The 57787-nt window shown below is 39.6% G+C and overlaps 1 protein-coding gene and 1 long non-coding RNA gene across 6 annotated transcripts; one reads left to right on the forward strand and one right to left on the reverse strand.

Moving 5' to 3' along the window:
* Window positions 1–12238: 12238 nt before the first annotated feature.
* On the reverse strand, window positions 12239–50523 carry LOC105839276. Of its 5 annotated transcripts, none has more exons than XM_036293617.1 (8): window positions 50071–50523; window positions 45909–46443; window positions 39554–39697; window positions 37325–37647; window positions 36651–36925; window positions 35551–36248; window positions 17917–18054; window positions 12239–17807 (listed from the first exon to the last, which is right to left on the reverse strand). In XM_036293617.1, the coding sequence occupies exons 2-7, from the start codon at window positions 46219–46221 to the stop codon at window positions 18002–18004; spliced, it is 1806 nt and encodes a 601-aa protein (XP_036149510.1). In that variant the 5' UTR covers window positions 46222–46443; window positions 50071–50523; the 3' UTR covers window positions 12239–17807; window positions 17917–18001. The 5 variants fall into 5 exon arrangements, with proteins under 5 accessions (XP_036149510.1, XP_012540917.1, XP_036149512.1 ...); XM_036293618.1 differs by adding an exon at window positions 25747–25941 and having other exon boundaries at window positions 14358–18054; window positions 26926–36248; XM_012685463.3 differs by having other exon boundaries at window positions 12239–18054.
* LOC118647856 lies at window positions 44150–50064 on the forward strand. The gene is made up of 3 exons (XR_004964992.1): window positions 44150–44230; window positions 45088–45219; window positions 48844–50064. It is a non-coding gene; the product is annotated as an uncharacterized LOC118647856 (long non-coding RNA).
* Window positions 50524–57787: the final 7264 nt, after the last annotated feature.

Below are 57787 nucleotides of genomic sequence, written 5' to 3' on the forward strand. Positions count from 1 at the left end.
TACACACGATCGAAGGCAACGGTACTCGCCGCTTTTCCCATCGTTTCTCCCCCCCATCGTACGTACACGCCAAACGAACTTCTGACTACTGCTAGGAATGATGCATAACGTGTCACGGTATAATGAAACCTCCGTGCATCTCTATCCGCGCAGCGCAAAACGATCCATTATTGTCGATCGCGACGATCAACGCACTCGAAAGCGCAAACAAAACGAACTGGAGGGGACTTGATTCCGATTTCACTTGGGTCTCTCTAAGAGTTAAAAAGTTGGAGAAGAGGAAGAAAATGAAAGATGAGAACGAAAACGGATAAGAAGTCTTTGGTAATATTTGTAACAATGTAATAAAGTGTAATGCAGTTCAGAAGTTCTATACATGTTAAAGGCCATGTCAGGTAGATTAATAAAATAGGAAAAGATTGTATGGACAGTTTGTGATAATTGGTAAGTATTAATTAACCATTGAAATTAAGATATGGATGGATGTTTGTAGCTAAGTTGTGTACTGTAATAAAGTCCCTTCTTGAAAAGCAGAAAAGCTTAAGTAAAAATAATTTCTATTCTATATTCTACTCAAGCCTCTGTATATTTACTTTGATAGGTGACAGTAATAGTTTCTTCAAATGCATGAAATCAGCCGTATAGCTCGAGCGTTAATTATATACAATTCAATCATGATTGATATGCGTTTTGAAAGTTAATGCGGAATGCATTTTGGTAAAATTGAAATTAATAGAGATACTTGGGCACACGCTGGGCGTAACAATTTGGTTAAATCACCGCCGGCAGAACTATTAATGCCACAAATCCGCGTGCGGATTGTCGGTGAATTGAAATACGGTACGTGAGCTGTAACGGGCGTACGCCCGTCGAATTCGCAAAGTCGCTTGATTCCACGACCGTCTACAAATTACGTTCCCGCAATTTAACACTGATTTGCACGCGAATGGGAGAAAAGGAAAAGACGGAGCATGGGAATCTGTCGAGGGTCCCCCCCGTGAGGCGATGCACTCGCGCATGATGTACGATCCCGCGCGCGGAGTCATCAAGTTACAGTTACTTGCTGCTGCCTGCCGAAGCAGGCGTTGCCAATTGATACCGCTCGATTATGTTGGCGATCGCACCGACAACCTGGAGACTCGAGCGGCAGTTTACCGATACACACAATGCGCGTTTCTTGCGCCGGAATCCAACATAAACCCGGTGAGCAGCGAGCGAACGAGTGTTCGGCTTGTATTGTAAGGAGAAAGGAGAGAAGAAAGGGAGGAGGATGAAGAAAACGTTTATTGCACATGCGCCACGTTGAACTTTCTAAAGAAACAAATTACGACTGTCGTATAATTGAAAATCGCAAGTAATCCCGAGAGCAAATTACTTCCGCGATGTTCATGCCAGACTTCGTGCCTAGAGACATCTTTAAGATCGTCCTTACGTTCCGATTTTGGCGATCCACATCGCGCGACGATGTCGAGAGAGGCTAAGCAAGCAGTTGATTCTAACGTTGTGGTTGTGTTAATTGTATCATCTCGGTGTTACCGCGACATTACATTTGTGCTCGTCGCATAACAACTTTGTTTTTTCGCACAAGCGGTACCGTTCGCATCATCGCGTACGCTCGAGGGTACGTAACGCGTAAAAGTCGCTCGGGCAGTCCGCGTTCCGGCGTGAGAAAGGCTAGTTTCTCTATCGTGGATTTGCCGATTTGCCATTTGTGTGATTACGGTCTACGATTTGTGTCGTTATCGCGCGTCGATCGCGAGGCGATGGTTATTTGAGAAGTAGAGCGGACGCGCGTAGAAACGCGCCATCGTAGACGCTGATTACGGTTATCCATGGAATAACAACGACGTGCCGTGTTTACGATAGCATTACTCCTATTGCTCTAAATATACAGTTGTAATAGCTCGATCGTACACCGTGTCGCGCGCGACTTCCTCGATCGGTGGCTCTTTTCTTTTCTCTCGGCGAACCGTTTACTGAGAGCGACGTCGCGGAAATGTATAAGAACACTTTTATTAGCAATTTCAATTCATTAACAATTTCCTCCGTACGTGTACAGCAATATTAATTGAATCTCAACATCCGTCTAAAGATATTCCAGCTTTTTGCATTTTATTTTAGCGAATGTGGGACACAAGATGAAATAGATTATCTACCTACGTGATGCAAAATTCGACTCGCTCGCGTTCTCACGAACGAGCCGCGTCATTAGTCGAGACAGTTCGCTGTCCGATCTCCTGGCGCAAGTTTGGTTTGGCCGAAACGCCTCGTCTCAGATCGATCGATCTTACTATACTGGGCGACGGCGACGACGACAACGACAACGTCGACGGCACAGCAGCCGTGGATGGGCGCCCCGGTACTTTGTTCTCAGTTCTGCCCGATCCTACATGCTGCTTCGCCTCCTCTCTGTCTCTCGCTCGTCGCCTCTCCCTCTCGCGTCCGCACCGGCGGCTGCTGCATCCGGAGCGACCGGGGAACCGAACGAACAGCGAGTTCGACGACCCGTACGAACGGCGGGGTCCGACGCGACGAGCGCGCCGCACGATACGACGCGTTATTCGAATGCGGAGCTCGCCAGGCTCTTCTCCTCCTCCTCCTCCTCCTCCTCCGGGTGAGGATCGTCGCTAAACGCGGTGGCGGCGGGCCGGCCGACACCGCCGTTATTCGTCTTGCCGCGGGATTCCGCGATTCGTTAACATTCCTCCGAATCGAACCGACCCTCTCGCTGACTCGCGAGACTCGCGAGATGCGGGCCGGTCGCATGCACGTGGCCGCATCTCTGCTTGCTGCACGAACTGCTGCGACGAACTGCAGGACGTTACCCCGCCGATTGCAGGTGGCCGTTCGTTTGTTTGTCTCGGACGGACGTGGAGTTGGATATTATCTAGATGTGTGCAGAAATAGTAGAAAACGAATTCCCCTTTCTGCGATTCTTCCTTCGTTTGGTTTTTATTAAATACGTTAACATTTTAAGAATAAAAGAGGACTTTGCGGGACACGATGCAAGAATTAAACAATATAATGAATTACTTGTGACTATTGATGAGATATTTAACCCATCAATCTTATATTTAAAAGATTATTGTATTTATACAATTAGACTAATTAGAGAGTTAAGACCAAATGACAGAATTGATGACTTCATTAGGGAGATGTTTACTCTTCCATACAATGAGATATAAATTCTTCCTTAAAATAAAACATTTAATATTTAAATTTAATTTTAATTTTACTCTTATTGTTCTGAGTTTATAAATTAATGAGTTTTTATCATTACATTGTGTTTAATCCTATTTATCATAATTATATATTACTGTTTTATTATTTTTATTCATGAAGATATAAAATAATTTTAATTTTGTATGTTGTTACATCCCAATAAATGCAAGCTTGAAATGTAATCAACAAGCTGTAGAAAAATGACAATTTGATAATATACTGAAATTTCACTTCTATATGAAACAATAAGTAATAAATAAGTACACCGTGCATTCTATAAAGCTACGCGACTATAAGTGATAACTACGATCAATCTTGTGGTACCTCAAATTTTTACCACAACTGTAGCCTTAAAAGATAATCCTTCTAATGAAAGATATTTTAAAGACGTGAAGTTTAGTAACTTCGTAGGAAAGACAAGTGAATGTAAAAATTGAACGTATGCTATTAGAAATAAAAAATAAAGAACAATTTCAATTAGAAGAGGAAAAAGCTTTAGATTTTTATAAGTATGAGATTCCAGAAGCGGAAAAAGTTGATTCATTAAAGAAGCGAAAATCTGTTTTCCAGAAGAAGTTATTCAGTTGAAGAAACAATATCAACAGACTATAAAAAACAAGCTGTGAAATACTGGAAAAACGGTAAGACAAAACCAAGATCGCTTCAAGAAGTTAGGCAAAAATTTAAAAAAGTTACATCGATACGATAATTACGACGATGGGAAAACCAAATCATTAAAGATGGTAGTAATGTGGAAAAATTACAAATTTTCCTTTCTGACTGTCTGTAGCCTTTACGAGATAATCCTTGTAATGTGTGCGCGAGAGGTACGAATGATCGTGGTGGAAAAACGAGATATTAGGTAGCAAGAAAGAATGGTAATAGTAGGTGCCAATTTAATAACAAATAATTCAGTTTATTACTTGACACAACACTGTACAAACAATTTTACTATAATTAAGATAGATAATTAACTTGTGCCGTAAAGAGAAGAGTTTTCGAGGCTATACGGTCGCGTGGAATTGGTAAAGGCACCGAGTAATAAGGTCGCGCGAGAATGTGAAGAATTGACGAAACGTGGTGATCGCACGAAGGACTCGGGAACGAATGCGCGGTTAGCAACGAAGAGCGCACAGAGCAACCCTTCGTTGCCAAGTTGCAACGGTCGCGTCTTCACCGAAAGGCCTCCTTTGTTTAAAAGAGAAAATTAAAAATTCCTTGGAAAACCTTTCTGGAGACGCAACGTCACCGCGTGTATTTTATTGCTTCCAGTCCGGTATATCTAGTCACGTACAATTATTTGAATATTCTAGCTTACTAAGATTCGGAAGGGTTATCTCGAACATAATGAAACATATTTTAAAAACGTGAAGTGCATGAAGCAACATTTTATCAAAATTATATAAGATAATAAGTTGTTTCGATACGATAATTACGACGATGGGAAAACCAAATCATTCAAGGTGGTAGTAGTGTAGAAAAATTAAAAAATTTCCGAATACACACATTAAACCCACTTGAAAGAAAAACCAAGAAAAATAGAACGCTAAATGCTGAATGAAATAAAAAATGAGACATATATATTTAATTTTGAAAAACTTTTAATAAAGTCCAATAAACTTACCGAATGCTTAGGACAAGAGATTGCAAATATATACTCGAACATTCTAAGTGTCTAGAAATAAAATTGGAACATCTTTCAGATCCTTAAGTACAAAGAAGTTTAGTAACTTCGTAGGAAAGAGTGAATGTAAAAATTAAACATATGCTGTTAGAAATAAAAAAATGAATAACAATTTCAATTAGAAGAGGAAAAAGCTTTAGATTTTTAGGTGATACACAATCAGATGGCATAAATTGTAGAATTTATGCTGCAGCTTTCGCCACACCTGTAGCCTTAGTAAATAATCTTTCTAATAAAAGATATTCTAAAGACGTAAAATTGATAACGCAAGATTTTATTTTCCGTGTAAAAAAAATGTAAGATATAAGAATTTAAAATAATATTTTGTGTACTAAAACTTTGGAATAAGTCTTTGAAATAAAAAACGTTTTAAGAAGAATTAGAAACATCTTTTCGGAAAATATAATAATAAAAATCAGAAATGACTTGACGGTGCTAAGAAAATAGATTACAGAAGCGTCTATTCTGACGATACTGATTGTACACATATAATGTAAAAATAACATTATTTAGAAACTATATCGGAGAGACGAAAAAAAAGATACGTAATTGATTACGTTCTCACGAGAATGAACAATGAAAGGGTCCATTCTATATTCTCAATATTAAAAATTTTATACGTACATACATAGATTACAACTTTCTTTTAATGAGAGAAAACTAGAAGGTTAGGAACGCGCAAACAAGTTTAGGATACAAATGATTGTTATGCGCATACGTACTGGTAAAATTAATGCTTGATGCAATTTTAAAATAATATTAGAACTGACAAAATAGCAGTATTAATACTTTGAATATACGTGTCTTAAACACCCGCCCCTCCCGACCAAATTTCAGTTAAAAATAAAATGTTTGCGTTCAATAATCATTTGAAGTAAATAGTTTAATAGTTACATTTATAAGAACGCGAAATCATAGCAAAGTAAATATTTCCCGCTAATCACACATGTGTGGTACACGTATTATACTGGAGTTACTCTATACATAAAGAATAGATCTCTCGTAACAATAAAATAATATAAAATTTGTGTATTATGTTTCAGACAAAATTAAAAGATATATTCACTAAGTCTTTTGAAGTATTCAAATTTGAAAAAATTCCAATAAAATCTGACAGACTTACTGAGCACACAGAATTAGAAATTGCAAAATGGGCATGCCTATTAGAAAATCAACAATGCCTAGAAATGGCAAGAGAAATTGAAACTGGAATAGCATCTTTCAGATCCTGAATCATTCAAGTAATTTCTGTATAAATAATATATAGACTTATATATGTAAGAGTAGTGTTAAGAGTAGATATAAGCGATTTCATTGTACAGAGATTGTAAACCCTAAGGGGAAACAATAAAGATTTATATATATATATATATATATATAGACTTATATATCGAGACTTATTTTCCAGATGTATAATAATTATGAAAAATAAATTAGAAAATCCAAACATGGCAGATATCAATAGAACAATGCTCCCGAGAAGCACAACACTCAAGACATACATCAAACACAAAATTATTTTATTTTAATGAATTAATAATTTTGAATTTACTGCATATCTTTGTTAAGAAAAGAGAAAAAAATGATTCCATTATAAAATGTATTATTTTTTAAATACAAAATTTTAAAATATGTATATTTAATTTTAATATTTTTTATGATGCAGTTTCATCCATACAATGTAATATTGTAACATACTTTCTGTAACTTTCACTGCTTTCAATTTTCCATCAAGTTTGATAACACTTCGTAGAAAACTCAGAAGTTGACACTTCGGTACTTGTGCTCTATGACGGCGGTTCACGTTGCATATCATGCGATCGTTTCGACGTAGTTTCGTGCTAACAATTTATTCGTGGAATCATCGAATACTTATTCAGAGACCACTCAACGGAAGGACTCATCTAGTGATAAAGAAAGATTCATAATCATCGCTCAGGTACATCACCGTCTAAAGACTCACGCTCACCACGCTACGCGCACGACGGCGCCGCGTGATATCGGCTCACGGGCATCATCATCACCACCGGTACCAGATTAATATAATTTCCACCGAGTGAATGACCAAGACTTAATTGCTCTTATCAGACTCATTGTTGTGCTCAGTGAAGAATAAACGTGTGCATGATGTAATTTTCCATCTGTGATCTTAAATATACGACGTCTCAGATTCGCTCTGAGATTGACGTGTGTGATTCCACACTAAATTAACGGTTTATTATTTATTCGCGCATTGTTCCACGGCGTCCTCTCACCCTGCTTCCATTCGTAGGGCTATCCAGTGAACTCTTCGCAGAGTCACGAACATTTTTGGTTCTAAAGTCATAACTTCGTAGGAAAGACAAGTGAATGTAAAAATTGAACGTATGCTGTTAGAAATAAAAAATGAAGAACAATTTCAATTAGAAGAGGGAAAAGCTTTAGATTTTTATAATGAGTATAAGGTTCCAGAAGCGGAAAAAGTTGATTCATTAGAGAAGCGCAAGAAGAGAAAATCTATTTTCCAGAAAAAGTTATTTGCGATTCAGTTGAAGAAACAATGAATCAACTGACTATAAAAAACTATAAAAAACAAGCTATGAAATACTGGAAAAATGATAAGATAAAACCAAGATTGCTTCAAGAAGTTAGACAAAAATTTAAAAAAGTTACATTGATACGATAATTACGACGATGGGAAAACCAAATCATTCAAAGTGGTAGTAGTGTAGAAAAATTAAAAAATTTCCGAATACACACATTAGACCCACTTGAAAGAAAAACCAAGAAAAACAGAACGCTGAATGCTGAATGAAATAAAAGATATATTAATAATGAAGTAATATAATTGCGACTAATTTCTCCATCACATTTTTTATTTTTTTAATCAACCTGTTTATAAATATAAAATAATGAATCCAAATTCGAAAGAAGTTCCAGATAATCATGTGGCAATAACACCAAGAAGACATACGTTCAAGCCAACATCAAATAAGGAGCAGAATGTCCATGAGTAAACGTATATTAAAAAAATTATTTAAAAGTTAAAGTTAATTGAATGTTATATAATTTAAAAAGTTATTTAAATTTCAAAATGTAGCAATTACAAATGTTTATCAAAGTATTATGTAATCATTATATTTATCACCAAATATATTTCTTAACACAATTTTATTTTTGTTATTAGAAAAAATTGCCTCTACTGAGCTAGTCTCCTTAAATATTATTTCTCAAAACTAAACAAAATTGCACCATATAAATATTGATAAAACCGTTATGCGAAATGGACTAAGCATCAACGCTAAAAAGACTGGAGTGTTGTCCATGGTTAGATAACGGTTGCACTTTGAAATTCGCTAAACGATTTTACGCAAATGCGATCGAGTGATAATCGAAAATTGAAATGGTGAAACGATAAAGATTTGGAAATTATTTTCCATTTTTACGTTTTGAAAATCTTTGCCTACAACATGCATTTGGGCGAAGAGAAAGTGCCATTTACAATTAATTTATATTTTGGCTCTTTTTTCACCTAATTTGCCTGGACTATTTCGAGGACTTCAAAAAGACAGGTAAAAACAAAAACATTAAAAACTTTTGATTCACGCTCGACAAAATTAATTATGAACGAAAGGATTAACGATGTTTATTGAAAAAAATTCTGCGAAGATGCATTGCGACACCGCATTGCAACGAGCATATTGCTCGAAAGCAGGGGAAAAAATTGTTACAGAGATTGAAAGCGATCTGTGCTTTGAGAGAAAGCTGAAAGCGAAAAGAAGACTCCACAGAAACTCGGCATGACGTTTCACGGAGCACAAATGTCGTACAGCAGAATAATGTAATTGAAAAGTCGTCTATGGCGATCGAAAGTGGTCGCCCGCCAATCAAACGCGCCGTTTATCATCGACTCGCGATATGTCAGATTTTGCGAGATTAAATTTCTGTGCGAACAAACGGAAAGAGAGAAAACCGGGACAACCGTCGATCGAGAAATCGCAAACTCGAGAATCTTTCCTCGTCGATCAGCCAGTTATTCGCTCGATTCGCGATAACGATCGCGTGCGAACGGACACGCTTGCTAATGTGATTGTCAACGATCTGACATCGTGACATGCAAATCAGAGAAAGACGGCGTGGTAAGTAGGGAAAACTCAAAAACTCGAGGCAGACCAAGGATCATTATATTATTTCCGCTGTCCGTTTCATCGACAGCTAACCCCCCCCCCCCCCCCAAAAAAAAAGTGAAAGCAAAGAAGCTACAAATAGCGTTACATATTTACTCGGGTAGGGCAATAGTATCAGGTCCCAACAATTAAATCAGGCCAACATTATAGGGTCCTTAACGGGACCTTATTTTAATTTCTAGTCGGTTAGTGCTTAACTTAAAAAAAAACGGTCAAAAATTTTCCTAGTGTTTGTAGAATAAATTAAGTCAGTGTTCGAGTCCTGCAAATTTTTATTCCAATCATCTTGACGGCACCATATGGGGCACAGTGTAAGGACATGTGTTCACATAATAAGCTATATACATGCGCGTTATACTCGGAGGAAAAAAAAGCAGAGTGGGAGAGGGCCGTTCGCACGTCGCGCAAAAAAGAAATCATCGCCGGACGGTAATTTGCCCGTTGATCGTTATTTATTGTGATCCTCGCGCTACGCGGGCGGACGGCCGGACATTTGCATGCGAAATTGGCGATGGCATAAGGGCATGAATCTCCTCACGCACGCGGCCGGACGCGCGAGCGGGACGCGAGCAGAAAATGGGGCCTGCCTTACGCAATTGTACGTTGAACGGTGGTCAGGGATCGGCCGTCTCTCTGTGTTGGCACGTTGACACGTATCATTTATACCTCATCATGTCCGCGGAAGATCGGCCGCGCAAGCAAGCATGCAAGCGAGCGAGCGAGCGAACAGCTTGCGGAAAAAAAAAGGAAACTGGGCCCCGCCTCGCTCTCTCCTCCGTTCTCTCACTCTGCCATCCGCTGTTTTGCACGTCACTCGCGGCCAGGAACGCGGCAAATTGAACGTGTCAGTCGCGATGGAATATAGATCGGGGGCCCGTCCGCGTGCCCGCCGTCGAGAGCGAAATTCCATGCCGGTCAATTTTGCGAGAATCTCATATATGCGATGGAAAATCAATTCAAGCTTAGTTGGACAGTACAATGATATTTATTCGTTTAATAGTATTCAATCTAATTTAACGTATATATTGAAATTGAAAAAGGGCAAATATATTACTTATATATATTATGTTTGATGTACATTTATGTACAAAAAACCTGTTCATTTTTTCTAATGGGTTAAAAAGTAAGAATTTACTATATAACTCGTTAAGAAAATAGCATAATTTTTCTTAATATAAAGAAAATTTTGATAATAAATTTTTCTATTGCGTTAATAAAGATCCCTTTATTTGCAAGCTGCTAGATGAAATCCACTTGCGATGCTTGGCAGCCGGATTATGATCTCGCGGAATTTCCGTTGCAAAGAACGAATAACGGTCACGGTGACCGTGGTCTATCATTACTTAATCAGCGATCTGCTCTAGTTTACCAACATTGCGACTGACTTAACGTCGGCAAGTCGAACACGGCGTAGCGTGAACAAGAAATTCCCAATCCGCAGACGGATAATTTCATGCACCGAGTGGCGCGGTAGCCAAGTAACTCGAGAGTCCCGGCGGGTCTAAACGAATTGTTTGTCGAGCGTTGTAAATCAAGGAGCACACGCCAAGTTATTATCCGCTCGTTGAAAAGATAGAAACCAACGGCCGTGACATAACGCCGGGAAACGATCGAGACGAGCGAAATGTTAATTGCACGACAATATCCCGCGTCGAGTCTATCGGGCTCGTCTGTCACGACGATCGTGTTGTAATACCTTTGTAAGGAACCTCTCTCGCGTTCGAGAATTAATGATCTCTCGCAGGACCGGATGCTGACTTTCCAGAATTGACATTTCTTACGGAATCCTTATTTTTAGTAGAAGAGCATCTGAACAAGATTATATTAATAAAAGGAACATCAGTTCTTCTCTGAACCATGTAATACGCAACTTGAGAAAAAAATGCATATAAACATGAAAAATAACTTTTCCATGGGCATTTGTGTGTATTTTAAGGTAAAATTTTATTTTTATATTTTATGTAAATTCGTTTCTAATTGTTAATTATACGTACACGGAAAAAAGCGATTTTACTGATTTTATCTCCAAATTGGCTGAATACAAGTCTGAAATTAATTTTATCGGATCATCAAAGTAATTATGAAGAACGTTAAGCATGATAAATGTTCGTGAAACCATCTCACATTAATCAGATCATTAATCAAGAATTCTACGAGAGAATATTCAAAGTTCGACGATTATAGTAAAATCTGTTCCCTTCCTGTTTCTCATCAACAAAAATGATTGAAAAGATGTTTTGTTTAACGACGAAACGAAAGGAAAATCGCACAACGAAACACACGTTTAATGAACTTTTTTAATGAGCGGGGGAGCTCTGGAGACGAGACTCATTTTCGTTAACTGCGACACTTCCTTCTTATACTTGTACAAGTGAGCATCTCTACCAAGTGCGAAACGAATTCAAACACGTGCGAATTATTAACGTAACAATCGAAGCCTTCGCGATATCAACCGCGTAGTGTAATCGTGAACGTAATAATAAGCATTTTAACGAGCCGAGCCTCCTTATCATAAACGTGCGTACGGGGCCCCGCGGCGTTTTTATAATTTCCCTGAAACAATGGGAGCCACATACGTTATTTCCCTGATACAATGAGAGTGACATGTGTATATTTCCTTGAAACAATGGAAGCGTTCAATAACTATTGCTGTAAACTAAACATCATAAGGGGTCTTTATGCCTTACACAGCTTTTCCCCTAGAACTAATAAAGGTTAATTGGGGCATAATCCGCACCGCGGAAGCCACCGGTGCCATTCCGGACGGGGAACAGCCGTCGGCGCCGGGTTAGCAGCCCTGCCGGCGGTCTTCAATTGCTATGAAGAAGCGAAGCAAAGCCTCGGACGACGGGGGTAACGATTCCCTACCCCCGGCGAATGACAAGGGAATTAACGCTGACGACCAGGCCATGTACAAGGACAATGAAAAAGAGTACGGAATAACTGTGCCATTCACAAGGAGAAGCTGCCAAACCTGCAGGCAGCTCAACAAAGGCAATTTCATGGCGCTCAGCCTAAACGATGAAACCAGGCACGCGGCTGAGCGCCATGCAGATATGAAAGTAATATTTACATGCTCAAAATGCGGCAAGAGATACGAGAAGAGGCATGCCGCATTGTGCCGCGTCCCTTTCGCTCAAAATTGCATTATTTTTCTTTATTTTTCCTCACCCACCAAACCTGAACCACGGAAGCTTCTCCATGTGGGAGCAGTTTCCGACCATACAGCACCTCTTTCGAAAGACACAAGAATTCGCCGCGCTCACGGAAGTCCCAAGCAACTTCCGTGAGCTTACATCACGCTCGGAAGCAGTTCCGTATCGCCCTAAAAATAAGGCCCTACGTTGCACAATCAAACCGTAAGGCTACCGCATTCCAATATCGAAACGATTAGCCTCGCAGAAGCCACCGACGCCTGGCCCCAAAATTGCGCCAGAAACAATTGTATACAAGCGCGATCACGCCGTGATCGAGCGGAGAGTAATTCAACAACGTCCGAGCTACGTCGCTTTACTACGAGTCGCTTACCGCGATACCTGATACCGTACGCGCAACAGCTGAGTGTAAGCCTGACCACAAGACAAGAATAAAAGTTCATCAGACAAACAAGTGAGAGTGTTTTCTCTTATTAATAACCACCCGAACCTTCACCCTTCGAATCCTAACCCCTAAGACAGGACGAATCCCAAACTACTTTCGAGAAGAACTCCCGTTCCGAGCAAACAACACATGATCATTAAAATTCCAATAATTCAAGAAATAAAAAGGGAGCATAAAAACTACGAAATTTGCCAGGTACGCGAAATTATATTGTACAGCATTATCTTATCATTTGCGGTGTCTGTAAATAAAAGAAGCGTAATAAATTTAAACATACTCAACTGTAAAACGAATGTAATTATTATTAATACAGAGCTTCTCATTCGTAACAAGTCCACGTACAATAAAACAAAGACATTCCAGCAACCAGATTAAGTGTCGTATATAATTATTTTTATAGTCTAACAAAATTATTTTCAGATTAAAATAAATTTTTAGATACTTTAACAAAAAGCGTTTTTTTTCCGCGTGAGAGTTGGAGATAAGTGTGTGTACGCATTACGGGACCAGAGAGGACGGAGATTGCGTAATGTGAAAGTTGCCAATGGAATTCACTCTTACTTCGCCCTGACCTCCGTTGTAATGAGAGCGATCTGAGTAATCTGGTGCGGCACGTATTTGGCAGTGAACGCGTAACCGTTTCAACAGATCATCGAACGCGTTGTTCCGCTTCTTTCCTCACACAAAAGATTAGCATATGAATACGAATACGATTATCGCGCCCACTTGACATATTTAGATTAGATGATTCGGGTGTGACATTCTGTTGAAAAGATTGATTGACTGATAATATCGCTGGATATGATTACACGTCGTTTCCTTTTTTTTTTATTGGCCAAATCTCCAATCGGGCAAAATAAATAAGCCATGAATATTTAAGCCGCAAACACATTTATCGTATATCTCGCATTATTATTTATATTGCCAAATATTATCGAGCATCGATATCGATGTCTCACTTGTAGACGCAGTTGCTCCATAAGGATTTTCGTTGATTATCGATGTTACGTGTACGATCGATTTTTTCCTATACGATATCCTTGAGTTCTCCCCTCAATTAATTAAATTATAATTCGCGACACGCTCTGCCGCGTTACCTCATACTTTCCTTCACTATTTATAGGCCGACGCTCACCCCGCTCGTTCGTACTTCTTCCAGCCAGCGAGAGCTATGAACCAGCGACGAGAGAGCACGCTAACACGCTCGCGAGCGCGATTATGGCCGTGAGAAATCGTTGTTGCTGGTGTGGTAGATGCAGCGTGTGTGTGTGTGTGTGTAGGTACATCGCACCCGAGAAAATTGAAACGTTCCTATGTAGATTATGCGCGAGGCCGCGCGTCTATTTCTGCGCGTTGAGTAATACCTGCCCGCCGTTTGTGCTACATCATGTCGCATCATCGTCGCATTTAATATTTTCTAAGGGGAAAAGGGATCATTATTTTGTAACATTTGTTTCTGAATTTTATGTCAATGTCTTTATAAATCGTTGATCAAATTCGCGTGTAGTTTATATCGTTCTCTCAAGATAAACTTCGTTTCATTGTTCAACCGCCACCCACAACCATCTGTTGCTTTCTTTTTGCGAGCTTAGGTTAAATCACTGTGTCTACTATACTCAGTTATACACACAGACATACGGTTAGGCGTGAATAAATAAATGGACAAACGCACACCGTGTATCGCCTTCTTGATCAACGAGAAAATGTCGATGTCACATAAATATTCGAATCGGGGAAAAAAAAAAAAAAAAAACGATTGCTCGATTCAGCTTATCTTTCGATCGGTAAGTAGAAATAAATTGGCACGCGTTAAACGAATGTCAGACAATATTTTTAGAAGAAAAGAAAGAAAAAAAGCCTCATAATCTCAATTGTTTGCGAAGAAAAAATGTTTCTAACCAATCCATTAATTATAATATAACGTACTGCGTGTGCACACGCTCTTACGCAACACACCGCAATCGTTTTAATCCCAGATTGAGTTTCCGATACAATTCCGTGAATACAATCGATCACCGTGATCGATACGTCGAGTCAAAGGCCGGAATGCGACGGGCAGTTAATTCCCTACAGCGTCTTCGTGTGCAATTTGCTATTAAGCGCATTTTTTTGTCCCATATTACATTTTAACCTTTTAATCATTTATTTTAAAAATAGACAAGAATAGTATGGATTTTATTTCTAAAATGTATCTTTAAATTAATTCCTAACTGACTGAGAAATTGGATATCGCGCCAACAATGTGTGATGTTATGGGAAGAATTTTTTAATACCCATCCACCGCCGATATTATCTCAGTTCGTACAAGATTAAGATTCGATCAAGATTACATCGAAGTTTTTAACATCGACTCAATAGCCAGACTTGAATATTCCGATGCCGTAACGTGTTTGAGTAACGGTTTGTATCGAATCATAAAGTTTCTGAGGTTGGCCATTCGTACGGTATCATAAATAACTCCGTAACTGCAGCGGGGTTTTTCATTTGGCGAATGATATAAGTGTGCATGTTTTATCCATTTTTTTCTATATATTGATTGTATCATTATACACGCTTAATTATAGTTTATAAATGGTGTGAAGCATATCGATGTTTGCTGATAATTAAAGTGATTGGAATACATAAAATGAAAAGAAGAGAGGTGGAATACGAGAAGTCGATTTGTTCAAAAGAAAGTATGAAGAAAGAGAACCATAACGAGAGTGTCGATGACAACGTCAATAAATTATAATTTATTCCACTTTTTGAACTGATTAAACCAAACGTGAATTACTATTAGTTTCCAAACCTGACACCGAGTAATAGTAAGCGGTTTATGCAGACGGGATGTATGACAAATGAAATCGAGGACGAGATTGATCTCATTCAAAGCAAGCGTTGATAAGCGTTATAATAGTTACAATTGTAATAATTTCCTCGGCGTAGGTGATACGTGTATCCCGTGAAAGAATTTCTCGACGAATTTCGATCGCGCGGAAGTCGCTGAGATACGCAAAACATGCTTTCCTGCGTGCGTTTCATCATTTTTTTACTACACAGTGAAATAATACGTGGAGATTATAATCGAACGTAATAACAAGCGCACCACGATTGCATAAATAATTTGATAGCCACTAGCTGTAGTTATTAACGAGAGTGATTTTATAACAGTGCGCACTACAATAGTACCGTAACACAAATAGAAATGTCCGTGCATTTAAACGCTGTTGAACAGCTCCGTCATTGTGACACGAAATACTTTCTCTCCTGGTTTCAGAACTGGTTGCTTAATTGGAACTTATCTTACTGCACTTCTTCATTTATAACATTTTATATTTATTACTCTTGTAATATTTTTTATCTTGCACTTCATATCTCTGCAGCGAGTGGAACACGCGAAGGTTTTATTATCGTGCAGAGAGCGAGAGATGTATGCGCGAGCATAATTACACTTAATGTCCCCCAAATTCGTCTCCCGAGTCCCCCCCGGTGAAAGAGGCGGAAGACGCGGGATAAAAAAGAAAATGGTAGAATCTAATTAGAGGCGCGCTTGAACGAAATTTAAATTTAAAATTTATCGCGCGCCGTTAACTCGACGTTTATCTCCGCCTTCCGAAAGAAGACATTGCGATTTAATCTGACCGTATCGCGCACCGCGAAAGTCGATTAACGATAAATCCGAAATTGGCCGTAAACGTCCAGATAGCCGATAGCCGATAAAACATCTGCCAGTGTCCGTTCGTGGAAAGGATCCGTTTCGCAAAAAGGGCGGAACGATCGTCGGGGATTCGTGCAACAGGCTCATTGTGTAAATCAATTCGAGATGGCGGAAACGCGATGTATAAATCGCTTGCGAAACGGTTCGGCGATTTATATGCCCGTACTGTAAATACCGTGCCGGCCGCGGGGAACGCATTTATATTCGGCTATAAATTTCCGCATGATCCGCGCCGCGCCACAAATCGACGACGGATTACCGATTTTAATCTGAACTCGCGTTACGCCATGATCCCGTCGAATCCGCCGTGGAATGCTCGCAAGTAATTCTCTCCATTGATTTATCACATGGGATAACATGGTTTCATCTCTTCAAATTATTGGATAAAGACTTAATTCTGTTGAAGACTCGTGACATAGTTTCTTCTTGTATATGTTCTGAATAATTCTAGATTGTACCCTCCAGATTATGATCCCGACACTGTTACTTTTGGAAGGAGATTATTGTTATTATGGGCATTTAGGAGGAATGGAAGGAATGAGACAAAAATTGTGGACAATTATAACAATACGCTTAATAAAGTTTACAGCAGGAAAAAACAATTTAACTATAGATATTATGTGTCAAGGAGATAACCAAGTTGTCTTAATCAGATATAAACCTGAAGAAGTTAAGATTAAAAAATTAATAATTAAGGGAGAAATTTTTAGATGATTTATCAAATAATTTAGAAGAAGTTAACCTCTCTTTGAAACTAGAAGAAACTTAGTTTTCAATAAGACTTTGTGAGTTTGGAAAAATAAGATATTTTGATGGAAAATCTATTAGTTCAGGAACTAAGAAAATATACCGAATGGTTCCAGATATAAATGATGGAGTATGTTCAATATTATCATCACTATTTACTATTAATACAATAACTAAAGCTCTAGCCAAGTTTGATTATTTTCCTGATAATGGAAGGTCCACTCTCATGTCCAAGTCACCCAGCCACCTTCTCGTAGTACTTCTTGTAACGCTCCGATTCGTCGAGCGGCTGAATGCTGTGGTGACGCTCCAGACAATTGTCAGCCTCTTTTATCCCTTATTAGCTGGCCCTGAAATACTAAGCCTCGCAAGAGGTGCTCTCGAAGATTTTACTTAACTGTTCCTTAATTTAAGTAGATCTGATAAAAACCATATACTAAAATATTTATTTATTACTGATATTTTTATTGATTTATTTATTGTCACAGATAATCCGGCAAGCAATATATATGCCTTCAAGAACAAACAGCTTATGAATGTGTGTGGTTCCTTAGATAACCCCGAAACCTCTGGCTCAAGGGGTCCAGCGACTCGGAGTAGGACTGCCGTTCCCGAGGCGGCGGCAGAACAAAGTTCCCCTTGTGAATTCCCGGGATGTGGTACGGACACATTTCGACACTGTGACAGAGGGCTGCACCATTGTGGAGGAAGAACAGAAGTAAATGTGTTCACATATTACTAGATGAATTCTCAGATGTAATACCTCCACCCCAAGAGACCGTGGTCCCCTATTGGCGTACCATTATGACGCAGAAGTAGAATGTGTCACCTTCGGACGAGCCATCTGAGCAAGTCATCACGGAACTGTGGGACCCAATCTCACCCCTAGAAATTCGGAAGGCTTTTCCCGCTAATACAACAGTCTCCGGACCGGTATGCTGTTAGAAATAAAAAATGAAGTCAATGAAGACAATTTCAATTAGAAAAGGGAGAAGCTTTGAATTTTTATGACGAGAATAAAGTTACAAAAGCGGAAAAAGTTGACTCATTAGTCGTAAAATTTAAAGATATAAAACGTCGCGGATTATTTATTGATAATGATAATCCATGACTAAGTGCTTCTCCTGATAGACTTATAGATAAAGATGGTCTGGTGGAAGTAAAATGCCCTGTATCAGCTAAACATTTAACAGTAGATGAAACTTTATACAGGAAAATTGCGTAGCCTGAAAGGTACTTTTGATAAACGCAATCCAGACGAAATAAATCGAAAGCATTGGGTTTTTTAATCAAATTCAGAATTGAATATAATGTAACAGCAATATGGCAAATTTGCAATATGGACACCAAAGAGTATAAAAGTAGTTCATATAAATATAGACAATACTTTTTGGAAAAATAAAATGCTACCTTTGCACGTTTTTATGCGTCAGTAAGTCACGTATAGATGAAATGTTCTTTAATATATTACGCACCGTGTGCGGGATCAGGATGACGACGACGACGACGACGAGTGCATCATTAGGGCGTGAGTCCGCTCGGCGTTCGCGAGAAAACGCGCGGAAAATGCGGAAAATTATATTGCTCGCGACGCACATACGACATAAAACAGGTTGCTTTATAAATAACACTGAGCGGCTGGGTACCGAGGTGATCGCGCGGCGGTCTCCTCCTTCCACGTATACAGCAAAGTTAAACAAATAGATAAAACGTTGGTTAACTATTTTTCCATGTCTTTATGAAATTGTAGTATTAGTTGGCGTTCTTAAGATGAGCAACGGACCTGTACATAGTAGTATTACGTCGGAAAAATATTCAGAAAACGTTGAATCAACTTACGATCTTTGTACGTTGGCACATTAACGAATACACTTGATAGTAATATCTTCACGGAACATTATTGCAATTTAGCACGATTACATGTCACAAATATTTTCGATACATTTACGTGGTCCTCCTCTTGTATAAAAAAAATTTAGTATTCATCGTATCGTCAACACGTGTCTCTTTCTCTTAACGCCCATCTCGAACGCATCGATGGTGGAGGTGGATACCGATTAATCGTCTTATGTAACGTATCGATGTACGTTCACGCCCTCGTCGTCCCAGAAAAGGGAATGGTTGCGATAATAACGAAGCTTACGCTACGTATCGTGCGACCTGACACCGCGTGAGACATCTCGATGAACGTGATTTCGCCGTGATTGCATCGTGCATTTTCATGCACGTGCGCCTCGAATGAGTTATACGTGGTTATAAAAATTAGATTTCTACTCTATCACGTCGGAGTGAAATCTAAATGAAGTGTGTGTGATATAAACGATGCGATATTAGTTTCTGACCGCTGCGGAATTGATTTCTAAATTGTATTAGCGTATTTACGTAATAACGTACGCTTCGCTCGTTACAACGTGTTTTCATTTGCAAACTAGGAGGAGGAGTAACTGCAATTTTATGTGTTAAATATAATACGCAAAGTTGTGAAAACGTGGTTAGATAATCACCTCGTTCAGCACACACCGGTTAGATTTATTTCGTGCCATACATTATTCCGCTGTATAAGATTCATCGCCTTTGGCGCGCCTTGTACCTTAGAACGTTAATGCACTTTATCCCTCCCAAGATTGCATTCTGGTTATTTTATGGCAGGGGTTTTCGCCGTAATCTCTGAAATTAATAATTGATATACAATATCCCTCACAATCAGCATTATACGTCACGGCGAGAGGTATGGGATGGTCGTAAAGAATTGACTCGCGTGCGTCCATTTTACATGCTAATTTTCAATGTCAGTCTTTCTAAGACCAACGCCAGCGATATACGAGCACACGCGCGCGCGCGTATATGCAGCGGGAATCTCTTGGGGAGTTAAGAGAGATACGTGGAGCTGGTATATATCACGCAAAGCAAAACCGAGAGTATAACTGGGACTAGACTCTGTTCAAAAATAAATCCACGCGTGTTCGAGATTGATGTATAAGGTTGACGAGCGCAGCGAGCGGCGGGCTGGAATAAATTATGTTAACAGCAGGTGTAGTCGCGATGCGTCTCCTTCTCTCTCACTCTCTCTCTCTCTTTCTCCCTTTCTTTCCTCGCGAGTGAATCGACCTACGTGCGGAGCGGAGCGGAGCGTCGCGGAGAGAATCGGCGCGGTGCATAGGGCTAACCGGCGATAGACAACGATAAATTCCCCTCCCACCTACGCGATACGAGAGAGCGGTACGGGGAGTGTACGGAATACGTGTACGGGCAATACCTCCTCCTCGGGAGGCAATTTCAATGAGCTCGCGCACCAGCCGCGCTCGCGCGGCTCAAACGTGCCCGCGAAGCTGATGCATAAATACCTATAAATATGACACGGCGGGGCCCGCGGTAACGTCGCATATTAAATTACATTCTTAAGCAGCCGGCACGCACGCCAGGGACCGGACGGTATGGCGCGCATCAAGTCAGCGGGGCTGATTAAACGCAACCACGGAACGTAGTGCATCGGCACAATGAGACGGACGGACAGACAGACAGAGACAGAAAGAGAGACAGAGAGAGGAGGGGGGGAAGGAGAGCTAGTCGACAAGCGGGAGAGGAAGAGACACGGTCGTTTCGTTCTGGGTATTCCCCGGATGTACCATGCTGATTCAAGCGTTATAAGAGTTGTCGAAGAGATATGGAGAAGGAAGGAAGAGGACGGATACGCGAGTACGAAGCGAGCTGGAGAGAGAGGGGGAGAGAGAGAGAGAGAGGGAGAGAGAGAGAGAGAGAGAGAGAAGACGAGCAGGCATACACCACCGTAGGCTAGGGATGCTAATTATTCTGGTTCATGCGAGCAATTTGTCGACTACCCGGGGAACGTATGTTTAATATCCGCGGGGCTCCCGGGAGCTCGCGGGTATTTACATCTACGGCGAATACCACGGCTGTAACGTTGCTGGGGCTGTACGTTGAGAATTATCGTCGGAATTATACAGTCTCTCGTGTGCGTGCGAGAGAGTTGACCGAGCCCTCCGCGGTGGCGGAATCGCGGAGTACGTAAGGGTAGTAATCTCTCGAGAGACGATGCGCACGGGGTTAACAGGAATCGGCGCGATTTTCCGATCTCTCTTTCTCTCTCTCTCTCTCTCTCTCCTGCATCAACCCTGTCCGTTTGTTATCACGCGCCCGACGTAACGTCTCTTTCTTCCGCCCAACAGAAATTATGCATTGTATCCAGAATATTAGTGCAATTCACGGAGCATGCTATTTCATGGAAGGAACGCTTGTGCAGGAACTGCGCTTCGATTACCATAAGTAATATCGATTTCATGCTTGACAGCACTTTTCTCGAACAACTTTGACCACACGCGAAAGATGAATCAAGTACTGTAAGAAAGAATTTTATTAATTTAACAGTAAAACTTTTTAGCTTAATAATCGTTTTATATATTGTCGTGTGTGTTATTTTATTTTACAAATTTTACTATAAAAAATTGCAAAGTTGGAGAAGATGAGTAAATATATTTGAAATACACCTTACAAATTCACATCTTAATGAGCAATCATAACAAAAATAGAACATGTACATTTAAAAATCTTCGTGGAATTCTATGTTACTTTCTTATCGCGAAGGACTCTGTATTTTCCACAAAAGAATAAAACGATAAAAAGAAATAAAATCTTTTACGAAGAATGTACCGTAAAAAGTCGAGAATTATTCTTAAATTAAATACAGCGGCATATGTAACTTTTCTAAACAGAGAGCCGTTCCCATTCATTCGTAGTGGCATAGAAGACTTTTTCGTCAGACTCTGCAATCTGCAAGATGCACGTGGGGTTAACAAAATCTCTACTTTGATTCTTCGTTCTGCTGCGAGGAAGATTGCTCTAATTTCACAATGGAGGCACGTGATATTAAGTCACGATCAAATATTTAAAGCACCTTTATGTATCGTTATATTCGAAATTTCATGGGTGTGGCTATTAAAATCGGTTATGAAAGACTGCTGCACCGCCGCGGAGAGGGTCCAAGACGTGAGTCGCGCGAGTTGTAAAATTCTAAGAACCCGGAATGGCCTTCTCTTCGCGTTGCACAACGCTGCCGCGCCTTCTGTGTGTACTCGAATACAATAATTCATTTACCGAATGGCGAACATGAGCTCGATGTTAGCGCACGTCGCGGAACGCTAATACACAGTGCCGCTCATACACGAGAATTCACGCAAAAAAGCTTCTTTTCACGCCTTGCATGAGGAACGAGGTACAACAGGCACAATAGCTCTATGTCGACGAAGAGTACGGCTATTCATCTTTGAAATCTTTTTCTCGATAATGTATCGTAGTAAACGTTCCAAAAACGTATCGACGTAAATTAAGTTGCTTGAAAGCAGAATGTGCTAATTCGATTTGCAAATGCTAATTAAATTGACTTTAACTTTGTCGCGTAATGAATCAAGAGATCAGATTACAGTGAAATTAAGGCCAAAAAGTCAGTGATTGAATTTCTTAAATCAATATGTGGCAGAAATTATGAATTAATTAGTTAAAATTTTTTTTCACTAAATATTTTCTACGGTAGAATCATTTATTAGAGATAATGTTCCTGAAAAAAAGTTTATAGTAATAATCAATCCTATGATAGATGATAATAATACATTTTTGTGAAATAAAATGTTCGGTAATATTATGGTATTATAATTCAATTTATGAAACATTTTATTGAAATTATTTCATCAAAGCGTGATTATATTATTTCATACTAGACTCTTATTTTTTAATAAGCATATTAATCAATTGCGGGATATATTTCAAGGCTCAGCTGTCATGTTTACGTTTCAAGAACTGCCGCTTGATTTCTTAAGCGCAATCTTCGACTTTGTGCGTTACAATCAAACGGGCTCGATGTATAGTATGCCTATTCCTTTTCAAAGCGGTGTTTACACTTGTAATTTGAACTACCTTGATAGATAGCTACCTTTCAATGCTGTTACGTCGTGCGTGTTGTGTCGTGAATGCCGATGACGCCATCGATAAATATCTCTGGTTGCAATAACGCGCGATTAAAATTACCCCTGTGAGATAACAAAGTAAGTGAATTGAGATTACATTATGAGAAGAGCGTATTTAAGTCCGCGCGTGTTTTAAAAATCGCCACATCCGGCCAATAAATGTCACAAAATACTGCGAGAAGGCATTAAGGTGCTGTCTTCACGGACGGCGATTATAGCATTTGAAATTATAATCTGTGGACATGCAGTTGCATAAACCTTTCGCGGTGTCGGCCGCCGGGTAACAGTATATCATTAGAAATGACATCGTAATAATTCGCGGGTATCACGGTGACATGCTCACTCTTCCGTGAACAACTGCATGTGAAAAAGGCAAGTAAACTTTTCTTTCGAAATCTGTCAGTAAATCGTTTCGAAAGCGAAAAACTTTATCCGTAACTTTTCGCTATCTTTCTTGTGCCGCTTAAGAGTAATGCGAAATATATGTAAGCGACAATTATCGCGCCAAGATTCGTTTAACAATCACATTCAGTATTTAAATAGATAACGCGATATAATAAAATAGACGTAATTGCGTCAGCAAGCAAGATAGGACTGTAACGTAATCTGAAAGAAGAGTTCTTTTTAAAATAAAATCAACAGCGATAGGTGCAATTTATGCATGTATATGGTATTTTCTATGGGTACTTTTATCAATCGAAATTACGATAACTTACATCGTGGTGACGGTCTAGGTGCGGATACTACGATCTTACGTTTTGCGTTTTCCGTATATAGGATTGTGGAGGCGAATATTTTCAATAGCCGCGCGCGAGGCGGTTATCGAAAGGACACTAATGCGAGGCGTAGGTAAACGACAATTAATGCTCCGCTAACTTTTCCGCGAGCGCTATAACCCCGCATTGCGATACCTCGCATCGCAATTGCGGAAGCCCGCGTTCTCCGCTATCTGCTAATTGATAAAAATCCGTAGTTATACTCGCCCGCCGCCGTGCGTGCTCAGGTGCATTCAGCGGCCGAGCACTTTTAACCCGGCGATACCGAGTTTATAAACCCGGTATCGGGAGATTAACGCCCGATTAATTGGTTCCGCCCGTAAAATATTCGTTACACATCTTAAGACATATTTTATATATATATATATATATATATATATATATATATATATCTACTTATAAAAATGTAATACTGGACGGTATTAAATTTGCTGAGTAATTATAATTTATTTTAAGCATTGAGAGTACTAAAAATAATGCTTTTAATACTTAAAATACTTAAAATAAGTATTAATTACTAGACAATTTAATGTCTACTGTCCGGTATTACATTTTTTTAAAGGAATATATGTTATATTCTCACGGCGCAAAATTCGAGCGATAAGAGTCCGATGCTCGTGTTTCTTCGCGCGCGGGATTGTCTGATCATTGTTTCTATATATACGACGGAAATAAAATCGGAAATCGCTTCGATTTTATTCGCCATAAAACACGTCTTCCACGCAGCGGCGCGGCGGCTTCCTCGCGCCCGCGCCGCCGAGAAGCGATCATCTTTGCGTCGGGTGGAATTCTCGCGCGGCGCGGCTCGCGGTCGTAAAAGGCACGGGAATACGCCCCTCGCGGTTAATACCGGCGGGACGGCTAGGCTGAACTTTCGATTTCGCGCCTCCCTCGCGTTTCCGAGATTTATGCAAATCTCAGAGGTGCGCGGAAGACGTATGGATGTTGGGAGAAAGAGAGGGAGAGAGAGAGAAAGAGACGAAGAACGAGAGTGTGCGAAAGAGCACAGGATGTGAAGAGTCCGCGTGGAAGTCCGTATATACGAGCGTTTGCGACGTATTTCTGGTTATAAATCAACAGGTTATGCTTGGAACCGGCACAGAGCGCGGGCCGACACTTCCGCCCGACAACGTTTAACATTCAACGTTCCTCTTCTTCACCCACTACTGAAACTCCAACACTCCGTGAGTGACTTAAATCGCGCTTGGGGCTGCGTGTAATCGCCCGGTCAAGACGAATGGTCTCCGACCGAGAAGTGCTGCTGCGGAGCACCGGCGAACATGTTGTTCTTTGTTATTTATCGAGACGCGTTTAATTATCATGCAAAGGTAGCTTCAAGCTCCATAAACTCGTTAAGTGCGCGTCACTAAAGCGTTCAAACGTAACATCACCTGATGAGAGTTTGCGAAAAAAAGGTGCCATGCCGCGTGAGAATTTTCTTGAAAAATATATTTAAAAATTATATTGTGCATAAAAAATAAGAAAAAAAGTCTTTAGAAGATTAATCTCGCATTAAACTGCTGCGATTATCCTTATATAATTTAAGATAGAAAAATTTAATTTTGTATAGAATTTTTTACTTTTATTGCCAAGAGTGTCAGATAAATTGCAAACTTTGAGTTAATAAAATCAGACAGATTAAAATATCGAGATTATTTAATAGAATAACCTTGCCGCCCCAGCGCTTGGGGCGATTGAATGAGAAAATAGGTTCACATTTTTCACGAGAAAAATACAATATTGTATTGTAAACCGATAAAATCGTCGTAATTTCGGTCGGTGAACCATCGTGAACTGTGGCCGGTCCTTTTTTTTTTTCAAAGTGGCACGCCCACGTCATAATGAAGTCACGAGCACGCTTTCACGATGTATTTACCTGGCTGTAAAGATACGTCCGCTTTTTTTTTCTTTCTTACGACTCGGAGAGACGGAGACCCGAGCGTATAAAGCCCCAGGTCTATGAGCGGCTGATAGACAACTCGATCCGGCACGACGTGAAAGAAAACGATCCCGGGCGAAGAGGTCAAAGGGTTTCAGTCGTGGCCGCGGCTCTACTCACGGAAATCCTCTTCTAAAAAAGTGTTAATAAAGTTACGCCAAGTAATACCAGATGTTGCGGCAACATCACGCGGCGACGATATCCCGCTTGTGTAAATTTTAATAATAACAGGACGATGAAGGAGGAGGCGCAGTGTTAAAGCTAGTGGCGCGCGAGATTAGAGGTGTAATCCCCATCCAGGCTCCCAGCATTGCCTGCACCAAACCATACCTTCTATACGTAAATACTCATTATCGATTAGTAGCGACGCGCGATGAAGTTTTATTTCTTCGCGATGCAAAACGAACCGAGATACAAAGTTCAGTACGCGAGAAGAGCGACGTACACATTTGAACAAAATGTAGGAAAAGGTCAACGTTTTGGTATTGGTGTACGCTAGACGGAAACATGAAAATTGATCATTCCAGCATGTGTCGTCGCGTACGACGTAACACGCAATATATTTGGTGAGAATAAATATCTGCGTACAGGAGAGATAAAGTATAAATTATGTAAATATGTAGTCAGGGTTGTTTTTTTAATTGAAGAACTAACAGCGAGCAAGCTTTAAATCCGCATATGAAAGAGAAGCCATGTTCTGCCAGCAAGGGAATGTCCTTGCGGGCTGCAAATTTACCCTGCATGTTTAGTCTTAGAAAAATCATTTTCATGCAGATTATACTTTTGTGTAATCCGCGTGCTTATGCGCGTGCATTCATGGCTGCTTGGCGATTAATCCGTTCAGCGTATTAACCACAACACTCCGACACGACTCGCTTGGTGCGTGCAACGGGGGTTGCATTGAGATTAAGGGCGGACTTCGTTAGCAAACGATTGTAAAGGCACACTGAGAATTATGATATAACACAAAATGAAGAAGATATAGAAGATCAGAGTTTTTTACTTGAAACAGTAAAAACTAGAGAGAAAGGAGAAGACACGAACTGTGCAAAAAGCTTTAGCTCAACAGGACGAAATTTACCGTTTGACGTTTTAAGTCGTTGTTTTTTTTTTTACCTTCGGCTGTTTATCAGAGATTGTCAGATTGTCTTCATAAAACGATATCTCAACTTTCGCCGCTCTGCCTCGCGCGAGCGAACGAACGAACGAGTCTCCCTTTTCCAGTCGACGTAATCTCGTCCCACGCCAATCTGACGTCCGTGCATTTGTAATTCATGGCGGTTCATTGAAAAAAAAAAAGTATTGTCAGACGTTATGCTAATACAAGCAAGGCATTATTCACGGCCGTATGTCTCTGACCACCTACCCGCGATCGGCGTAACTAAAATACGTTAGCGTGCAGCTTGCCTCTTCTAGCGTTTTCCTCTATTCTTTTATTCGTCTTGGGACTAGATTTTCTTTTCTTCCTTTCTCACTCTTTCCTTCTCCCTTGCAATCTAATTCGTTCGTCGATCGATATGCCCGGGCATCGATACATAAACGGTAATACATAGAACGTGAAATTGTATTCGAGTGACACAACATTAAATTAATGTTACATAGTAATCATTATATATTCCTTTCCGAACAATAAACATTACGTTTACATACAAAACCACGGTGTTAATCAACCTACACCAGTTTCTACATAATAACTTCAGAGAAAAATGAGAGATATATTGGTTAAGCCTTTGGAGGTATTAAAATTTGAAAAGCTTTCAATAAAGTCTAATAAACTTACCGAACGCTTAAGACAAGAGATTGCAAATATATACTCAAACATTCTAAGTGTCTAGAAATGGCCAGATTAAAATTGGAACATCTTTCAGATCCTTAAGTACAAAGAAGTTTAGTAACTTCGTAGGAAAGACAAGTAAATGTAAAAATTGAACGTATGCTGTTAGAAATAAAAAAATGAAAAACAATTTCAATTAGAAGAGGAAAAAACTTTACATTTTTATAATGAGTATGAGATTCCAGAAGCGGAAAAAGTTGATTCATTAGAGAAGCGAAAATCTATTTTCCAGAAGAAGTTACTTGCGATTCAGTTGAAGAAACAATATCAACTGACTATAAAAAACAAGTTGTGAAATACTGGAAAAGCGGTAAAATAAAACCAAGATCGCTTCAAAAAGTTAGGCAAAAATTTTAAAAAGTTATATCGATACGATAATTACAACGATGGGAAAACCAAATCATTCAAGGTGGTAGTAATGTGGAAAAATTAAAAAAATTTTTCTCTTTCTAACGTAACTTTAAGAGACAATCTTTCTAATAAAACATATTTTAAAAACGTAAAGTGCATGAAGCAACATTTTATCAAAATTATATAAGATAATAAGTTGTTTCCTTTTTCAACAATGTAAAAATTAAAAGAAATTGTAACAATCATTAACAATGTATATTTTTTTATGAACGCCAACTTCACTTGTATGACAGTTTATCTGTACATATAATCGAGTCCCGCAAGCGGATTTGTGACATCCTTAAAATTTTTTAAATTCGTTATTAATCGATTGTTTAAATAACATTGACATTCAAAAATAACTCAAAAAGATATAATTTTTGAACAAGTTGATACACAACCAGATGATATAAGTTGCGGAATTTATGCTGCAGCTTTTACCACAACTGTAGCCTTAGAAGATAATCCTTCTAATGAAAGATACTTTAAAAACGTGAAGTTTAGTAACTTCGTAGGAAAGACAAGTAAATGTAAAAATTGAACGTTGACTTAATAAGCGTTGTTAGGAAAAAAAATCGTATTAGAGAAGATGATGGCATATAATAAAGACGTGTGTGCGGAAAAAAAAACAAACTACTCTTGACTGCGTCACACCGTGCGTCGTCGTCCTCCACTGGAAAAGACCCGTGAAGGTAGAGAGAGATAACGCAACAAAATCAAACACGGCCACACACACAAATAAATGATGATGTCATTTTATTAAAAAAATTAACAAACTTATCAAACGACCCAGGTACAATATATTTCGTGCCCTGGCCGAGAATCGACAACGGAGAAAGACTTGATTTTAAAATGTAGCGGCTAGATATTACATATCTCGAAATTACGAGATTACTATCTTCCTCGGCCATTACGGAATAAAGTAAATAAATTTTTATTTCATCTTGCAATCAAAGCATAAGCGTGGAATATCGATACTTTAAGCATCCCGGACTCGGACGAGTCGACGTTCACATAATCGCGCGAAATTCGTGACGCTCGACCGCTCGGCGCGGCCTTGACGAGATTCTCGCGATGTCGGGTCGTCGACCTTCGCGTCCCACGCTTACGTCCGCGCGAGAGAGTGAGTCGTCTGGACCGACCATTGGTTCCTTCTCTTTCTTTCTGTCTGTGTCTTTCTATTTCTTTCCTTTTTCTTACTTTGTTGTCTGAATCTGATAAATATCGAATCACATGTCATATCGTGTCACGGCGGGACGCAAAGTGTATCTCTCCTTCGGAAATTATTTTTATTGAGTACAATATCTATAATCCTCGTAAATGCATTTAGCAATTTGTAAAAAAGCATACTGAAAGAATGAAAATATCATAGACATTAAGATTGACTGCTTATGAAGCCCTGGGTGAGAATATCCTTTAAAAAAGGGGGAAAGGGAGACGAGTTAGTAGGGCACTTCTCTCCCTCTCTATATATAATATAATTTGACAATAAATGACGAACATGATGCTCTTGATCCAGAATGTCCGACATACAAGAGGGCTATCAAAGAGGAGAAGAGGTGGATGGGAAGCCAAAAAGAAATAGCAACCACAGAAGGAAGAGGAACAAATACAAATGCGCAAAGTCTATTGGCGCATGAGGAGATGATGCAACATCAGATTTTGGTGAAGATAAATCCTACAATCATTATCAGAATATCCAGATTAATACCAGAGAAGACAGTGAGATAAATGTGCCAGGATACAGTGTAGTCCGATGTGATTTATACGCTTAGAAGATGTACATATCAGTTATACGACCATCATCAAAAGATTAACGCCACGCTGATCGTTAACATAGATTCAATCATCAAAGCGATAACAAAAATTTTACATCTATACAAGACTACTAGCAGCGCTAGTAAAATGAGCTTTTTCCAGCTCATAAAAAATTTCAAAAGTAAATATGCATCAAAAGAAGATTGTGTTGTCAGTTTGCAATTACTTGCAATGCAAACGCGTTCGTTAGCAATACGCGGTTGACTTGTAGCCGTCAGGCGTCAGTATACTTTGCATGTTGCGTTTCGCCGCGAAACCGAAGATGGCTAATAGAATGGCTGGTATGTTTATACGAGTATTGTTAGCGCCTAACCGTTGCACTTTGTTCGCTTTCGAAGGAATGCACACGCGTGAGCTCGTGCACTATTCTGACATTGCAACACAATGCGCAGTGTGTAATATCCCTCAGGGATCCTCGTGACCGGTTTGCCGGAAAGAATCGCAACTCTGTATATTTCCCTTATTACTTATAGCACAGCGTGACCTTGCGATCTTATAATATCAGGAATTGAGCGCTAGCCAAGAAAAACCATTAGAACTCATCAACGTGGATCATCGCGGTAATTACGTGGAATGTATTTTAAAAGTATTGCTAATTTCTTGAATCTAAAACTTCAATTGATCGATAAATCTTAAATTATAAACCATCAAGCATTAGTTGAAAGTTTTAGTAAAAATTTCCATTCAATTAACCACGTATCTAGTTATTACATACAAGTTATTACAGTTAACGTCATATGTATGGCCGGGCATTTTTGTCCGCGCGTGTACAATATCTATAAATATTTGTTTTTTAGTTATCAATTGTAATAAATTATAACCTTAACATGGGTTATTAACCTCATCTCTTTCTGCCCATTAGAGTAACTAGATTTACATCCTCTAATACTGGCTCTTGTAAGCCGATTTACAACCATATATTATTGTAATTGCGAAACGCATCATCTTTCGAAAGATGTTGCGAGAAGCACCTCTTTCGAAAGACACATAAGAATTCGCCGCGCTCACGGAAGTCCCAATCAACTTCCGTGAGCTTACAACATCACGCTCGGAAGCAGTTCCGTATCGCCCCAGAAATAAAGCCCTACGCACAATCGAACCGCAAGGCTACCGCGTTCCAATATCGAAACGCTTAGCCTCGCGGAAGCCACCAACGCCTGGCCCCAAAATTGCGCCAGAAACCATTGTATATAAGCACGACCATGCCGTGATCGAGCAGAGAGTAATTCAACAACGTCCGAGCTACGTCGCTTTACTACGAGTCGCTTATCGCGAGTGATACCTGATACCGTACGCGCAACAGCTGAGTGTAAGCCTGACCACAAGCAATAATAAAAGTTTATCAAACAAACAGAGAGTGTTTTCTCTTATTAATAACCAGGAGCCGAACCTTCACCCTTCAGGTCCTAACTCCTAAAGCAGAACGAATCCCAAACTACCTTCAGGAAGAACTCCCGTTCCGAGCAAACGCTCACAACACTCTGCTCTTGAGACCAATGATAGCGAATATATTTGACTTACAAAAAGAAACCAGAACGAAAAGAACAAAAACTCAAGTGAAATGAGTTATTCTCCTTGCACTACGTAAGTAGAATTATATTTTTGTTTAGTTAGCCTATAAATCGAGCCATTGACAATAATATTTCAATAAATCAGGATTTCCGTACAAAATCCAATGCAGAGTCGAATGCACCATATAAAGCTATCGACAATATAATAGGCGAAAAACGAGCAAAAACATCGCGATAGAGCCTTCTGATTGGCCAAGATGTAAAAAAAGAAGTTTGTTAATGATAGAATGAAATGAAATTATATGTCCTATAATAATTGGAAAAATATATCAAAAGTAAAAGTTAATCAAAACAAACAAGGCATTTTAAAGAAAAATGCATCTATTCCATTGCCAGAGTTTGTCGTGAAAAGAAATTTAACGGACAAGTCATCTTGATGTAGAAACATCTAAAGAAAATATTTTTTTTACACCGATTCTAATCAAGGGACATTACCTTTAATAAAAAGACGCGATACAATGAAAAAAAATTAAATGTAATAATGAAAAAACGCACCGATATGTCGGGAGAATCAAAGGAGACGATTCCTAAGCCCGCACCCAGAGCTCTTGAGGTACTATCATAATATTTATTGTACATATTGCCTCGACCATTTTTCATTTGACATAGACGGTTCACTTCCACTTTATTATTGCGAATGGTGTGCCATAAATGGACGACAATTTCTATATTATGTATGTTTCAAAAAACAATGTTAAGAACATGTTTTGCATATTCTTGAAAATTGAAATAAACTTAATCATTGTCATGCTCGTAGAATTTTTTTATTTTAATTTTTCAAAATTATCTTTAATAATATAATGAAAGATACAAAGCAAAAAGGAAGTAAGAAAATGATTTTTTCAGCACAAAAGCGAACGCGACCTATTTTGTATCTATTACTATACTTATATATTATTATACTTATAAATGCAAGCTTATGCCAAAAACAGGAGAAATTGTTTATGTTAATAAAAATTATGTTAATTTTTTAGAATTACTATTTTTGTTCATTTATTAGAAAGACCACCGAAAGATCCTGGGATTTTAGATTTATTAAAATTATTATAATAAGAGTCCAACTTATAATACTGAAAGTAGACAAAGTTTTAAAAACAATGTAAGTTCTAGAAAAAAAAAGCGTGACAAACCGATTGGACCAAAGTTTACATGTTTTGTCTTTCTTTGCAAGTTAAAAAATGCCGTGAAAAATTTTCATTTTATATCAATTCACTCTACCTTTCCGAGATATTGTTTACGGATTAATTTTTCTCTCTTTCTTCCTTTTTTACCAGTCGATCTTTCCGGGATGATCGTCCCAAGTGAACCGTGCAGATTCGTATGGCGAGTGAGGCGTATCATCAGTGCCTGTTCGGCGAACAGGCGGAGATGGTCTAACATTACTTCGCGTGGCCATAATACTGGAAGTAAGTTCGCGCCGGCGAAACCGGAAACGATTAGTCAGATTACGTGATCGGAGGCACCGTTGGCCGTACACCGGACTCGCAGCCGACCGGCCGGTCGCTCGCCGATCCGCGCTAAGTACGCGATCGCGTACACACGTACTCATCTCTCCTACTACTCATCGAACCTACTACCGGTAATCACACCGGTCGCGGTGGCCTCGCTCCCGTCCGCGTTGCAAAGCGGTGGTGGACTCGTTTGATCGCATTAAGTCCGCATTACCGCCGCTCGTCTCTTGTATCAACGACTCGGAAATGACTGCACTGACTCTTGGTTCTGTCGGATTACACGCAGCGACTATGCCAAGTTGTATGTGCATGCCATTGAGATCGCGATGTTGAACTAGAATAGGCGAGATAAATGTTTCATCTCTGTACGCCTGTCACAAATCTTTCTCATCTTTAATGCATTTTGTTCTACCAATACCGGTAAGTTTTTAAATGACATTTTAGGACTAAAACTTCAGACAAATTTTTCATTTCTCTTAAAAAACGAAAAATCCAAGGGGATGTACAACCAATTAATACAATCAAGAACACATATGAAGAAATTACGAACAATGCTTAATTGAAATAAGCCATTTGAATAATCGTTGCAAAAAACATTTAAAATAGATATTTGTTTTAATTAATTAATTCCATTAAATGTTTTTACAACCTGGAGTGCTACAATAGAATAGGTTTTTTTTAAATTGTAATTAAAAAGAATTATATTTCCAAAATTATGTTTTTAAATTAAAAAAAACTGTTGCGCGGGTCGAATTCGACGAAATGTAAATACGAAGATTCAAGTGTCGCGAGTACTAGTCAATGGACCATTGGACAGTGGATAGACAATGACTGATTATTGCTGTCGATGCCTTAAATGTGCGTCTGTTACTAATAGAGAAATCATCGTCGCGCACAGTCATCCTGGAAATTCTGATCATCTACCTGTTATATGGAGGGAAACGACACGCCGTGGACACAGGTCTAAATTCCTTTAATTTATGCGACCTACTTATTGATTTTCGACTTTAGCCATCTGAGTCGGAAATCCAGATAGATAATTTCATAAAGAAACTCCCCGATGTCGAAAATAACTATTGCAAAAGACCTGGTTGTTCGCGATGTCGAAACTCGGTCTCGAAATAGGTATATCGATGGTACGATAGGACTTCTTCGATAATATTAATTATAATTCAAATGTATCTTCTCAGAAATTTACGCAATTAATAAAAATAATAGATATTTTTTTAATTGTAATTAAAAAGAATTACATATCCAAAATTATGTTTTTAAATTAATTTCATTAAATGTTTATACAACCTGCTGAAGTGCTACAATAGAATAATGATATTTTTCTAAAATATTTCCTAAACAAGCGATATAAACTAAAATTACGACTTTTTGGCAATAAGCGACAGGAAGATAAATGTTACCCCTAAAGAAATGAATAATAGAAAAGAATAAAAAAGAGAACTGAAATGACTTTTAATGAAAGAGACTGTCAATAATTAAAGAACGCGTATATGGAATGCATATTTTAAATAGCGTAATTGTCTTGGAGAAAGAACATTGTAATTTATAAAGAAAAATCAGCACTGAGATAACCAAATACTATAAAAATATAAAAGAAAAAGTATCCTAATCCCCAAATTGCAATCAATGTATTTTCACTGATTTGCAATAGTATACTTATAACTGCGATAATTAATTAATATCCACTGACTTTCAATAATTTTTTATTTCAGAATTAGTATATAATTATCGAAAGATGTATTTAGTTCACTGATTGACAAATTATAAGTATACCTCTAAAATAAGTGTATTTTCACTATCAATTCAAGATAAGATTGATTAATAAAATTTTTACGTTTATGACAACTCGCACTCCGAATAAAAGTTTTGATCAGAATATAACCTTAATCTTTATTTATTCTGATTCGTCCTATGATCCGATTTACTTCGGTTTACCTTACTTATAGTTTATTAAACTCGAAAAAAGACACTTCTATGTATTTTAAGTTAAAACCTTTTTAAATAAAAGAAATTAATATTATCAAATATTATTAGATTTAGTATTACCAAATAACAAAATATTTGCGTTAATTTTTAAGATTTATTTGATTAAATTATCGATATCATATTCATTATTGCAAATGAATTATTGAATCATAGTTTGTAATGATGTATCAATGGATACTTCTTGAGCAGATTTTACGATACCAACGTCATTCAGCGGCCGTGACCGAGGTAATCACGGTAAAAGTCCGGTACTATTAACACGCCTCTTGCGAGACGACAGATTCTCTAATGACGGAAGCCACGAAGCAATGCTGCGTGCTATCGCCGGTCGGCGTGCCCCGCTACATCCGCTGCAGCAACATGCAGCGGGGCCCGTAATTACGGGATCATTTTCCTCGGTCAACAGCCTTGTAAATCATTCCGCGCAATACCCTATGGTGGACGTTCGCGTTCGCGGCAAAAGAAATCGTTGGCGTAGCAATTTTCTTGACGGTGGTTCGTAAATCCTGATCCTCGTCAACTCGTTTGCGTCCGCGATCGATACATCGTACTTTCGTCCCCCCTCCCCGTTTTCTTTTTCGAAAAGAGCACTATATCTTTCGCCCTCTTCGGTTGTGTGAAATAAACGCGAGTCGGCGGCTACTTAAGGCGCACATTCAACATACAGTATTGTAAATACCTTCTTCGTCGTCACCGGTATTCGCCGACACGTCCGATGTCTCGGAATGGGACAACGCAAGCTTCACATAGCCCCGATCTCGTTCTCTGGTGCTGTTTTCTCCGATCGGTGAAAGTTTTTCTTCCTGCGTTGAATCCCGCAACAAACCATTGCCGCCGACCAATTCGCATATTTCGGCATAGATCTCTTCCGATTTTGGCGGCGGGGTCGGGGGCAACGGCGTCAGGCTATCTCTCACCTTGGAATACGGTGGATCCATGTCCGGATTGCTGGTCTGCATCTCGAGGACACTTGTTGAGATTGAACGTTGCACTTGTTGCCTACACGATGCCTGCATCAGATTCGTTTCCGATTCCAGACTGGCGTATCTCTCTGGTGACCGCATGCCAATTTCCGGTCGCACGGCAAACGTGAAAGATGCCGATTTCTTCGCCGGGTTTCTGCTTTTACTACCCTGCGTTATCCTCGAAATTCTATCGAGGAAGCTGTGGTTATTACTAGCGCTGCGGGTGTTGCTTCGGTCGCGAATTGTCGTCTTCTTGATATGCTCTAAGCCCTCTTTCAAGCTTTGTAATATTGGCTTCGTCTCGGGCTTTGCTTTAATTTCCTTCAAATGCAGCTCTTTCAACTGACTATTGTTGGATGCCGGTTTTGGCGGGGCGACTCGAGGTTCAGTTGCCCTTTGATCTAAGGCTCTTCTATAAAGCAATACCAAAGCACATCGTTCTCGTTTCATCTTATCCTTTATTTTATACATAATGTAATAAATTACTTAAAAGACAATGGAAAAAAATTTTCAACCGCGTTAAGAATCAAATGCATCATATTTTTATTAGTCGTAGAGATTAATAATGTAAATGCTAGAAACAACTTAGATTAACTAGTTCTTTATAAAATATATATCTGGCGACTGCATTGAGAATTCCTTAATTTTATTTCTTTCCGAACAAATTAATTTTGTGTACAAAATCATATTTCATATATAATATTATCTATTAAAATTTTAATTTTGAAATCTGTGTTAAAAAATCCCGCACATGTTACATAATTGTAACACATAGTATAAACAATGTTTTTTTTAATGCTATTAAAACTCTTACCTGCAAGCCGAGAGTAATCGCTGCATTTTTGGCGAAGCGAGCAATCTTGCTTCCGAAGGGCATCCTAGTCGTGCCCTTTTCACCCGTGGTGCGGTTGGACCGGTCGCGACAAGCTCCAGAAGTTCCGGCACCGTGGTATTAGGTAAGGGTCTTTCGGGCATCAGCGGTACTGCGCACCCGAGGACTATTGGCCCTCTGGTCGCGTTCTCCAACTGCATCAGGCCGCTGTAATCTCGCGGCAACGGTATGGGTAAGGGTCCAGCGACTAGACGCACCTGAGATCCATACACGCGAATCGTATTGTTTTTGGTAATTAATTATAACACAGCATGTTAAGATAAAGTAAAAAGAACGAACGGTTAAAAAAAATCTTGGTAATTAATACTCTTATTTTTATAGTAATCTTCATATAGAAATAATAATTTTGTTAAAATTTAGATTTAAAAATAATTACGTTAAACGTTAAAAAAATTATATTCATTATTTAAGTTAAAATTGCTAAAATGTCAAAACATTGTGCAGCAATATTATCATGCTTGTACGTCCTACATAATTAATTTGATAGTACAACAAAATTGTTTTTATTACAGTTCTTTTCATTCCACTTTATGTGCACCGTTTATATCGATTTTTAAACACATAAATTAATTTTAAGATATCGCGATGAGGCTTACCCTCAGGGGTAAATCCCTCCTGGCGAGTTGATGAACCCTGTAGAGCACTGCGTCGCTGCCGGTGTCAAGGCTGCCGCTCTGACAGGTCGCGTAGAACTCGCCCCTAGCCGAGAGCGGTGCGAACAACTCATGCCCATGAGAGTCCAAGCATTGAGCGTACTGATCCCGCTCCGAAGACCTCGAGGATTTACTTTCCGGGACCATTCCGGACACGCTACTGGCGACCGGGGCCCGGCGAGTATCTTGGAAAACGGCGGTCAATCGGAGAACCTCACCAGCACGCACCGTCGTCTTTGTGTAGTGGGCCCGTAAATTTCCATTCTCTGCGACAGAAATTAATCCAAACTTTGATAGAATTATTTCTATAATACTGAACAAAACTCAATTGGGATTTAACAGATTCATTTCTTTTCTTATTGTTAGAAATTTAGAAGAAAACGAAGAGAATCAGAAATCTCTGTGGTAACTTTAATTATTTGTGGAAACAGATTATAAGCGCAATTAATTAAAAGTATTTAAATACGTCGCCATGTTAAATTCAGAAAGAATTACATCAATTGCTTATAATTTATTCAATAGCAGTGTCAATAAATTTTATTGACACTGTAAAAAAAAACTTGCTGCTAGTACTTGAATCAATAATGTGCGTAAGTTTAATTAGCTCGTTAATTTATGTATATATCTGTATGAATGACAAGATTGTCAGATGTATTATACAATGCGATAGATTCGTAAATATTAAGAAATATTTTTTTCAATTTATTTCAGGTGTCGATACATCATAAAATTATATAATACATGTAAAAATTAATTTAGAAAAGCACCAACTCTCTCTTTCTCTCATCTTTGTATTATTGACATAATAAAGTACATTATATTCAATATAATTTCTATTCACTTAAAAGTATTTTCCTAGATGCCATTGACACTGCAAAAGTATAGCTTTCAGTAACTTAATTTTTTTAAGTCTTCTTATTGCATACAGTTTTAGAAGAAAGCATCTCAAAAAAAGTCTTTACTTGCGTTTGACGGATAATATGCGTGTTTTGGTTGACTGTATCACATCGACATTCGAGTGTTATAATACACTAGCGAATTTCCATGTGAATCGATCGTGTACCGTTGCATGGATGAGCAGGTATAATAAAAAAGGCGGGGTGGCGAGCAATTAACGACAATAAACGCAGCGTATAACGGACGTCGGCGCCGCGGACTTACGGGACCCATCCGGATCTCGTCGAAAGGAGGAGCCGAGAGGGATGCGCTCGCGCGAGAATTCCTCCTTTTCCGCCGCCGTGACCATAATCGTTACGACGGCGGCGGTGTGTAATGGCGTAACGTTCGCGCCACGAGCTGTATCCGTGTATACACGCGGCGTTTGCGAGTCGCGTGTCCGTGAGGACGGGCTTTCACCGGGCCGCGTGCCTATTACGTTACGCGCTTGTCGCGCGCGAGAAGCCTCGCGCCTTGAGTATGCTAAACGCACGAGCGTACGCCGTGAAAGCCACACATTACGAACACATTGACATTCGTGTCACGGTCAGTCACGCCGCAAGATCGTGAAAATAATCCACGAGAGATCTATTGCACACGCCTGCGTACGTACGTACACGCGTGTCGCGAGGCTGACAGGACATTTTGGGTCCTTACGTCTAAACAATGATGTTAGAAGAAAGACGTTGGAACACGCCAATGATTATACAGCGCCGTTAAGCGAACGGAGGAGGAAGAGGGGGGGGGGACGAGTCGGACCTTACCGTTCGTCCAATTCGTGCACACAATCGCGCAATTTCACCGAATACTACTTTCCCAAGGAATTACAATGGAAATTTCTCGTGTCTCGTGGAAAGAATCTACGCTATTAACGAGCCGGCGTGCTGCCTCGTAGCGGGCCGCGTTTCCACAGGCAGATCGCAGCGGGTGATAACCGGCAGCCGCGACAGTTGGCCCGTGGAAAATGCGGACTTGGGTTGGTCAGGATAATAAACTCAACGGGTGCCAGATGTGACGCGAGATACCGTGGGTAATCTCCGTTCGGTTAACTCGCCAGCAGTATGCGTACGCAAGGAAAGAATTATGCAAATGATGAAAATGAATTCCGAATTATTGCTAAATCGAAGTGAGATATTTCACATCCTCGAAAGATTTGATTGGAAATTTATGTCATCGACGTTAAAGTCCGACTGCAATATGATACAGGTAGTAGGCTATTTGATGAAGGTAACTTACCCATTTTGGAATGCGTCAACGTGTAAGCCCGCATTGGTTTCGCGAGCAAGAATGCTGGTACTCCAGCGCGCACCAAGGCGCCGACTCTCCTGTATACTCTGGCATTTCCGGTGCCACTGTTGTGGGAGACTACGGAGAACCAGCCTGCGACATAGAGAAAGATTACACGTGAGACATTATTATTATTATTAAGAGAGAGAGAGAGAGAGATAATTGAGAACAAATTTATGAATAAAATATCGAAAAAATTGTGCTTTTTCTTCTACATAGACATAACGTTTCTATTGCAAAGGATTAAAACTAAGGATTTTTAGCTTTACAAAACATCAACATGTAAGAATTGTAGGCTTCTTTATTCTTTCTTATCCTAATGAAAACTTAAATAATTTTTAAGACCAATAAGAGATTGTACTCAAATTTTACTCAAACGTAATAATAGAACAATCTATAAAATTTTTGTTAGTAATACTTTGAGATGTGATATATGTATTATTCAGTGTTTTGTGTACAACAAAGAACGTCTTCTTGTCGTGAAACCCGCGATGTTTCATCGACGTGGGGCGTTTCGCTTTCTCGTGGAGGGACACGAGGTGACGCGGCACGTGTTGCCGATCGTGCGCGACGATTGTTTCTCGTTTGTCCGAGCTTTGTTAACGCTCGATTCCGCGCGCGAAACGTGACAAACGTTACCGTTGCTGCACGTGCACGCCCGCGTGGAAACACGTTTCACTTTGAGGCGCGCGCGCGCTCTCGCATAGCGCGAAAGAAAAACCGGCCGGCGCGCGAGACTGGTTTCATAAACCTACGAGCGCGCCATTAAAATCACCGACGGCCAACTTTAATAATCCCTTTGCGAAATCGCAATGTCAATTTGACCCACTTTGTTAATACGCGAGCGAGCACGAGCGCGAGACGCGGCGGCCTCTCCGCGCCTCGAAACGAACGCCGACGTTTATAGCTCGGCCTAACGAGATCCTAAGATTTAGTTTCATAGAGGCAATTTAAGTCACCGCGTAAATTGTTGCTCGAGTTATGCGCTCTACACCGCGTCTGGCCACGATGACTTTCGTTAAATCTGTGATTGTAACACGCACCTAAGATTACTAAGGGTCAGTTGTTCCAACTTCTTAGTAAACTTATCTGCCAGGTAAGCATGTGTCTATCTTCATTTCTTTTCTTAAATAAATAAAGACAAACATATATTTACGTTTGTAGTTGTTTATAGTGATTTTGCTTTCGTTTGCGGTTGAACCCCGTTCGCGCGATACAATTATTTAAACAATTTAGTAATAACGAATTATATCTCGCGAACGGTTCAATTACAAACTAAAGGAAAGTCACTACAAACAACTACAATTCTGAATCGAGTCCCGCAAGAAAACTTAAGATATCTCAATGTCGGGTGCAAGTTTTTTTATTTTAATATTTTTTATTCTATTAAACTACAAACGAAATTATTGTTAATATGTAAGACAAGTGCGAGAAATATCCTTAGCACGATATTTAAAGCGAAAATATTCGCTGCGAACACCGATCGATTTGCTTATAACAATATTGATTTGTGAGAAATCTCGGAGCGAGGCCAGCCTTGTTTTCGAAAATCCAAGGTGAGAAAAACAATATTTGGAGCGAACGAGGCTGGATGATAATCGGCAGCGAGGCTTAGCTCGCGCACCGGGAATAAAATAAAGACATTTACGTATTGCAAGAATCTTTTAAGTAATTTACGGTCCCGGTCCATCCTGATGTATCAAACCATCCAACAATTTGTCTTTCTTTTTCCCACATCCTTACAAATACAAGCAACTACAAACGAAATGCTCACGTTTTCTATAAAGAAATATTATAATTTTTAAAAAGTCGGGTGCTATACAGAAAAAAAAATTACTCTCAAACTGAAACTTATGTATTCAAATTAACGCGATCCTCGTTTCATATATAAGCAACAATATATAATCTTACAAGAATTTGAAAATCTTGAATTTCAAGATATTATAATCTTATTTCAATACTATAAGTATTGTTTTAAAAAGATAATTGTTTTGATAATTTTATTTTAAGAAAATTATAATCTTCGATTTAAATATGTAATATTTTCTATCCAATATTTTTTTTTCCATTCAAGAAAATTATTCTTAAATAACAATATTATTTTCTTGATTCAACTATACAAAATTTTGAAATAAATCTTCATTCAAGTAAATCTTTTTGATTTAACGCGATATAATCTCATTTCAAGATTTCCGTTTTGAAACTGGAGATATTGTCAAAACAAGAATATTCTTTTTTTCTGTGTAGGTTCACACACAGGCAACGGCAAAATCTAAATTATTTTCGAGACCATGCCAGGGACGGGCAAGTACGAGAAGCGTCGTGAAATGCGCCGGATTTCCGGACGTTCGCGCGCAACCACGCGTTCGTTTTGTTATCGCGTGCAACGGCATCGAGAGAGGAAAAAAACAGGATCGCAAACTTTCCCTTCTTCGTAAGCTTCTTACACGTAAGCGCCGTCGCCGCCGCCGCCGCATCGCGCGGGCGTAGGCCACGACGCGTGACACGCGATTGCATAACGTACGCATGTAAAAACGTAATTACGTGTGCGTTCGCGTGCGTGTGCGCTTCCTAGTTAACCTATCCACCTCGCGGTAGACGCAGAGTACGCGGCGGATGAAAGGGGCACGCACAGGGAAACGAGGAATCCCCCCGGGTTTTTCCTCGCGGGAGCACGTCGAGCACGTCGTACGGTTCTCTACGTTGTCGACGCGAGCCGACGGATGTCACGGCATCGCGAACTCTCCAGTCGAGAAGGGAGACATTCGTGAGACATTTCACGTGGGCACGTCGGAACGATAATCTAATTTGCGTGCCATTTATCCAGCACATTTTCTCCAACACAGACGCGAGGGCTTTCACGGAAGTTGTCCCGATCGCGTAAACAAAGCCAGATCTTTGTAGATTGAAAGATGCTCACTCACACACAGTTGTTTATAATTATAAAGATAATTTTGATTTTTTTTAAATCGATTAATTCGGATCTGAATATTCACATTAATTTAATCGAGCTGATCGATGGACAATCACCTTTTTACTTTATAAAAACATAAGAATGCTACATTCAATAGTAAAAATATCAAGTGTTTTTTATTTATGCGTGACTTACCGACGCACCTGCGTCGTGGACGCCCGCCATTTGGAAAAAGCAGCGTCTTCCAGGAAAACGGTATCGGTGGCAAACATGGCGGACGTGCTTGCGACGAAAACTTGATCCCGCGCGATTTACGACGGGACGACGATCACCCTCGCCCTCGTCCTCGTCCTTGTCCTCGCCCTTGCGTCGACCGAGCATACGTAAATCGCACACAGTCCGTGTTAGATTGACGGTTGTACACAGGCTCTAAAGAGACGAGACGTTCTCGTCGAGACGAAGAAAGTTCTCGGAATGCCGACTTCGAGAGCGAGCAACTTCGTCGCTTCGGATACGCGGGCACTCGGAACGGAAGAGGGGCGGCTCCGCAGCCACTTCGTCACGACGAACGACAACACGATCCACAACGAACTACCGTGAACACACACGCGTACGATCACGATCGACAACACGGTCGAAGGACGAAGGACACGGCGGTCGCCGGCGTCACGTCCGTCTCGCGCGGCGTCTCGATGAGAACTACTTGCACTTTGCCCGGGCGAAATTACTACGCCTGCAATTGCGAAAACGCCCGATTGGCCGAAACGATACGAGGTGAGCCGCGAGCCCGCGGGAAAATGTTAACGCATGAAAATCACAACGGGCACACAGGGATTAACGTACGGATATGCAAACTGGATTCAACACTAGCTGAATCGTAACGTGCGTGCCGACGACGTACATCCGACACGCGGAGGGGTCCGCATCTCCTTTCCGTCCGTCGCCGAAATTGCTCCGCGTCACAAAAAATTTTCCGCGAGCGCGCTCGTTGGTCAACGGTCACCGCGTCGTTTTCGCGACCAATCAACGCGTAGTATAATTTCGGCCGGGCGCAGTGGGGGTCAGTTCCCCACGGGACGCCGCGGGAGGTGGCGGGCGTAACGTAGCCGTCCGTGTGGTCCTCCGTGACCTTCGTCCTTCGATCGGATTATCGATCGTATTGTGTTGTGTACGCGGGCGTGTGCATCGCGAGGTGACCGTGAACTTGTCTCGTTTCCGACTAGCGTACGAATTCAGAGTACGAAAGGGGAGCATATCGCTCCGCGATCGACATTCGGTGGCTCCGAGTGCATTGAATCATCTCGTTTCTCTTGAGCTCGTGTAGTACGTGTATCAATACGTGAATCTGATGCAGACTGTGTGTGATTTACGCGAGGCTCCGGACTCGTTCGGGGGCGATCGCTGTGTCGTCGCAGATCGCGCGGAGTCATTTTTTCGCCGCGAGTGCATCCGCCATGTTTGTCGTCAATACCGTTTTCTTGGAAGACGCTACTTTTTTTAAATGGCGGGCGTCTCACTTCAACGGATCGCGATCGGTCGCTACTTTTCTCGGGTATCGAGAGAAATCTCGGGTAAAATGCGTTGTACAGTGAATCTCGTCGTGGATTTTGCCGAAATCGAAGCTACTTGCTGAATTGTTGACGGGAAACGTCATCCTGGAAATTCTGGTCAACTACCTGTTATGTGGAGGGAACGACACGTCGTAAAAACAGGTGCGTCTAAATTCCTTTAATTTATGCGACTTATTGATTTTCGACTTTAGCCATCTGGATCGGAAATCCAGATAGATAATTTTATAAAGGAACTCCCCGAAAATATTGCGAAATAGGTATATCGATGATACGATAAGACTTTTTCGATGATATCAATTATAGTTCTAATGTATCTTCTCAGAAATTTACGCGATTAATAGAAATAATAGGTATTTTTTAATTTTAATGAAAAAGAATTATGTTTCCAAAATTATGATTTTGAAATAATTCCATTAAATGTTTTTACAACCTGGAGTGCTACAATAGAATAATAGATATTTTTTAGTTTTAATTTAAAAAAGTATATTTCTAAAATTATGATTTTTAAATAATTTCATTAAATGTTTCTACAACCTGGAGTGCTATAACAGAATAATAGATATTTTTTAATTTGTTGTAAAAACATTTAATGGAATTAATTTAAAATTATATTTCTAAAATTTAATAATTTTGGAAATAGAATTCTTTTTAATTACAATTAAAAAAAAAACCTATTACTTCTCTTAGCACTCCACGTTGCAAAAACATTGAATGGAATTAATTTAAAATCATAATTTTGGAAATATACTTTTTTTAAATTAAAATTAAAAAATATCTATTATTCTGTTGTAGCACACCAGGTTGTAAAAACATTTAATGGAATTTAAAATTATAATTTTGGAAATATACTTTTTTTAAATTAAAATTAAAATATATCTATTATTCAGTTGTAGCACTCCAGGTTGCAAAAACATTGAATGGAATTAATTTAAAATCATAATTTTGGAAATATACTTTTTTTAAATTAAAATTAAAAAATATCTATTATTTTATTGTAGCACTCCAGGTTGTAAAAACATTTAATGGGCTGCCGAGAGTATAAGCAAATACACGCGGCGTGTACTAAGATAGTGCTTACCAGGATAGCCTTCCGGGATGATTATTTCCGGACCCACTTTGACGTCGTGACGGTAATTAATTTAAAATCATAATTTTGGAAATATACTTTTTTTTAATTAAAATTAAAATATATCTATTATTCTGTTGCAGCATTCCAGGTTGTAAAAACATTTAATGGAATTAATTTAAAATCATAATTTTGGAAATATAAATCTTTTTAATTAAAATTGAAAAATACTTATTATTTCTATTAATCGCGTAAATTTCTGAGAAGATACATTTGAATTATAATTAATATTATCGAAGAAGTCCTATCGTACCATCGATACACCTATTTCAAGACCGATTGTTAACATCGCGAACGACCGGGTTTTTAAATTCCATTAAATGTTTTTAATACTTGGAGTGCTACTGTATGAATGACTTTTCATCCAAATGCCAATTTAAATTTAATACATTTTTTGTTATTAAAAATCTTGATAGCTTAAAATAATACATTTAATAACTTTTTCATTTTAAAAGACATTGTTAATTTAATTTAGCACTTAGTAACCTATAAAGTAAGAAAAATGTAAAACAATTCTTAATTATGTGAATTTCTTCACCTAGAGTGATGTTAATGTAGAAAGAGAAATGTGAGTAGCATTCCAGAGTTAAGAAAGAAGCTGCCTCTTTGCTTGAGTCTTACTAAATTCGTTTACGTAAGTTGAGCACGAGAGTATAAGCAAATACATGCAGCGTGTACTAAGATAGTGCTTACCAGGATAGCCTTCCGGGATGACTATTTCCGGACCCACTTTGACGTCGTGACGGTAACGATGCATCAGCAGCGTAGCCGTGACTCTAAGCGATCTCTGTTGTTGCTTGTACAACAGTATCGGCCTTCCACCGGCACCTTCGACCCTGACTACCCTTGGCAGTGAGAATCTGTCCAAGAACTCGCGCAGTGGCATGAAACCACCGCCGGAACCCGCGGCCTCGGCGGTCGCCTCTCTCGAGCTCGGCAACGAGTCCTCGCCGGTTCCGGTGGCCTCGCCGCTCGACAACGTCGAAAATTCACCAGTCGACGACATCGCGACACAGTACTTTTCACAATAAGTTTGCACCAAACTCGATGTTTCTGTTCCCTTTTTTTTTTTTTTTTTACATTTCACTAGTCCGCACCATAGAATGTATACGTTTCACGTTGCCGGAAAACTTGTCGTACAAATGTCAGAAGTCAGATGAATTACTCTTTGTCCGCATGCTTGTTGATGAAAACTCGGCACTGTCCGAAGATGAGTCGTTGCACAATCCTAAATTTGAAAAAGAAAACATATGTATAATTTAATCGATCAAAAAAATCTTCATATTAAGCTATCTAGCCACTAGCAATTTTTTTTGGCTGGAGCAAAAAATTTCTTTTATCACCAAAAGATAGCAAATAATTAGCAAAAAATTCATGTATCGATGATTCTTTAATTTATTTAATTTATATACGAATTTTTGTAGTGGCTAGATAGCATAATATTAAGCTATCTAGCCACTACAGAAAAACGCATATACACTGAACAAATTAAAAAATCATTAATATAGGAATTATTTGCTAATTATTTATTATCTTTTAATAATAAAAAATTTTTTTGCACCAACCAAAAAAAGATTACAAATGATAACTTTTTCTTGACTGGAGCAAAACAATTTTTTTTCTCACCAAAGGCTAGCAAATAATTAGCAAATAATTTCTATATTAATGATTTTTTTATTTGGTTAATGTACATGGATTTTTTTCTATTGGTTAATATTAAGCTTATAGCTTAATATTAAGCTTATAGCTTAATATTAAGCTATCTAGCCACTGGTTTTTTTGGCTGGAGCAAAAAAAATTTTTTTCTGCAAAAAATAGTAAATAATTAGCAAATAATTCCAATGTGGAAATCGATGTGTTGTGGTGATATGGCTCAGCCAGCTTATAATATACCTTAAACGTAAAGCAAAATCGGAATAAGATTCTGTCCGTCATTTTAACCATTTTCGATGGAATTCGTCATTTCGCGAGACGTGACAGTCGTGACAGTGATGCGCTGGCGAAGCGCGCGAACTAATGAATGATTACACTTCGGGCACGTTGATGATGATGATGATGAATTTATGACGATGATTATCTCCCGTGGCATACCAGTGTGTCGCCACCGGTGTTTGTCTTTTAGATAAGCGGCTCTATGTCGCGGAGAAACGTGGGTGGAATGTTAAAACGGTAAACCACGCTCTGCTACTTGCGAAATGTCGCCTGCCGCCTTTGAAGTCGTAAGTCGGCAGAAATGCGGCATCGCCGGCAGTAAAAAGGACAAGATATGCCGGAACGAATGGATAATTTATAATAGGATAAAATTTATTCACTTCAGATTTTGTACTAATCGAAAAAGAATTTTTTATACTATTTATCTTGGAATAGTTAATTAATAAGCATCGTATTATTACTCAATATTATTTTTCTAATTGAAAAAAAATTGATTAATTTCTCTTGGCGTACCGTTAAATGAAAGCGTTAATTTTTTACTTTGCTCTCGACCTATTTCCCTCGTTAATATTGGTCGCCAAAAAGCTATCACTACGGTCAATCGTTATACTTTCTCTGTGCTACAGTGAGGTAGGTTTTCGATCTCTAATCCGATTCACTCTTTGACTCTGTATCCCCAGGATTTTCACGTAATTAGGAACGATGATTTGTGCCTGTTAGCAGCCCCGAGAACGACATGGAATATAATTTATTCGTGCTCGCTGTCATAAATACAGTCCATAATGCACTTTCTTGAGTGACTTGCACCTGCGACATTCCACGGCTATGCGCATTCGCGGCAATATTGCGTACATCGCATACGAATGACGGGAATTAATATTCTACATATGTAGAGAGTAATACGATGCGGGAGGGAACCTTCGGCATTATTCTCGATTCCGGTCATGAATACACATGAGAATGGGGAATTCTTTTTTCGTTTGTTTGTTTGTTCGTGAACCCACGGCTCGTTTCCTCGTTATTCGCGATAGATGTTTTATATATAATGGGGGTTTTAATTACCTACGACTAAAACGATCGTGACGAAGGTATCGTGAATTACCACGACCCTGTGTCGCGTAAGCAGCTAACTTCCGTTTTTCCGTATTTTCTTGCGTCGTTTGTTTATGTCTTACGGATCCCCTTCGCAATGTTAGTATGCGTCTCAAATGTGTACGAATACTTGCTATTCCGCTCGTGTGGACGATCTTTTTCAGAAATCGCATTTCCACCTCCTGCTACATGCGTGCGTTTATAACGAACGATTATGCTTCGATCGAAATTTTCAAAGGAACTACAAGAGACGGTGACGGGAATAGAGATCTGTTGTCAAGACTTTTTTTTTTGTAATTTTACTCGCTGAAGACTTGGTCGCCTATTGTCTGCTATTTTAAAGCTGACGTTCGTCACGTATGATAGACGTTGAGCGTTAAAGCGTCCGTTTTGTCGAGCATGATGTAAGTACGTGTAAACCTGACGAGGGACGAATTGCGAGAATTCGCGATATCAAGTAATTAAGCTATTCACGCAGAGTTCAGTTAAAAAGCCTCGCCGCATTTGTGTGCATAATAGATCGTGCAAAGTGAAAGTGTGTGCACGATTTAGCAATTCACCCATTAGTGGCTATTCTAAGGTGCAAATGTTTTATGTTTTCCAGGCGGCGTTGTGTGCATCGGGAACGTCCCTGACGTAATTTTCCTACAGAAGACCTATCGTGCCGGCCAAGCAAGCACGTAACTCCGTTGGAGATTTTAATCGAGCTTATGAAAGTTTCTGCATTGCGCGCAACTTTCTAATGATATGATGATTAATTAAATACCAGGAACAAAGCAGGTAATTTTAATTTAAGTATAAGTTAATAAGAACTTTCCGTGAGAGGATCTAATATACTCCAACACTTCAGTGAAAGTAAATCGTTTGTGAATCCAATATTGAGGATTAACGATCGTTACTAATTAACATTTTGCACATTTATAAAGTACTAAGACAAGTACTATACTAATAATTTTTAGGAATTATAACTTAAATTATGATTTCCGCGCATAATGTAAAGAGCATAATAGAGTATAATAATAAAAGCTGGGGTCTACAAGTGAATGCTTTGAACCATTCAATATTAATATCCATTTTCAATAACGTAGATTGATACAGATTAACTTTCTCAGATTAACTTTTAATTTTTTTTTAAATTTTAGTAGAACTCTCTCTAGAAGGTAAAGAAAAAAATTAAATCCAGCTCAAAGTTAATCTGTATGGTGGAAATGTATACTTAGCCAAGTGGACCTTAGCCAATATTTAATAATAGTATTCCAAACAGCCAAACTTGTCAAGAGCATGTATTGCAAACGTGTATTGTATGTTGTATTAGTAGAAATCTAATAACATTCGAGCAGTTTAATATCGTAATAGATATCAGAAAATGACTGGCAATATCATTATAACAAGGTGCTCTATTTCTGCTGTTATGTTATGGCTGATAAATCATCATGACAGAAATTAAGTTCAAAGAACGCACAATAGCCAGAAATGTGCTCTACAGTCATGAATTTTACTGGCATACTGTTGGCACACTTGTTCCTTGCTAGATAATATGTTGCTATCTGGAATACTTCCTGAAAATGAGTTCAAGTTATGATGCCTATTTTTATCTCTTATTTTCTTGTAATATAATCTATTCTTTGTTCGTTGCTCCATGTCCGAAGACATAAACAGAAAGAACAAATATTTATCATTGACGAAACTCGACTTCGAACTTTGAACTCCGATTACGATGGTCCATTCTAACCTCTCTATTTTCGTTACTCTTGCGATTTTTGAAACACGATCGCGGATACTCGGATTAGATTCGATCTCAATCACTGTTGTAATTATCCTACTCACTCACCTCGTCAATCATCGAAACTTAACGTAGCTCCGTTGTATCCACCAAAAAAACGTCAATTTGCACGAAGCATTCGTCTTACACGTGCGAGCAAATAGAAGACTCGACATCACATCCTAAAGATATTATGAGACCGTCTCGAATGCTGTCGTCGAAGTCGAAATGTCGAAATGACGCAAAAACGATACTGTAACAATTCTGAAATGATGCTGAAGATTCGGAGTCACGCGATAAGCTTTTTCGCGCGCGATTGAACGCATTACGCAGCAGAATTTTAGGTTGCCAGACCAACGGAGAACTCTGGCGGATGATACGGTTTTCGTAGAGTCGAGCATACACGGCACGATCGACCAATCGAACGACCGGTCGATTGGAGCGCGTGGTGGTGGAGCTCGACGAAGAGCGGCGGCCCCAACACCTCGGACGAGATCGTGCAACTAAAGTTGGCAAGCCGCAGAGACGAGCGGCGCGGTGCGCTAACGCCGCGAGTTGTGTCTCCCCACCTCGTGGGGATCCCCAGTTCAAATAAACTGTATCGCGCAGACTCGCGTGCTCGGGAATCTCTCCTCGAGTCGCCGAGTCTTTTCCTCCTTTTTCCGCCGTGACTTGCCCGCGGACTGCTTTCCTCGATCCATTTCCCGCACGATTTCCAGGTATTTGGCGCGAAGTCCGCAAGAGATCGTATATAGGTCGATGATTTTAGACACTTGCGAATTTTAAGCGCTATTTCAAATAATCCGAGTGATTAAAATTTCTTGTTTTGATCCCTTGTTTTTAATTGTCAGTGAAATGGAACAACTGAAAGTGAAATGATTTAAATATGTTATCATAAAAGTGATCGTAGAATCTATGTATGTTCTAGGCTTGTGAAACTCTAAAACGCTTTTAGATACGCTGCTCGACAATATTCTACAATAACATTATATAATATCCTTCTAGACAATACAAAATAAACTCATTATAGCTTCCACAGAATTAATAATATCGTGCAATAATACATTGGGCGTCCGGGGGATCGCTTCGGAGTTCCTTAGATGATTTAGATCTCTCGGTTCTTCTCAGTCCGTGCAATTTTCCCGTTAAACTTTCGACTCGGGCAGCAACCGCCGGCAAATCCATCCGATTTTGATTGGCAATCAAATCACGAACGCGATGTTTGCTCACGTAATTAACGGTTGTATTTTATGCATCGTGTGTAACCAATTACTTCGCGCTGCTACCCCATAATTTGAAATTTCACGTTGAATTCGAGATATCCATGACTGGTAACCTTCGTACACCTTCATCTGAACCCACAAACTGGAATGCCAAGATCATATAATAGAGTATCGTGTGACTTTTCATTGAATCACTGAATTTCTCATCGACCACGCCGCGTCGTTGCTGATGGCGCGGGGCGCAACGCCTCCGCCGCATGCAAACGCGATATACTGTCTCCCAGTCTCGTTGTCGGACATCCAAGACACTCGGCAATTACAAGGACGCGTATAACAGTTAATACCGAGTTATTATAAATATCGAGGTAATACTCACCGACTTAAATGAGACTTGCGCTATGTCCGCCACATGTTCGCCGAGCAGATGGCCGTGCCACTTTCCGCGAATCCGCGAGATGGACCGCTACGCGGCGAATTGCGTAACAATGATCGCCGTCGCGAATCAAAAACACAACTTTTTTCTGCTACTTTGGTTTTTGTAACTGTATCCGAATAAGTATGTCGCGCCTGGCTACATTATTCGTTTGAAAACATCTTGTCGCCGAGACACGCGGAGACCGCGTCCTCCTAAGCGCAGTCTATTCAATGCAAAAATTTCGATAGGTTTTTCAAGAGGTGTTGTAGCGTTTTTTTTTACGCCGAAAGGCGGTCTGTCAATGTTTAATTTATGAACTTTTGTCGAAATTCATGGTTTGCAACCACAAAATTGCACACGTTGTTATTGTCAACTGAAGACAACGTTCAAAGCGTAGTTTGTCTTCAAAGTTAAAATCACATCGTTAAATTTAATGAACCACCTTTCGCAGGTTGAAATTGATCGCAACATTTTTTTAGAATACATTACAAATGTTTTTATGCTTTTTAAAATATTTGTTTATCTCCGAAATTTGTATATTATTATTTTACGTACATGAAAATCTTTCTTTATTCATTTTTACCTTTATTTAAGAATATTGTGATAACTTACTCGTATTTTAGCTAATTACTTTTTTAAACAACAGCTAACATTATGTCGTCTTTTTAATATATTAAACTTATTTGCAATAATGCAATAAAAAAACTTGGTCACAACATTTTTATAGAAAATCCATCAAACTTTTTGCACTCACCCAATTTTATTTTATCGTTGGACTTACTCGTAACGTGAACTCAAATCGTTAGAAAACTCCGAGGAAGGTATGTCTTCAACAAGCAAGAAGTCTCAATGTTACTTGACCGCTTTATTTCCTTAAAAAAAAAAGGCGCGTATCTTGATTACACGAGAAACACTTGTTATTAGCGGTTTTGTCGATCAGATAATTGGAAGGTTCATTGAAATAAAAGTCACGAAGCCAAGAAAAGTCTAAAATTTAAAACAATTATTTTTACAAAAATTAAAAAAATTGTGTTTATTATATCTTCTACGGACATCTCACAAGTTTCTTATTGCGCGAATTTATCTGGAAAGTTTAAAATTAAACGCGACGATGACTCATGCGTGTGATTTCCTTGACAAACTCTTCGCGGTTCGTTAGCAAGTACTTTCACATGCCTGGGCGCACGCCCAGCTATCCGATAATTAGCCCGGAACGCGGGAATATTAATGTCTGTGTTTAGGGGAGAAATCCCCTGCGCGAGTGTCATTGTCTTCGTAATTGCCGTTCTGCCGCGAAATGATTATTGACTCGAGGAATGCTGATTACAGCGACGAGGCACCGAGCGCCGCATTGTTTTCCCCGCGGAGTGCCATTAATATCTTTTCGGATCGGGTCAAAGATCGGGAGGAGTATCCGCATAGACCTGTCATTGAGCCAATTTAAATTTTATCGAGCGACATCGCGAAAGTGCGTTCTAGGTATCTTCGGTTTGATACTTCGATCTTACTATCATTTTCTTCTGAACGCACTTGCGCACGTAAAAAAAAAAATCCCGAGCGAGCGCAACGAATAAACAATCAGACAAGTGATTATCTTAATTTCTGCACTGACAGAAAAGAATGCTTAACTCAAATAAGTATTCATTCGAATAGTACCAATAACATATTTTATTGAAAATCAATGATACTTATTTAAAACAAGTAATACTTTCTACAATTTAGAAAATATTTCTTATTTGAAGTAAATATTATTCATTTTTTATAAAATATATTATACTATTCGAATGAATATTTATTTGAGTTAAGCATTCTTTTCTGTCAGTGTGGTTAGCGATTTTTCGAATGCAAAAGACCTGTCTTCATCTTTCCTCGCATATCAACGACGAGAGATCGGCCGGTTTACGAGACAATTTACGAGAGTGCTGACACGTCGTGCGATAACGATTTTTAAATTGGCGCATGGCCAGTTAATTATTTCTATATCAGCTCGTCGCGCTTCGTTAGGTAACGATTTAATTCACCGGCACCATAGGGTCAATATTCCTTACCGTGCGAGCGTCACCGGGTGACCCCCGCTACCACGGTTGGTACACGGAAGCATATCGTACATCGCTGGAAGACGGATGACCTTCCGAAGGTCAGCGCCTTTGCTCCTCGCCGTCGATGGATGCTGCTATATATATGGCGTGTATACGTATACTCGTCCTACGCCTTCTTATAAGGCGCACGACGACGGAGGGAGAGAAGCTAATTGGAATCCCCGCCGACTAAATATAAAATGGCAGATCGGCGTAATGACATGGAAAAGCGGCGGTTAAACGACTTCGGCCTTTCTTCCGCGTGCGTGCCTCGTCATTATGCGATCGGAGTATGCCAATCGTTAGTCGTCGTCCCGCGGAGCGAGTCTCACGCGATCGATCGACGGCCGCGGCCGGACGACGAAACTCGAACCGGCCGTGGCCGGTTGGTCATCGTCGTCGTTGTCGTCGACGTTGTTAATCGTTATAACTGTTTGCGTTGGCGAATTAATTCACGAATTAACGGCGCATTGTTTCACCGCCGGCGGCATAGCGCGCCAAGATCTCACGGTCGAGATCTTTACGTAAACGTTCTCGTGACTAGTATTCCGAGACACCTCCGAGAGATGACTACCGAAGGATATCTGACTCTCTCTCTCTGCGCGGTCAGTCCCGCCTAATTAAAGTCAGGTAGCGGTAATCGTTGCGCTAGATTACCTTCACGTGTACCTCGTCATTTGTTATCTCCAGCTGATTATTACGCTCATACAAACTTTGATCGCGCTTACTGGTACCCGAGAGAAATTGCGCAACGGGACACGTTATCGTTTATTACTGGAGAATATCGTGAAATCAATATTGGCAACCGTAACGATTCTCAATGCTGCACTTATTCTGCGTCTTGTTTTATCATACATTTTTTTTTAATTGAAATTGATTTTTTAATTAATAAGTAATTCTTAACCGATAAAAGTTACCTTGATATATAATTAACAACAACAAAATTTTGTACCGTAATTGTTATTCGCGACACACAATACATATCGTTATATATCGATTGAACTTGTAATAATTAAATACAGTACGGTCAATGTTTTTCAACTCTTTATTTCTTTTTCTCTTTCTCGAACGCAAAAGAATCGAGACTCGGTTGATTCTTCTATAAATAACATAAAGACTCTAAAAGGCTCTTAATGAAAATGTCAGGGCCCGGATAAAAAGGTACTCGGCAAACGGAATTATTCGATGCTCCTGCCATTTGCAGTCTCCACTGTAGCGCTATACGCCACTTCTTGTCGTCAATTTTTCTCCATCTTCGTTGATTTGCGCCTTGCCAGTTCGTCACTTGTCATCGATCGCGCATCGCGAAACGTACTTTGCTGCGTTTCACGAGTTCCTCGCGCTTTCGACATTCTCGCTGGCGAATCACCTGGATGCGATTAATTGGGATTCCGTGGGGCGCGCGTAATTTTCTATCGATCTCCTATTATTCGCGGAATACGTGCCTTTTCCAGTCCGAGGTAGAACTCCACGGTTCGTAGAACGCGTTATGAAGCGACCGTCATTCCAGACGCATTGTTGAGTCCTTTGCTACAACTCCGCCGCGATGATTATAGCAATTTCACCTTTTATAAATACCCAAGTCGCGTTTTGTCGCGTTAAAAGCGTTCCGGGAATTGTAGCGAAAGGGATCGTCGTTTAAAAACATCAAGACTAATCGAGAGAAGATTATACAGACGCGGAATATCGGAGCACTTTCTTTTATAATGTATAGAAAAATAACGCTGCAGAATTCGCAAAATTCGTGGAATTATAAAGCGTAAATCGCCTTCAAAACAATTATCGTAAATTCCATATAAAGTAAATTGATTCGGAATTATTTTGTATCGTGCGAGCGCTTCAATCGAAACGCGTACGTTAAGTGTTACTCAACACGCTTCAGTGTGCATATTCACGAGAGCATCGCAGGTAGTTGCGACTGCTCGCCTTGTAAGGATCTGTTGTCACGGCAGACGACCGTTGGTAATCCGCAGAAATTAACGCGTCCCGAGAAATGAATGTTGGAAGGCAGATTTATGCTGACCTTCGGTTTCAAGAGGCTATATCACAGCAGGTAGATGCACTTGGCTAAATGCGCTATAATTATACGCATAAAGACCGTTTACAAAAGTTCTCGAGGCGAACGTAACGGCTACTACATCTCAATTTACATATTGGTACATGATTTATTCATTCGTACTCATTTTAAACGTCTTCGCTTTTCCTTTCAAATCTTTTATTCAAAGCATTACATTTACATATTTTGATATTCTTATACTATTAAAACTGTAAATAAATATAATGTCAAAATATTAAATGCGAAAAAGAAGTAATTACAAGGCGGTGATATAATAAGAGGATATCTTTCGAAATCCTATTAGATTAATACCACGGCGTGCAAATAGTGGAGTTTCTTGTCGTTTCCGGCGTTTCGTTTCAAACTTTACGCCGTGTCAAACTCGATGTTGGCAGTACGTCGTACGTCCGTAAGAAATATCCGAGGAAAAGCTGAACTCTCTCTCTACGTCCCGGCCGCGACGGCGGCTGTCTTTCGCTGTTGCACTTTAACGGCGCAGCCACGCAGAAATAAGTGCAGCGGCGCGCTGCAGCGTCGTACGTGAATCGATCCAAGGCTCGCTGCACACGATCCTTGCATTCCTGTTGCAACCGATAGGCACAAGACCGCCACCGCGTTATTACGCGCAGTGCTCGATTTATATCTCGAGTTGTAATATATAAACTTTATAATGAGAAATTGGGATAACCATTTTCTCACCAAATATAATTGTTTCCTGTTTAGAGCCACGTAACAATGGGGAGATAGATTGTAATTATAATTCTGTATGATCAACAGAGAGATACATCGGTTACTCAATTAAGAGGTTCTGCCACATACATAAACGAAAGTCGTCGAGCGTAATTTTTCCATCACTTCGAGAGTAATTTCACATTATCACTGAATATATGTTTAACTTTCCTCAACGGTGATATGTTGTTATGTAAGTCGGCTTTATAAATCGTGATATATATCCTTCACCGTGGTTTGTATTTAAATTTCGATAACGTAATGTCTCCTTTTTTCTCTAATTTTATTACGGGAAAAATAACTTCAAGTTTTACGAGGTGAAAATAACGCCTATGTCTGCAGGTAATAATAATATGTAAGGTCGCGCGGGTTAATTGCTACAGGACGACGGAATTTTTTTCCAACGTGTCGTAAAATCTCAGACGATTTGGATTTCGTAAAAGGCGCGGTGGCGACAACACGGTTTTCCCTTTCATTCCCGCAATCTACGCCGCATGTAAGCGCGCGCGTGGGCGCGCGTAACTGCACGTGCACGTGAGCACGCGTATCGGAACGTGTTACACGATACGTGGCCTATCTGCTCGCGTGTTAATAATTCGGCAAACGAATATCGATTTACGACACGTGAATTCCTTTAAGACGTTTAATCGCGGGCAACAAAGCTCGCGAACAACGTGCAGTTCGGGAATTTTCGCTTTCGTAAAATTTATGGGAGAACTCAAAGATATCTGTGAGGGACAGCGAGTCAATCTTGAACAGATTTGTCTAACGATTGCGACAGGTTCGCGGAAATAAGGGGATAAATCAAGTGACAAGGCAAGAAGATGTGGCGCTTCGAAATACTTCGATTATTCTCGCGATACACGGGGACTTTTTGCCACACCGGGCTGCAAATGGAGTTAATGTAAAATATCGATACGATAAATAGTAGCGATTAAATTTATAGCTTATACTTGCGGTAGGATTGCGCAAGCGACGCGGTCGATTTTACGCGGCTGACAAAGATCGATGCTTTTACGTAGACCTGACGCTTGTGTAATCGCGAGGAGACGGATGATCGTGAGGGATCCGAGGTATACGAGTCACCTTGCTCCTTTTACGCGTTCATACATATTAAACACCTCAATTTCACTCTCGGCCATGTACGCACCATCTTTGGGTTTCATATTCACGTTAAATTGTGCAACTGTGCACGATGATGCATCGTGTAAGCGCACGCTCGTTTAACGTGCATTTCACCGCAAGTTGTCTTTGGTCATTTGCACGTTTAATCATTTAATTAAAT

This window comes from Monomorium pharaonis, chromosome 11 (genome assembly GCF_013373865.1).
Source record: "Monomorium pharaonis isolate MP-MQ-018 chromosome 11, ASM1337386v2, whole genome shotgun sequence".
NCBI lineage: Eukaryota > Metazoa > Arthropoda > Insecta > Hymenoptera > Formicidae > Monomorium > Monomorium pharaonis.

What these genes read in the sequence shown, in the direction of transcription:
- LOC105839276 (XM_036293617.1), bottom strand. Translation starts at nt 46,221, where the DNA reads ATGTCGTCGACTGGTGAATTTTCGACGTTGTCGAGCGGCGAGGCCACC. An exon ending in CATCCCGGAAGGCTATCCTG is followed by an intron (nt 39,698 to 45,908) that starts GTAAGCACTATC and finishes TCTATGTCGCAG; the next exon opens with GCTGGTTCTCCGTAGTCTCC. An exon ending in GTTGACGCATTCCAAAATGG is followed by an intron (nt 37,648 to 39,553) that starts GTAAGTTACCTT and finishes TTTCTGTCGCAG; the next exon opens with AGAATGGAAATTTACGGGCC.